Source organism: Thunnus maccoyii, chromosome 8 (genome assembly GCF_910596095.1).
Source record: "Thunnus maccoyii chromosome 8, fThuMac1.1, whole genome shotgun sequence".
Taxonomy (NCBI): Eukaryota; Metazoa; Chordata; class Actinopteri; order Scombriformes; family Scombridae; genus Thunnus; species Thunnus maccoyii.
Window position 1 is genome coordinate 30696437 of NC_056540.1, and position 51744 is coordinate 30748180.

The 51744-nt window shown below is 39.2% G+C and overlaps 1 protein-coding gene across 1 annotated transcript; it reads left to right on the forward strand.

Moving 5' to 3' along the window:
* Window positions 1–16453: 16453 nt before the first annotated feature.
* On the forward strand, window positions 16454–41360 carry mtnr1al (melatonin receptor type 1A like). Its single transcript, XM_042418953.1, has 2 exons — window positions 16454–17308; window positions 39779–41360. Exons 1-2 carry the CDS (start codon window positions 17014–17016, stop codon window positions 40546–40548), a joined length of 1065 nt encoding a protein of 354 aa, XP_042274887.1. The 5' UTR covers window positions 16454–17013; the 3' UTR covers window positions 40549–41360.
* The last annotated feature ends 10384 nt before the right edge of the window (window positions 41361–51744 follow it).

A 51744-nucleotide genomic window follows, 5' to 3' on the forward strand; every position in this document is an offset into this window, starting at 1 on the left:
TGGTAATTTCAAGTTAGTTTGGGAAGACTTCACCTCTAAAGCACCATATCAACTAAAAAAAAATAGTCACCATAAAGTGGAAATATTGTCGCCTTGTCTTGAAATGGGGGCCCTGGATCAACAGTTGAAAGACTTTTATTATTTCAGTATTTTGTGTGCTCATGGTGTGTACCGCTGAATATTTTTTTGTCAAATCAAATTACCACAAACTACTGACGAAGAGCAAAGCTGTGTACTGGTTGTTCCTGAGGCGCTGTGGAAAATATAATGAATCTGCCATGTGTAGTCTGCTGTGTACTCTGTATTTGATGGGTACTTGAAGCTAACAGGGTACACACACACGATGCGCAGAGAGTAGGAGGAACAGGGGTCACAGCTCATTTTTGCCCCAGGGCCTCCTAACAGATTAATCCAACCGTGGCGACAGCAGTGACGAACTGTGACGATACAAAGGAAATGACTCACATCAGTAATTATGTTAACGCTCAACATGTACAGATAAGCATGTGGACCAAATTATTTTTACACCCAGACATCCACATTCCACATTCAATTTATGTCCAGTAAACTTAGTGTCTATTTTATAGGGAGAAGCGAATGAGTGAATGAGTGTGATTTCATACACATCAATTGACCATCACTTATATTGTAGTGATAATTTAAGTCCTATACACATAGCCTATAGTGGATAATAATATAATATACTGTATAATTAATAAACTATTTAACTCACATCCATGAACATCAGATTGTGGCCTTGATCACAGGGGACCATTTTTAATACAGTAGCTTATAATAACATTATGAAACATTTTTAATCTTTATTCACTTTAAATGTACATGTTTTAAAATATATTTAACCCTCCCGGGTCAAAATTGACCCGAGGACAACAGGTGTCATTATGTGCTGTCATTAAAAAAAATTGAAATGGTTTCAAAACAGAATCCTGATTAAGAAAATATGAATTATTATTTAACTATAGTTGATATCAGAGGAATGTATGTTGATGGATTATGGCAGACTGATATATGTAAAAGTTTAGTCAGGATACTGTTTTAAAACCATTTTAATTCTTTTAATGACAGCACATAATGACACCTATTGTCCTTCTGGGTCAAAATTGACCCGAGGACAGCAGGAAGGTTAATTGATAATTAAAATAATCGTTAGTTGCAGCCCTAGTCGCCAGTTAGAAATGAGAAGTCTGCTTTTGTCATCCTCTGTGTGAAATCCCATAGTTTAAAAAATTGCAAAAAAAAAAAAAGAAAATCAGCTGCCATTAATTAGCATCGTCATCTATGCTGAATTTAACAGGCATAGCAACAGTAACTGAGGGGGGCGGGACTTAGACAACGGTCACTTGACCTGTTGGTAGTCTAATCATGGCTGCAGCTCATGTGTCATGCATCCTTCTCATTTTTTTTCCCCATATTCTCGCATGTCTTTGTTGCACCGCTGCTACTCGGTGCAAAGGTGTAAACTAGAACAGAAAACCAAAGTAATTACATGCTTGTCTTGTTTTATCCTCTAAAGGAGCCAAACCACCCCTACACAAACACACACACACACTATCTATCTACACACAGAAATACACACCTGTCAGGTCTGATTCGATGCCCGTCTGTTGAGTTTTCCTCAACAGCATCAAGGATCAGACATCTATCAAGTATAGTTAAGGTGTGTGTGAGTGTGAGTCTGCATTCGTGCTCCTGCTGGTATGTGTGTGTGTTTTTTAGTGTTTATGATACTTATGAGTAAAAGGTTATTATGTGTGTGTTAGAAACAGTGTGTGTCAAAGGTGCGCGCATGTGTGTGAATATTATCCGACGAGACATCAAACAGCTTCAATTATTTCAGCACCCCGGGTGTCGTCCTCATTATCCACTTAGAACGACCTGACAATGTGTCTCAGCGTGTGTGAGTGTGTGTGTGTGTGTGCGAGAGATGACTTAACAATCCCGCTGCTGTTACACAGGAAGGGGAGAGACAGTCAGCCCTGAGAGTTTATTTTTAAATTGATTTCAGTGATCAGATTTAAACAGAAGTAATGACTCAAGCAGGAACCTACAAGGAAGATTTACTGTATTCATAACTTTAGTTTGGAGGACACGAAGCCTGATTTTCAGACTGGATTTTTTATTTTGTTTCCGGTCTAATCTAATAATTGCGGGAGGATCATTTCAGCATTTCGCTCTAACTGAGTAAGATGAATGTCACCTGTTCTCAGGGGGAGGTGAACATTCGTTAGATTTGATCATTAGTATAATCATTTCCCCTAAAATATCAATATAAGGCTCCATTTTCTGTTCTGTTTGTTGGGGCAAGTTTCATTCACAAAAATGTTTCCAAAGAGAGTTGTTTCTTCTTAATAGTCTGTACTGTTGTAACTTATCCCCCTCTCTTTGTATAGGTACATATTCTGAAGTAATTATGGGTCGGACCTGAAGGGGCGGGCTGATATGACTTCTATATTATTATATTTTTGTGCATCGTTGCATTATTCAGCTCAAGGTTTATTAAGTACAAAAAACAATAAAAATAATTTTGAAAAAAACAAAAAAAAAAAACAACAGACAAAAATATATCAAATTAATGGAACGATTAGAAAATATGAATCCAGCTGCCAACGATGTGTAATCAGAAGACAGAAATAAAGAGGGAAAGCTTTGAGATTAAAGTTAGATGCTAAAAAACATCTTTCTAAAGCAAAGCGCCGCATGACTAATATGAGAGGCGGCGGTCAGGTGACGGACGCAGAGATGTAGGTGATGTTGATGATACTGGACAGAGAGCTGCAGAAACACCCTGAAGCTGCTGTTTACAACTACTACTGAATGTAAAAGTTGCTTTGCCAAAATATGACAATAAAAATAGTCAAATCTAAAATACCCTTCAGTAAATTGGCAGCCATGATGATGATAATATGGTGAACAGAATATTAATTTTGCATTAAGTTTGTTTTAGTTATATATTTTATTTTAGTTGATCTTCATATTTAAACTCAAAGTCAAACAAGTGTTTTTCCCCATTTGTAGAAAGACAGATGTTGTCTGTTCATGACTCAGCTGTATCAGTTACTGTATATGTAAATCTTTAAAACAGGTCATAAATAATTGAAGTTTATTCAGCGAAGTTTCAGGAGCAGGACCACACCTCAACCATGCCACTTCCAGCATTCCTACAAATACCATCTAAAGCTCTCTGTGCACTGTTCTCATGTAATTTCACTCCTCAGAGGACTTTTATGCCATGGGTGAGCTGCAAATCCTCACGGCCTCCTCTTACTGCCGTCAGTCAACATCCACACCATCTGGTCCAGATATAGCATTCTTCACTTTGCTCATAATTTAGAAGTCACGTTCTCACTCGCATTCTTCGGTTTGCTCATATGTTCTGACCCAAGCTGCCACGCCTGCTTTTCAGACTTATCTTATTTCTCAGTTGACACCGTCTCTCTCTCTAGAGCCCGGTTCTGTTCGAGGTTTCTTCCCATTAAAGGGGAGTTTTTCCTTGCCGCCGCTCCCAAGTGCTGCTCATGGGGGAATGTTGGGTCTCTGTAAATTAAAAGTGTTGTCTTGACCTGCTCTATAAGAAACGCGCCATGAGATAACTTAGCTGTGATTTGGCGCCATTTAATAAAATTGACTTCACTACTTATAACGAATTAAAATAGATCAATCCGGTCAACCATACCCAATTTTACTTCAAAGTTCAATCTCTGCTGAATCCTTCTGAGACAGAATCCCAGAGTTTATCATTAACAGATCCTCTCTTCATCTTTGAATCTCAGCTACTCGTTTCTGGCTCCACCAGCATTTTCGCCACATAATCTACTTATCTGGTATTTCTCCCGTTCATTTCGTCGGAAAACGGGCCATTGTTGCTCCCAAACATATTGATGCTACACCCATTCAGATCTCAAAGATCTCAGATCTGCTTAATCTTATCTTAAGTAACTGGAGGTTTTTGGGGGGTCTATTGTTGCCCGGGTGCTACGGCGGATTCCCCATAAGCTTCCCCACAACGCAGTCAGCAACCGGAAGAACTATACACATCAATTGTTTTCCTTGTTGATGGTCTGGTCCTTCTGTGAAAGAAAATTGAATAGTAGGTTATCATTTTATAAATCTTTTGTATACATGTTATAAATGTTTTTAAACTAAAGAGTCAATGTTTGTTATCAACTGAATGTGATGTAATGTCATTGTCATTTTGGGATACATGTTGGTGAAGAAATCCTTCTCCTAGGCTAGTTGAACTCTTGAACCTGTTTCTATCTGGGGATTGCTTGCTGACCTCTGGGGTTCGCTAGAGATATCTTTGTCTTAAGCCTACTGTTTTAGAGACTGTGTGGAGGCACCTAGACAAGCTAAAGTTGAAGGATTGCATTGTTTGAAGTTATTGATTGACCATGAGGTCTGTTAGATTGTGTGATCATACTTGTTTGTAAGAAGGTGTAACGGTTTGTGGAAGTGTCAGTTTAGCAACCAGACTGTTTTTAGCTTTGCTTCTGGAGAGGTATAAAGCTGTCTAGTTTGGGTTCACAATCTTTAGGGAAAGGGCCAGCTGAATAACATACTTTCTCTCCAAAAATACAAGATGATTGTATTTTTGTTTGTGTTTGGACATTTGTATAATCGTTACTGATGATGTGATGGATTGTACAGTGTCTACAACTGCTTCAACAAGTAACAATGTTTAATGCTTTCTTTATATCTCCATGTGCCTCTCTCTGAAGAAAATTCCCACAACACTTGCTAGTGAAATAGTTTTAATTTTAAAACAGTTTCAATAATCACTTTAACCATATGGATACAGTAGTTTTTATCATACATTACTCAAACAGGCAGAAATTGTGCATTTGTTGGGGACTATTTTCAGTGGCGGAAGAAATTCTGCTACAACTACAGTGAGTGTGTTCATGGTAATGAAACGACATGTCACCCAGTGAACAATGTGGCTCATTAATGTGTTTATGTGTTTAAAATAGTTTATGGACAACAGTGGAGCTCTATGGCACAGAGGAATAAGATATATCAGGCTTTGGGAACACAGTGTGTCCTGATACAGGAAATTAATTGACATGATAATTAAAGATTCCGACCAAATTGAAAAAAAGGTTCTCTCCACTGAGACCTCAGCTCAAGAGAGTTCATGTTCCCAAAACTAAGAGCCAGATCTGCTGAGCCATACATGATATGAGCCAGAGCCATCTCACAGTTGATCCTTGAGATGACGAATGATGGGTTTTTGCCTTAATTATAGAAAAAAAAAATTATATCATGAAGCCTGAATAATCCAGTCCAGAGATAGGACCAGTGCAGCAGCACATAAAAAATGCTGACTGAAATAATGACCATATCATATGATTCACATCATTTTAATACTCATCAAACCATTCAGTGAACCCAGAAGCATCTGCATTCGTTATGTTTCTACACTCATTTATTCAGGTTTTTCCTTCAATTTGTCACTAATAATTACATACATGTGCATGATGTGTAGATGTAAGATTAAAAAAAAAAAAAACCACATACCTTATTAGGTATATTCAAGTCATGTATTATGAATGGTTCATGGGTATGCTCATAAATATGCAGATTCGGACATGTGCATTCTTCTTACCTTTATCAAAAACCTTGCTCTCTCTTATACACACACAAACCCGCATTGCACTGATTCATGGAAATCAACTAAATCAGAAACCCTCAATGAGACCCAAGCATAGACCATAAAACCCAAGAGAGCACTAATGTAGTCCACATGACTCTGTAGTGGCATGTTATGTGTATCTGCACATGTATGTCTCTATGATTGCGCGTCTTTCCACGTGCCTGGTCGTCACATGAGGCCGAGCTCCGCTGCGGTACTTTAATAAATCTGTTTTGTGGAAACAGCGCAGCAATTCTCACACAATTCTGATGTGACTGTGGGCAGTAATGAGCCGAGAGGACAGAAGGAGGGGTCATAGGTCGGGAAAAACCTATTTCACAGCCCCACACCACTCATGCCGGGCTGCAGGGGTTTCTGGGAAATATGTCCTAAAAATGCACCTCATTGGTCTGCACCTATAGGACTGTATATTGAAACAGGTGATTTATGGCTGGAAAATGGTATATATATATATATGTTGTGATGAAACACCTTCTGTGTTTCAATCTTCACTAAAAGGCTTCTGAAGATCACTGTGATTTCCTTTTCTTGACAACTTGACACTCCATTTCTGGACAGACTGACACTTTTTAGGCATGATGGTCTTCACCCAAACTGGACTGGTTCTTGTCTGCTAGCTAACAACATGGCGCTGACGCTGAAAACACTATACTAATAACTGCTGTTAAGTATGATATTCCTGTTATTGTAAATGCCACATACTGTGTAAATCTTGCAGTTATACCGAACAAGAACGTGAAATGCTTGCTTACGGTTCCCAAGAAATGCATCTCTGCTCACACAACTACAGTCAATGGTAGAACTTGATCCATATTACCTACAATCATAAGCAGTCTGTCCAGTCCATCACTCCAGCTAAATTTGTTCTATTAAGAGCTAGGTCAAACAAAACCTTTATCCTGAATGATTTGATCACATCCCATAATTAGGATTTTCTGACTTTGACAGAGACCTGGCTAAAGATTGGGGACTGCTGCCGTTTAGTTGAACTCTGCCCTCCTGACAACAGTTACTTGAATTCCCCAAGGTGCACTAGCTGTGGTGGGGGGTTGCTGTCACCAACAGCATCCATTTTAACTGGAAACTAGGGATGTGCAGAGATCCCAGTATTTGTATTTGTATCTGTATTTGTTGAGGCAGCAAAATTATTTGTATCTGTATTTGTATTCAAATAAAAGTGGAAAGAGGCTTAAAAATCCTGTTTTTGTTTTTATATGACACTTTTAATTTTAGAAAATTTAAGTGTTAAAGCTAAAACTTTACTCATCACCTCATGCAGACAGACCTCTACCTACTTATAAACCTATAACACAGAGACAGCACACCGTGTAACATGTAGGGAGGAACTTCAAGGGCAATTATTGCTTTGCACTTTTCATTTATCGCCTATTTTTTAAAACCTAACTTTGTGGAAAGGAGAAGGGGAACAACAGGTTATGGAGAGTCTTTAAGAGCACTTTGCTTGTGTCAGTAGCTCAGCTTTATCTCTTTTGTAGGGGATTTTAATATCCACAACCATGTTGATGACCCATCTAACCATTTTGCCATGAATTCCTAAACATTGCTGATTCATTCAATGTGGTGCTGCAGCTCTCTGGTTCAACTCATAATCAAAGCCACATCATTGACCTTGTATTTACTATAGGCCTGACTATAAACTTCCTCTCATTGATAGAACTTGTCTCCGTTCATAAATCTATTCTATTTCACTCCTACATCCAGGCAACTTCTCCAACTCAGTAGCAAATAATATGTTCCCATATTTTAATAACCAGTCTGACTTTCATTTTTTTTTATTATTTTGTTTTCTATGTAAAGCATTTTGAGCTGCATACAACGCATGAATTGTTGTAATGATAATATTATCATTATTGCATAGATGTCATAATGTGTCTGTTGACAGCACTTTGTTTAATGGCTCCGGATTTTTTCAACTCTCCATACGGGATTAAATATATATGACTGAAGAGCTAATTGACATTATCCTGACAGGACTGTCAACAAACAGAACAAAACCAAAAAAACTCTCCTATTGTGAGTATGGATTTCTTCACCCATATGAACTTGGCATCGACCAGGATGCAACGGATCAACAGGACAGGTTACTCTTTGAGAACAATGCTGTTCGGCTGACAATGCCAAGTTAATCACTTATAATATTCACAAATAATATTCATGTACCATTACCTAGTTAATCAATGACATTTTTACTACAGACTGAAAAACGAGGTAAAATAATAATATATATAAATAAATTAATAAATGCAGCACTGGATGACTACATGGCTTGATGAGATTCAACTAGGAGAAACTGCGACATTCAGTCAGTAACTGTCCTCACACTTAAAATTACCTAAACTGGGGCATCCTGGTAGTGAAGGTTCACACCATTACAACCACAACATCACTGGTTTGATTCTGGGCAGGAACCTTTGTTGCATGTCACACTAGACAACCCTGCTGTCTCCTAGAAGTTATGTTTATATTTTTATGTTTATATAAAAACATTTTTTATGATCTGCAGTTCATTAGCTGGTTCAGTCACATAAATATTAATCTTGCATTTTATGTACATAGTTTTTATATATACTGGTAGTGCACGTAAAATAGTAATGCACCACCTGATAGAATGCTGTTAAGCAGAGGCATAAATAACCCATCACCCTAACCATCACCCTAACCTTAACCAAGTAGATTTAGTTGCCTAAACCTAACCAAACTTTAATAAGTCTTGGTCAAAACCAAGTATAGGACTGGACTATGTATGGTCAGTGTGTGAAATTGTGGCCAATTTGTTACAGGAATAGTCAGTGGTCATGTCTATAATGTGAACTCCTGGATATTAAATGATCATCTGCAATTTTCTGTATTGGTCCCAGTTATATTTGCTGGGAAAATGTACTGAAGGAGCATATCACATGACATAAGCTATGTTTTAGTAAAAAAAAAAAAAAAAAAAAGGATATAACACAGTTGCAAGAACTATAATTTCCACTTCCATCTTGGGATGTTTGATTTGAAGAACATATTTTAATTATAACTATTCTAATTATCTGCTCTTTCATCTGTTTCACTCTGCGAACGTCTATCGTTTTTCACTCTGCATTGAGTGTTTTGTCAGAGTGATGGTTATTTGGGGTGCTTTAACTACCTCATGCCTCTATTCACCTTTTTTTTTGCCTCTTTCCCAGTTGATGATGATTGAGTTTGGACAGCATTTTGCAAATTCAGGAGGCTTATCTCCGCCCAGTTTCCAGTGTTACAGTCAAATCAAGCGCACTTGCAGAGTAGCAGTCCCACACTAAACTTATATAACAGCTACGAGTCTCATTTTTTACCTGCAAGACTCGTGTTTTAATCATTGACTGTATAAAAATATGGACGTAGTTACCGTGATGTCACCCGTTGGTTTCTGAAGAGCGGTTTTGAAGCTCAAAGTGAGCCGCTCCGGCCGTCGCCATCTTGGCACTGCGTGACATTGCCTAACTTCCCACCAATCAAAAATGGGCAAAGAGGCGGGCCAAATGACTGAAACAAGCCACCTAGCGCCTGGCAGACCTGTCACTCAAAGCAGCCATGTCCTTCATTATGCATAAATTTACGGCTTAATAAAATTTAAACGGGTGAGTTATAAAAAAATTTACCCCCCGTACAGTTGTCATGAAAGGGGAAATTAGCTACAGAGACCAAAACCGTATTTTGTACCAGGCTGTAAATATGTTTATTTCTGCTGTAAAGTTGGGCATTTTAACATGGGGGTCTATGGAGAATGACTCGCTTTTGGAGCCTCAAGTGGCCATTCAAGGAACTACAGCCCCGGAGGTTGCTGCTTGGTTTTAATGCTGTTGTTCATTGTTTGTGATGTGAAGACGTCAAAGACATAAAACGCTTGCGTCCTGGTATTAGTTCACTTGTAAAATCCAAACACACCGCAAAGCGTCTCTCCTGCCGGCTGCTGACAGCGCTGTCAGCCAGAGAGTCAATCACACTGGACAGCAGAGGAGGAGATGCTGCTGTCCTCTGCTTCCATCATCTCATGCTGATTCATGTTGAGTAATGGCCAATAGGGAAACTCCAATATGGCAAACCGACCAATGGTCAAACTTCATCACTCAGTCAGTCACTCAGCCAAAAAGCAACTTAGTACCAGCTGAAAAAAATCTTCTTTACTTTCATGCAGTTGTTAATCTTCTTGCCTTGCTGCAGTAATGTAGAAGTGTACTTTAGGGTGGTTCAGTACACCGTAACATCACTGTTGAGTGTGGTTACACAACCAGAAAGGACAGTGAAACTCTGCTGTTCAGTCTGGTGTTGAGTTCCTCTTTAACCATCAGAAATTGCTTATATAAATCATTTTTACAACGGTCAGAAAAACACTCATATGGGTTCTTTTGGAAGAAATTTACAAATTTATTTTTTGTCATTTGGTTGTTAGGATTAGTTGTAAAATTAACACCTCTCAAGTAAGAGTATTAGCTGCTTAAAAATATTTTAAAAGTGAAACATAACGTTTAGAATGGCTGCATCTTTTGTGGCTCATTTTGTTATCCTACTCTTTCCAGGCCATTTCTCATTTTACGGTGTTTCTCTCTGCTGTTTTTTTGACTGAACTGAGGGAGTAAACGCCTCAGGATCTAAACAAACCTCTCAGAACATGCTGAGAGTGAACGTGCCCTGAAAGTTATTCATGCATGATGCCTGCATAGAGGGAATATGTTAATAAAAACAACAAGAGTGCAAGAGGCATTTTTTGCCTTTAATGGATAGCTGATAGCAGACAAGCAGACAGGGAAGAAAAGGGGGGCATGACATGCAACAAGGGTCCCTAGCCGTAGTTGAACCAGGGACGTTGTGGTTATGTGGCATGCACAGTAAATACTCGGCTGCGAGGGAGCTGTTATTTATAGGTTCTGCCATATTTGTGTGTTATTTGTGGTTCAGTTAAGGTAAAAAGTAGGAGATGTCATTCATTTGGGTTTTTTTTTTCAGGGGTAAAGTATTGCACTCATAGTTTATTTAAAGCTGCACTAGGAAAGAGGTTCAAGTAAGCCAAGGTTGTCAGTTAGTGACAAGAAGCAGCATCCAAGTTTTCCACCATGAAAAGTGAGGTGGCATTATAGGCTTTTTAATTTGAAAAAAAAAACAAAAAAAAACATTCGACCAATCAGTGCAACTTTTTAAAATAATCATAGAAAGTTGTCTGAATGTGTCATCAGAATTGGACATGTGGTATCTGAATCAGCTTCATTCACAATATTTCAAGTCTATCTTAAAACAACAGTCAGCATGAATATTAAAGCAGTGATGGGATGTGATGGGAGCCAAAGTCCACAGTTTATCTTAAGATAATATGAAGCTTCAGCTGTCCGAGTTAGTCAAATAAAGTACATATCTTCCACAGTAACAGTCTTTTTAGTAAAAATTCCCCTCTTTATGTCTTGATGGATGGTGCTTTCCTGTTCAGCTGCAATGGAAGGATGATAACATGAAAGAGGGAGTTTGGCACTAAAAAGACAATAACTTTGAGAGATATCTACTTGATTTAACTCATTTGGACAGATTCAAATAAACTTTTCAATACATTTTTGCACAGAAACAGGACTGTGGATTTTGTCCACCATCACGTACATTATAAGTGCATTATGAAGGGATCTTCTAATGGTCAGTATGAACAGGAGGAATGATTACAGCAAGAAAAAGACGTTTCAGTCTTCATTTGTGCACCTGACTGACTGTCTGTTTTAGGACAGACTTGAGAAATTAAGATGAATGCAACATACTGTAACTGCAACATCTGTGGTTTGATGACAGTAGCTGTCAAGCGTCTTTCTCCGTCTCTCTCTCCCTCTGCCCCAATTTTTTTTTAAAAAACAAAAACAAAAACTTAACACCAGCTGAAAAATCTTATTACCTTACCTCTAGTGGCTGAATCTCACCACAGTGATGTGTGCAAAAAGTGTGTTCAGTTCACCTCGACATCAATGTTTTGTGTGGTTAAGGGTGCACACTTGGCAGTGAGAAACTTTCAACCACAAGAAGTCAGAATTATAACCTTAAGTTACAGCATCCTTGGTAAGCCAATCAATACAGTTTGTAAGGACAGTTGTATATGTGCAGAAATCTCAGGCTCACTCAGGATTAAGGTGCAGATTTATGTTTCTGAGCCTGAGCTCAAAGTTCTCATCATCAATATCAGACTAGTTTGGACTGAAGCATTATGTTTCAATCACAAGCCATCAAAATCTAAAATTGTAACACTCAAATTAAAGGTGCCCTTTTGGAGTTTTCTTGTAAACAAACAAAGGTTTGTGTGTATCTTTGAGGTCCAACAAACAATAAACATTTGCAAAGCCAATTTAAAAACAAATATATTTATATATTTAAATCCTGCATTGTTTACCTTCATAAATTTCTCTTCATTGCCTTTGTTGACACATTTCAACATTTTTTGGTGCATTACTACCACCAACTGTTAATCAGTGGAATAGCATGAAACCAATGGCAGGATGTGAATCTGAATGGTCAGGTGTGTGCATCTCTTTCTTTGTGCATTTGAATGATACTGTATAAACAAACAAAACAAGGACCCCTTTGTGAAAACAGTGCTCCACAGTGCTACTAGTGGTCAAAAACTCCACAGGATACCTTTAAATTTTTATGTAACTTTGTACACTGGTGGGAAATATGTCTCCTGCTAGAGGAAGTGTTGAATGTCCAAACCAAGTTCAGAATAAACAGCAGAAAGTGAGAGCTGGACTCACCTCCACCTCAACACGTACACAGAAGAAGCCAAAATATTTTACTGTCACCACTACAGAGGATTTCTGGCTGATGAAAAATTCAGAGTTAGCATTTGCTATTGAACGGGCTCAACAGTGCATGGCACAGTGATGCTTTTGATGGCTGCAGATGATGGGAAATGCTCATTAATGGTGTAACTTGACCTCAGCTCGGCTTTTGATACTGTCGATCATGGTATTCTATTAAATAGGCTAAACCAGTTAGTGGGTATTTCCGGGTCTGCCTCGGATTTGTTCTCATCCTGTCTTACTGATAGGAGTTTTCCGGTCTCTGTGGGTCAGTTCATGTCAGACACAGTACCTCTGTCATGCGGCGTCCCACAGGGCTCCGTCCTGGGTCCTATGTTGTTTTCTTTATGTATGCTACCTCTTGGACAGATTATTAGCTGTTATATCACATCTCTTAGCATTTTTATAGCAATGATATTCAGTTGCATTGCTCTTTTAAACCTTATGAGAGTAACCAGTTATTCTTTTTAAATGAATCTTTGGATGCCATCAAGATTTGGATGGCTGACAACTGCCTTCAGTTAAATGCAAATAAGATAGAAACTCTTATAATCGCTCCTGAAAATTTTATTCCAAACATCAAGCAGTATATGGGGTCATTAAGTGTTTATTCATGCTTTCATTTCTTCTCCTTTAGATTATTGTAATGCTCTCTTTTTTTACCCGTTTAAATAAAACTTCCCTGAACCGTCTCCAAACTGTCCAAAATGCAGCTGCTCAGCTTTTAACTAGAAATAACAATATCACACCAATTTTATACTCTCTGCACTGGCTCCCAATTAAATTCTGCATCCATTTTTAAAATACTGGTGCTAACATTTAGTGCCTTGCACGGTCAAACACCCCATCATATTGTTGACCTCTTCCTCCCTTATACGCCCAATTGGGCTCTCGGGTCTGCTGAACAAAAATTACTGGCTGTCCCTCAAACCCGCTATAAAACTTGAGGTGGAGGTTATGGAATGTTCTCCCATTATCGCTGTGATCCCTAGACTCCTGTGACATCTTCATGAAGCAGCTGAAAACGTTTTTATTCAGACAGGCTTTTGGTTAGCCTGCCTCCACTTTATTTATTGCTTTATTTTTTTGCTTATCTCCTTGTCTGTGTTTTGGAACTTTAACTTTTATACTTTTTTATGTGTCTCTGTTTTGTTGTCAATGTTACTTTTTAATATTGCCTTTAATAGTGTATTTTTCATTCATCATACATCTAAAGCACTTTGTGATTTTGTATCTGTGAAAGGTGCCATACAAACAACCTTTACTTACATCCCTACTTACTTTATTTTTTCTGACCCCAAAATTCTGGTGACCACAGTATTTTAAGTGTTTTCATGTTGTCATGTCAATGTGAGTGTGATACTTCTTTTTCTCAAGGAGCAAATCAATTCAAATGTATTTAGTGTTTTTTTCCAAATCTCCAAATGCATGAAGTGATCCTACTTTTTTGCCTCAATAAAAAAAACTATCTGCCAGATATTAAATGTCATCCAAGAAATGATGCTGCAAGTGTTATGTTTTGGTTTTGTTTAGAATAAAAATAAAAATAAGGAGATACATAAAGTACAAGTTTTGATGCCACTTGGCTGAACAGTGCCATCTTCAGAAAGTCAAACTGAGTGAAAATCCAAGAAATATGTCACACAGGGGACAAAATACTGTTTCATCAGCAAATGTGAGTCTGACCTCAGATATTTCTGGAAAAAACTGGGCTTTAGTCAGATCATAAAGTGAAGTGTTTCAATAATAGCCTTCATATTTTTTTATCTGCTATTAGCTGACTGGCTGACATCCAACAACCTATCCCTTCCAATATCGTTACCCTATCAGCTGCACAATTTTGGTGATTTTATGAAGCCTTTTTGAAATTTATGATATTTTAAATCCGATATGACATCACAGACCCATGGCAATCCTACAGTAAACTAGAAATGCGTTTTCTGCAGAAAATGTGTGTGAGCATTGCTGCAAACACAACACACTTGTTCAACATCTCCATCTGTACAACTTTGCATAATTTGGTTACTATGGTATATTACATTTAAGAGATATGGCAGTTAATAAGTAGTATGGTGGTGTTTTACTCATGACCACAGGGTGGGGCTATTGGTGCCATGATTCAGTATGTCGTACAGATTCTTGTGCAGAACTTGTGTACCAAGTTTCATTTTATTAAAGACAACAGAATTGCATATATATCATGTTATAATGTTACTTTATTGAGGGTAGAATTATATCAAATGTTACAAACTTATGCAGTGTTGGTTTATGTACAATATTCCCAAATTTGGTTGCAATCCAATTTAGCAATGAAGAGTTCTGGCCCGTTAAGGGCATCATCCACACCTTCAAAAATTTGGTAACCATTTACAGACAAACGGTAAGTGATACACAGAAATTAACTTATAAGTTTTGTCTGGCGTCATCTAAATATGGTATTCACCAAATTTGGGGAAGATTAGATGAAATAATTTTGTTTTATTGTAAATATACATTACAGTGAAGCACTCGGTATTAAGAAAGCTGTTTCTAAGCTTAAATCAGGCACGAACAACTTCTTGAACTCAAAAACCAAAAGTCACATTGAAAAAACTTCTTCAGGATATGTGTCTGTATGATTAAAGATAAAGGAGCTGTGATAATTTATATATGACCATCATCTCTGTTTTTGACAGAGAGTTTCACACCTCAGATAACACTGGACTCTATGAGACTGTTAGACAGCACTCTCTGTGCTTTTGGGCAATTCATTCAAAAACCATGAGTCCTATTTTAACGGAAGTAGCATTGAATGAGAGAGGACAAGAACAATATTTGTATAAAATGTGCTTGTAGAGTGTAAGATGTGGTAGTAAGATCATAATATGTTAAGATTTTTGATAAAAATTTTCAAGCCTGAACCTTCAGTCTGGGTCTGAACATTCTGTACAATACACGCTAATGTAAAAATCTGAGAAAAAAGTTGAACTGTGATTGTGTAAAAACCACAAAAGATATCCAAAAGCTGAATACAAATTTAATAAATAAAAGTCTTGTGACCCGTTCAAAGCTGAAATGAAGTCTCTAGCTGAAAGTATGTGGAAGTTGTTGAATTACAAAGTGCTGTGGGTTGAAGAGGGTTTGAACACGCCGTCCATTCATTTCAAAGGCAGGAATTTTTTGAAAAAATGCAATAAATTTAAAAGTATAAAAGGTCGAAAAAGGCTGAATACATAAGTGTCCTTAAGGAACATTTTGATAGTTGAATGGTTTATGTAGCTGAAAGTATGGAGAAGTAGAGAGCTTGCAAAAAACGGAAGAATAATGATAAAGATTAGGATAACAATAATTAAATTCAGGCTAATAAAGATCTGAATATGCTGATATATGACAGTTCCTCTAATCTTTTAGGATATAACAAAAAGTTCAAGCTGAGTTCAGTACTGAGAACCAGCGATAGACTATCAGCTCCTCCACACATGTTGGAGGAATGTGAAGGACCGTCCGATGATGCGTTCAGGATGCACCGTGAGGCGCGCATCCGAGGCAGCGAGGGCGCGCGCGGCAACATCATCTGGAAGAGACGATAAGAGGCGCGCGCGCGAGAGAGAGAGAGAGAGAGAGAGAGAGATAGAGAGATATAGTGATATAGATAGAGAGATCATCACTGAAACCGCACAGGTGGAAGCACGACGAGATAAACAGATGTGGAGTCACAATAGAGACATAAAGGATAATAAATGTTAAGACAGAGAGAGAAAGTGAGACTAAAGAGCAAAATAAGCAAATGACATAAAAGAAAGAAAAGAGGAAAGTGACAGAGATACACGCACACACACAACACCACAGCAGTAAAGGCGGAAGAGTAAAGGAGAGAGACGGAGAGAGAGAAAGGGAGAGAGAGAAAGGGAGAGAGAGAGAGAGAGAGAGAGAGAGAGATTGAGAGAGCGCACACGCATCATCGCCGGATGCTATAAGGCGCGCAAACCTCCTCGATGAGCTTTCAGAAGCTCAGAGTTGAAGTTGCTTTCGTCACATGAGAAACTCAGAGCGACAGACCGGCGGCTGAAGCTCAATGAAGCTGGAATCATGAATAACGGAGCGGATTTGTGAATGAACCCTCAGAGTGGAAACATCTCTCCAGCTGCTGCGCGAACGGACGCAGCTCGAACAAATGAACCTGGTGACTTGAGAAGCTTCCGATTCGTAGTTTTGTTTTATTTTCTCCAGTTCAATGGGAAGTAAATGAGATAGATGCCTACTGGAAACCTTTTTTTCTGTGCGTTTCTTGTTCTTAAATGAAGATAGGCTACATTGAGCGTCAATGCGCAGATTTGTAAATATAGTCTATTTTATGTATTCTCTTATACGGGTCAACCTACACGGGTAGACAACAGGACTAATCAAAGTTAAGACTCTACTACTCTCGCAGAAATGTCCTACTATGCCCTGTGTGGAGACTTGGGCTCGTAAGGGACACGTCGCTCCGGTGCCATTGCGCTCAGAGATGCGCACAGCTCCCCGGTGCGCCTAGTCTGACAGCCGTGCGTTATGCTGAATGAACCGACCTTCCGCGACCACCACCCGATGCGACTCGTCGACCCGAGGCACCTTCCGCAACTGATGTCCCTGGAGGACCATGAACCCACCATGGTGGAGGGAACCTTGGTGCCCCGCAACTCCACGCCGGCAGGGGAGGAAGGGGCCCCGGGTCAGCACCACCAGTCCTTCCCCTGGGCGGTGACCCTGCTGGCCGGCGTCCTGATCACGACCATCGTGGTGGATGTTATCGGGAACATGCTGGTCATCGTGTCCGTGTTCAGGAACAGGAAACTCAGGAAAGCAGGTAGAGGTGTTGTACTCGTTACATACTCAACATTATGCGATAAAAAGGAGTTGAAATGAGCTTCCTGTGCTTGATGGAATCATTTTAATCGTTTCCATGATGTTTCTTTAGTAACTGAATGTTTGTGATCATCAATAGTGAGTTTATTGCCACATTTTGGTACTTAACTGTTTTTTCTTGTACTCTAATAGTATCACTATGATGTCTGAATGATATGCTGTAGCTCTTTAAAGTCTCTTGAGATTTTCCTGTAATATTCCAGGTTTAACCTTAAAGAAATTGTTGTAATCATATGATATATTTATGATTATTTTTGATTCCTTTGAAGAATATCACGTTAATATTAGGATATTGTCATTTTGAACTCACAAAACAGATATAGTAGTAGTAGAAGTAATAGTATTACTAGTGGACTAGTGCTCCAAATGCACCAATCCGATCATATTATAGGAGGCAAATACAATATCCTGTTAGTGTCCATTGATAGCGGTGAGTTCTAGGGATGTGAGTGCTTGCTTCTGGGTTATAAATCTTTCTGTTGGTGTAAACTGCAGCTTTTTGCACTTCCCGCTCAATAACTTAACGAGAGCATTAACAGACAACCCTGAGAAGTTATTTTCAATGTTTAGGACTCAAGTTTTTCCATCTTTTCATTTTTCTGTCGCTGCTATGCTGAGCGATTCAAGGAGTTTTTTCTCATGTGTTCCTCAAGGACGCTTTGACAGAACATTTGGCTGCTGCAGACAATCAGACACACAGCGTTTTCTTATGGTTTTATAAAAACACAGCGCTGACAGAAAAACAGGGATAATCCAGACTTGTGGAGGAGTTCTGCAGTGGCAGGCTGGGAACTTTGCCATTTTGGCTTTCGGTCAAGGACTTTTAGAAACTAAAAGTAGTGATGCCACAGTCGGTGACTCACTGTAACTGATGTGCAAATCTGATATTAGCCCCAGACTGATGGACTACGAGCCTTCAAGAGCACCGCTGTGCATAAATAACCTGAGCACTTAAGACTCCTCAAACATACAGAAGGAGGGAAAAATCAATCCACGCTCCTAATTGTTATCTCTCACTCAGCAGCATGCTCCCGTGGAGCCATCTGAAGTAGTAAATATCACATTGAAAACACTTAGTGAAGACACGTGCCTTACTTTGCGCTCATACGACAATATATGAATATTGATGAGTTGGTTTACCGTTTATGATCCTCGCATCCTGCGGCGATGAAGCCTAACTTCCTGTGACGCTCTAGTATTAATATTCCTGGCAAGAGAGTCAGTTCACCGCATCCTCTGTTCCAGTCAGAAGATGTTAGAGCAGCTTGTTTGTGAAAGTTCAAAAGGTTGCCGGGTCAAATCCCAGCTCAGCTGGGAGACTGTGGGTGAGTGGAGGAGGAAGGTTTAAAATCTCCCCTCTGAGCTGCCGTTCACTGAAGCACTTAAGCAAGTGTCTTTATTTATGTAGTCAGAGATCGGCCGGAGGTTTTGTTGGGAAGATCCACTGCAGGGAAATTAACGCCGGTCATCAAATGCTGGTAAATTTTGTGCAAAGCAGGTGAATCTGTCAGCTTGTACATTTACATCAGCACGGTAAAAAATGCTGTACTTAAACATTTCAGTTTTTTTATTTACAGCTTTAGTTAGAATATGTTTCACAATTCAACAACTTGTGGGTGTATGCTTTTTAGCATGTTGTCATTGTTAAATGGTTGTACAGCTGTACATATGAACTGGCCACGGTGCGTTCACATGCTGATGAGAAGTTGTGACATCTGAGAGCTGAGTGTCAGCTGCTGCTGAGCAGAACAGCGCTCCAGTATGATGTTGGCGGGAGATTAAATGTGACAGACGATAGACAAACATGGATGTTGTAAAAGGAATAAAGTCTCACAGTTTTGTCACATTTCTGACAAATGATTTGCATTGAAAATGACTGAGATGCTGCTGAAACACTGGTTATACTGTATGTAACCTAGACATCTATAAAAAAAACTTTTCTTCTAGCCCAGTTTTAACCATGCTGGTTAGACTTTCTGATAACTTTACCTTGTTCAGACGACTATAACTGCTGCGACAGCATGTGGACTTCTTGTCTGCAGAGCGACACGATTACAAAGTGCCCAAAGGTAAAGAACGTACAGAGTTCGTAAGTTAATTATTTTTCTCTCTATCCAAGATAATTTTCCATCACCTGAGTGTCTAAACCTGCAGCCGCCATACTCCTGAGCTCCTGAGACTTGTCATGGTGACAAATCAGCATCGCCAGAAGAGTCGATACGTAAACATCCATATAGTGTCATTCCCTGTAGCTCAACAAGGCTTCAGTCAAAGACGAGTCATTTTTTTCCCCGCTTTTCCAATGAGTGAAAATGTAACAACTGGAAGTGGAAAACGGGATGAGTTGCTCACCTTCTCATTCATCTGAGCTCCCCAACCCGCTCATCCCCCCGTCCTCTCTTAGCTCCCTTTTTTCCCTCCCTCCCTCTTCTTCACTTATCCCATCTTCTCAACTCAATTGATCTCTTCTCTCTCCTATCCTGCCTTTCTCGTCCTTTCCATTTGATTCATTCCTTTACAGTCTTCTCCTCACCTTCCCGCTATCGAGTGTCCTCTCTCTTCTCCCCCTTTAATCACAGTACTCTTGTCTCTCCTCTTCTCCTACCCTGTCAGGTCTCTTGTTTCTTTAATTTTTCCAATTCCACATCCTCTTCGCCTTCTCCTCTCTTTTCCCGCTGGTGAATTATTCTCCTCTTTCCCCCGTTTCACTGTCATCTCTTCCATCCATCTCCTCTCTCTCCATCTGCCCTGTCAGAGACACATTACCTGCTTATTAGTGAAATCCCGTCACAGTCCATCACGTCAGTGTCATCAAAACCGACAGATCACTTTCAATCATAACCTGGACAGATTCAATACATCTACCTGCCCTGCTTGATCTGCGAAAAACACCTGTAAATACAACTCTGTTCATATATTCTGGTGGAATAACAGTATGGAAATATCTGTAACTGTTTACATCTGAAAACAAATGTGTCGCCGTTTCCTGTCTGATTGCTCAAACTCACCGAATTCAACTCATTTACTCCTTGAAACTGAAAACTGTGTCCAGCTGGAAATTCAATTTAATGAAGTATGAATGAATGTGAATGTTTTCATTGATCTCAAGACTGATAGATAAGCGGTTCTTAACCTTTTCAGAGCCAGTCCCGTCTGGATGGTGGAATCCAAAGCAGACAGGAAGTGGGGATTAACTATGGAGTAGAGGTGTCCAGTCTCTTGTTGTACAAGGCACCAGAAGGAAGCTTTCCACCCAGCTGCTACACTAGGGGGAGAGTTAGAAGGTCTATCTGCCAAAATTTCAAGAATGCAGCAGACGTCATTACACAATCCAAGACAGATTTCAGTTGACTCTCCGGCTAGCTGCTAGCGACTGATGATTTTGCTTGGATCGAGGTCGGATCACATTCCCAGCCACAAACGAACGGCTACAGAATTCATTTGGGACCGTATGGAGACCAATTCCTCAAAGGGTCTTAGTGCAGTTCACACCAAGAGGGAAAACAAACTAGAGTCTGATTTAACCGGATTAAATAAAGCAGCCCTCGGTGCTTAGACTGTAGAAAAACATGGGAGAGGCATCCTGTAACATGACTTGTGACTAACATGACATGACTTTTAGCTATTCTGTGAGTATTTAGAGTGAGAAACTCAAAGTCGGGCACTGAGGTGGAGCTGAGTTAGATCAGTGATTGTGGCTGTTGAGTCTTGAAACCTGAGAGCCAACTATTGAAACAATCATGTTTAATTAAAATGGGCAACAAGACACATACACAGAAGTAAAATTAACTGTTAGAACAGTGTCTTCATGTTGAAGAAACCCAACGAATTTGTATTTTAGAGAGACATTTGAGGGGTTTGTGCTCTTTTTGGCTTCTGATCACTGAAACCAAAACAATAATTTTTACAAAAGTGTTAAGCGTAGGACAAAACGTATTTTTGTGTTACAGATATTTTCTACCTTCCTTGTTATTGTCTGCTTATCTGCTGATCCCTTTAGTGTGTCCCCCAGGTTTACAACTTCTGCTTTAGAAAAGTCTTCAAACCTGCATTAAGTGATGTTTTGGCCACTTTGGGGCAGCAAAAACTTGTTAGCAAACGGTTAAGGAGCAACATTATCATTCATTAGGAGTCGAGTTTCTGTCCACCTGGCTAATGTAAGTTCAATATTCACTCTCTTTTAGCTCTTGTTTTTGCTCTCTACCAACTCCTGAGGGAAATATCTGGCTCTTTAGCTGCTAAATGCTCCACTATGTTCACCAGCTAGTCTACAGCTAACTGTGTCTGTTTGCTGTTTGGTGCTGAGCATTCAATGAAACTAATACTTATGAGATAGTGATGTAACCGACCTGCACACTGGTATTTAACATGTTTTTTTTTCTCTTCCCGAAAACAAATAATTTTTAAAATATTTGTATGAAACTAATATTCGTAAAAAAAAAAAAAAAAAAAAAAAAAAAAACACTATTTGTGCTTTGCCGGATAACGTATTTGTATTCGGGCACACCCCTACTTCCTATAACTGGAAATCCACCTTTTTTATCATCTCAAAAGGATAAAGCATTTTGTCAGTGGGAAAATGCAGGAATATAAACAATTGGAGATTTATATTCAGGCGGAACGTTTGTCTCATTTGATCAGCTACAACAAAATGTTTGGCTTCCATACAGTCACTTTTTTAGATTTTTACAACTAAGGAATTATATACACTCTAATCATTATAATTATGAGAAAGCCTCAGCTACTATTTTAGAAAGATTTCTGAATCCGTATGCAAATTCCAGCAAGACACTGACATAATTCAATACACATGTTTACAATATTTTGTGTCCCCTTCTATGTCTGCATTAAAAAAGGAATGGAAAAAAAGGGTTAGGAGTCGAAATATCAGAAGAAATTTGGCAATCAAGCATAAAAAAGATCAACTTAGATTTAAATAACTCTACACATTGCCTGATTCACTGATTGTATTATTCCAAAACAAAACTACATAAAATGTGTCTTGAGTATAAAATAGAACAGGCAGATCTCGTGCATAGTTTGGCAGCTGCTCGAAATTACTTAATTATTAGACTAATATGTTCAATATCTTTATCTAGATTTGTTTAAAAGAGATATTGACGTAGACTTTCTCCTAATAATTCTGTGGACATCGGAATCAATATCAGCATTGATTAAATCACAACAACTTCTTTTGAACTGGAATAAAGAAGTTGTTCCCACAGCTGATTAATTGGATGAATGGACTTACTGACATACTACACATTGAAAGAATAAAGTATGTTGTAAAAGATAAACTTGCTATATGTTATCAAATTTGGGAGCCTTTCCTTGGTTTTTTGGGGAGGTAGTTAATTTTCTTAATGTATTTGTTTAATCTTACATGTATTTATGGATTTTATTTATCACATGCGTGTATATATACAAAACTTGGGTGTGTATTTGTATATCCGCACTAGTTTTACCCTTCAATGGTAAAAATAAACAGCATTCTGATGTACGAGTGACTGTCCAGGTGGGTCAGGGTTGAGTGGAGTGCCGTGGAGATGGTGTCTCCTGTTGACCTGTTGCAGCAGTAGGCAAACTGGTGTGAGTCCAGTGTAGCAGGCAGACAAGATTTCAAGTGTGAACAAACCAGTCTCTCGAACCACTTGGCAATGATGGGGGTGAGTGCGACGGGACGGAAGTCATTCAGGGTCAGTAGCAGTGGGGTGCTTTGGCATTGGTTCGATGGCGGTGGTCTTGAAATTTGTGGGGACAACTGCCTGGTGTACTTGTGGGAGCAGAATCAATGTGAGATGGTCAGACTGTCCCAGATGGTGGGGGTGGAGGGGTGTGAGTTTGTAGGCATCAGCCACACTGGTGTAAACATGGTCCAAAGTTTTATGTTCGCTTGTGGTGCAGGAGACATTCTGATGAAACTTTGGAGGAACAGATCTCAAAGTGCAGTCCATCTGGGTGCATGATCTGCAAGCTTGCAAATAGCAGCACAAAGTTCTTCCGTGGTCACTTTTGAATTAGCTTCAGAGGGACATAAACACATAAAAGCAGCAACAGTGCAATGAAAATGCACGTCGAGGGGTCTGCACTTAATAATCAGGTAATCCAGATCAGCAGAGCAGGGGTTATCAGCAATGACAGAGTCTGAGCACCATGTTTTGTTTACATAAATGCATACGCCACCACCGTTGCTTCTACTTGAGGCTGCTGCTGCTCTGTCAGCCCTGAAGACAGGGCGCCCCTCCATGTCCACCACGCTGTTTGGAACATTGTTGCTGATCCATGTTTCTGTGAAGAAACATGTGAGCGTCCAGATCTTTAGCTCCTCCAGCTTGTTCACCAGAGACCGCACATTGATGCTAGGTAGCACTGGCTGGTGTGGCTTAGCCCACAGGCCTCTGTGCTAACTTTGTTTATGGTCTCGTCACCGACACCGGCTGTTGGGATGAATGGATCGTTTGGTTTCGGTGTCCTTCCCAGCTCTGGAGGTAACTGGTTGAAGACGAAAGGATAATCCAGAATGAAGTTTGTGCAGCGATGATTAATATCCAGTAGTGTCTGTCTGTTGTATCTGAGATTTGCACAAGTGAACTGAGTGAAAACACAGGAGACAGTTAGGTGAATAAACACCATATCGCAAAAACCGGTGAGACACTGAGCCTCGTGATGTGTGTGCGCTGCCATCTTGTCCATCTTAGCAACAAAGACTACAGAACGGACGGACGTTTGTGGGCATGTGTGAACAATCTGACGTCATCATGAGGAGGAAGTAGAGGCAACATTGCAAACGAAGCGTTCAGAGCAGGCTGAAGCCCTGACCTTTGACTTTCATTTCGCATTTTTACATACATCACATCGAGTTTTGGACTATGTTTAACACCTGGCATCATAACAGTATAAAAATACATTAAAAAAAACATCATGCTACAAAAAGCATGATATGTCCCCTTTAAAAGGATTTCCTTTACATTCATGTGAAATGTCAGCAGCTCCACACAGATGGAATATGGTCTGTTTTAAGCTTTGGGATGATGGATGATGCCACTCTGCATCATGCGACGTAAAGCTGAGCAGATGGCTGTTCTCTGGGTGCTGCACTGAATCCTGAAACAACCGGTCTGACAGCTGGAAACCAGCAGGAAGGGGAGGGGGGAGGAGGTGGGGGGGGGTCTGCTCTGAAATACCACCCACAGAAGGGATTTGCTGGTAAAATAAGCTCACACTTCTTCTTTGACCTTCATTATCATCTCAACATCTCAAGACACACCAGAGTTTATTCTGAGGAACGCTGATGGCTCTCAATGAGCCCCAAAGCTCTCAACTAATCAAACTTGTTATGTAAATCTGTGAACTCTCTGCAGAAGGTGGCAACGACTTTCACACAGTTCATAACTATTAGTGATGACTAGATAAGGAACATACATGGGCAAACATTCATACAAAAGCTTTAATTAGAGTTGAGGTTTAGTAGAAGTTTCCCAAATCTGACATTCATCATGCTACTTAGCTTTCAGCATTTTTAAGTATCTAAAGTTATACACAACATAACTTGATATTTAAAACAAATCACAGACTTATTTTAGGTCTGTAATCAGTTTTTTTTTTGTTTTCTGAAAGGCAGAAACACTACAAATTTGAGTAGTAACCTAAATAATGTTCATAACAGCAGCATACTGTCAGTTATTCACAGCTGTTATGCTGATAAGATCAAAATAGTGAAATCCTTAAACCTGATTTTTCACCCACTTGGTGGAAACAGTCCAACATTTAGTCTCTTTGCTCTATTTATGCTCTCTGTCAACTCCTGAGGGAGATATCTGGGTCTTTAGCTGCTTAATGCTCCACTGTGCTCTCCAGTGAGTCGCTAACTATGTGTCTGTTTGCTGTTTGGTGCTGAGCAGGTAGTGTGTACAGTGGGTTTTTAGGAAAAAAAAAACAGGAAAAACAGCTGCCTGCTGTGGCTGAAAATGACACTATGACAACGCCAAAACAGTAACGTTACAGCCTGAACAGGTAAACAACGAGCTGATACCTTCCACTCACAACTTCTTAGGGTCTTGAAGAATAAGACGGGTAACAGGAGCAGTTCAAAAATCTCAAAAATTGTTTCCAGTACAGTTCTTAGTTGCTTTATGGTAGAAACAGGCGCCTCATTCCTGTGTCCAAAAGGTTTTCTCGTCAGCTACTAAACTCAATCTGCGTGCAGCTCCGGGATGAAAATTCTTCTTGTGTCTGATTCATCGAAGGGATGCAGAGTCCTAAAGCAACTGAGATTAACTGCCTCTGCTTCTCTAAGGTTTTTCTAATCTTTCGCTGTCCCTATAAGGACATCCTTCATCGGATAACTTGCAAACATGAAGTAAGTCGGGTGAACCTTTAGCATGATGAGGAGACCAAGGTAGTGACATAGAAGCAGCAGCTTTTTAGAAATTGATGTCACACATAATAGGTCTTCAGGGGAAGATGACAGATTTAACTTCCATTTTTCATCTCACTGAATGGATCCTGCTTGTTAACTTTGGATTTTGTTGCTCCAGTTGCTAGACTATGAGGAGAGAAATTCATTGCCTACACACCATAAAACCTTTACAGCTCCAGTTTTGGGTGACTGCACTGCTTGAGCAAGGTCACAGCCGGCAGGAGGAAGAAATAATTATGTACCTCCTTCCTGGGTTTTCAGATAATACACCTGTTAAAAATGATGTGTGGCTCTGGAAAATGATTTTCAACAGCTTTTAAAGCAGGGATGGACAGTCAACAACAACAACAACATGATTTCTTTGATTAGCTTTTGTTCAGTTTACAATCTGTTTGGCCTCATTCATGATTACTGTGCATGAAGCCATGATGCAGTTAAAAGGGGAAATTTTGTGTCTCTATAGAAACAGGATTAGCCCATAAATAATAATACGAGGTTCTTATTAAAACAAGATGGGATTTAAAGAGACTCATTCAGAGGCGCACTGGTCACTTCCTAGAGCCTCCCCTGCCTGTCTGATACTCAACACATGCATTATTTTCACAGTACAGTATATAATAGGACCTGTTACCTTCCACATCTGATGATTTAGTCAGTAAATTAAGATTTATAAACTTTCATTTAGCAATCTGAGAGAAAACAGTGGAAAAAGGCTTCCTCAAAAGGAGTCCCTAAATGCAAATAATAATTTAATATGCTCAATGTCTGCACGAATAGAGGCACTAAATGGCATGAAGAGCACAGAAAAGGTTTGGATCAGCAGCTTCTCTGATTGTAACGTGCTGCTCTTCCAGTAGCATCAAGAGGTTTATGCAAATGTATTTGTAGATGTAGAGAAAAGGCAGGAAATGAGGTGGTAAATACATCATATTCGGAGACAATGAATACAAAATAATGGGATGCTTGAATTGTTGATAAAGAGTATTCAGCATGTTGCATTCAAGCTTAGTGACATTATTAAACACAAGGACAATATGTTGCATAATATATGTAAACACCATTCACACAGAACCTTTCATACAGGATAGTGCTTCACAAATAACTGACAAGCCCATAATAAGACAGAACAAAGGTAGACAGTAAAACAATACAAATGACATAAAATTATGAAAACAGATTTAATAATAATAATAAAATAGAGTGAAATAAAAACTAGATAAAATAGATCACAAAAGAAGGTAAATAAACTTGATAAGACAGGAAAAAAATGCAAATAAATACAATTTTTTTACAACATGAATACTATAAAATAAGCGGATAAAATAAAGTAAATAATGTCTATAAATCATTGTTAATCCAGACTAAATAGGCAGATTTTAAGTTTACATTTAAAGATATCAACATGTCCAGCTGCTCTCAGATCTTCAGACTGTTCCAGCAGCATAAAAGCTAAAAAGTTGCTTCACCAAAAGATTTTTTCTCCCGCACTGTGGAACAACTAAACGACCTGAGGGGCCGTACTGAGACATGCAGGCTGGTGCAAGACCATGAAGAGCTTTAAAAACAAGTAAAAATCATTTTAAAAAACAATACGGAGACTGATGGGCAACCGATATAAAGACTTTAAAAGAGGTTTGGTCTCATCTCTCCATCTGAATAACAACAATCATAACAATAACAATAGCAGTAGCAATAGCCAGGGAAGGATGCCAACAGGACTGCGAAGGACCGCAAAGGCTCGGCCTGCAACCCAGGGTTTCCTGCGAGATGAGAAAGCACAAAAAACTCTGGGGAAAAAGCAAAGTTAGTGACATGCATTGATGTTACAGGAGGAGAAAGGAGCTCGGTGCATCATGGGAAGTCCCCAAGCAGTCTAGGCCTATAGCAGCATCACTAAGGGCTGATCCAAAGCGAGCCTGGCCAGCCCTAACTATAAGAGAGGGTGTCTGCACCCCGGACTGAATCTGGAAGATGGTTCCACAAGAGAGCAGCCTGATAGCTGAAGACTCTGCCTCCCATTCTACTTTTAAAGACTGTAGGAACCACCAGTAAGCTGCATACTGGGAGCGCAGTGTTCTGGTGGGATAATACGGTACTATGAGCTCTTCAAGATATGATGGTGCCTGACCATTAAGGGCTTTGTAAGTTAGGAGAAGGATTTTAAATTCTATTCTAGATAAGATAAGATAAGTAGATGAATCAAATGAATAAAAACAATATGCACAGTATAACTATATACACATATATTACAAGACGGGTTTAGACTAAACAAAATTCCTCAGTGAGCTCATGGGGAGACTCTGTTCCAGGCTGAATATCCATCTTACCTCCGTTTGTAAGAGCTGGCGACTCTTGCTTTTTAGTTCCTGTATTCGTGCACATATTGAACATATTAAATTCTCTTACTTTCTTTTTGATGACCCCCTTCCTTCTTTCTGAGTAAACTTTCTTTGAGTCATCATGTTCTTTTCACATAAAGGAAAAGAGAGTTTTAATGATTCTGTTGTGTTTATGATAGTTGGCTGACTGGTAAGAACTATAACATAAATGAATAATGGCCATGTTGATGTAAATGCATGTTTAAAGGGTTAAAACAGGACAGGTTCAGGCCTAAATGAATCAGATGAGGCTGATCTGCTGTTTCTCTCATGTGCAGAAAACTTTCTGTAAAAAAAAGCTTAATTCAACTTTAGTTTAATGTCCATTTGCAGCCTATAAAAATGCATTTGGAGTGAAATACCTTCATATTTTTTTCTCAAAAATGTATTAAACACACAAATCAGGTGAGGCCAGGCAGCTGCAGCTTCCAACCGGTGAATTTTTCCTCTTTTGCATTAACGCTTTGCTGGATTGATTTACCTGTTTGGTAAATATTGTGACCTGTTAGTGGTGTTTTGCATCATTTTGGATTAAGAATTATAAGTCTGCTGGTTATGATGGTATGTAATGATGAATAATGGTTGATTTGGTACTGTTGTTATGCCATGGGATGAATAAAGAGAGATGAAGTGATCCATCAAAATGAAAGGCTAAAGGCTAAATGGCTAATTTTCCAACAGTCTTTCTCTTTGAAATTTGTGCCCAGTCCACCAACAAGTAGAAATCAACTGGGCTATATGACTATAGACTGACCGCTCAAGAAAAATGACAAAATCAGTCATTTCATGTTCATGGTCGAGTGACAGCGCCCTCTAGCGGGCGTAGTAATGATGATGAGAGCAAAGCATGAACTCAAGCGATGTTATTATATAGCAACAAAGGAAGTTAATACAGGAAATTGTATAACAAAGTGATCATTTTAACCTAAACCACAATGATTCCCTAAATCTAACCCAATGGTTTTTGTGCCTAAACCTAACAAGACCTTAACCACATTGTTGTCGCATCATAAAACATTTATTATTGTATTTTCCAAGGTTTTGGAAGACAAATAATGTTGTTTGGTCGTTTAATATGGAGGACTTGATGATGAATACTGCATTCAGACTGACTATAGGAATGACACCTTGACTTTGTAGCATGAACAGCACTGCTGAGTGATAATTCTACCATTTTCCTTGCAATGATCAAGTTCGATGATAAAACAATTGTTGCCATAACTTTCCAGAGCTGTAAAATCATCTCTAATAGTGTTATAAACAGCTGTGCAGTGTTTTAGCGTCTGATAAACCTTCAGACGTATTGATCCGTAACTCAAACTGGACTTCCTGGATCGTATTCCATCTTCTTGCAGATACCTGTAGCAACACTCAAACTAATGCAGCCTCTAACAGTCTATTACTGTATCTGAACGGTTCAGGTGTCACAAATGTAACTGACTGATAATAGAAGCAACATCAGGCAACTAATTTGTCTTCTTTAATCATATTAAATATTTTTATGTGGTGCTAATATCTGACAAATGTAATCATCGCTGACCTGGACCAACCCGTTCTGTTGTTCCCTTTGAGACACACCAACACAGATGACAAATTTGACACTGAAGCTGTGCACAGTGGACAGATTCTTGGTAAGTTATTAGAAAAACAATCCTTAAAGGTTCAGTTCACCCAAATCATACAAAACAATAACATATTTTTCCACTTATGTCTAGTGGTATCTAGCCATGCAGATCAATTTGAGCTGTTCATCTCTGAGATTTCTGCCTCATACAAATACAATAGAGATAGATGTAATTTCATGAGCATCAGAATCTGTCTGTCTATTACTCTGGATAATTCAAAGACCACAATGTGTACAGTTTTCATTGGAACTACGGTACTCTCTACTGAATGAACACCCTTCTTTTTAAAGCTGTGAGCACCACAAAGTAAATTCACTTCCACTGTATTTGGGTGGAGGCACAACTTTCAGTGGTGGATATCTCTACATCGTGTCACATAAAACCAAATCTGCATGGAAAGATACCAGTAGCAGTTGAAAAATAACAGTATTTTTGTGAGTTTGGGGGACTAACCCTTTCAACCCTTTCACCAAATTTAAGCATTTATATTCATGCTTTGTCATTGCCATAAGTATCACATCTCGCCTCCCTCGCTCCAGCAGAGGAGAGTGGTTACAACAACAGCAACAGGTGGCAGGAAGCTTTACAACCCAGCAAACAACTGCTGTACTGTGAGGCATGCGCTCTGCTGCAGCGTATGACATGAAGTCACATCTTCCCTTTTCCCCTCCCGACATCATGTCTGATGAGCCTGACCTGATCCCAACAACCTGCCCGACCCCATCCTGCTGCAGCGCACCTGCCCGAGAAATCAAACGCTCCGGCGAGCTGCCACAGCGCCATGATTTATTTTGTCTAATTTCCTTTAACTGCTCGGCTAGTTTATCACTCTCTGTAATTCAGACTGTTTTTTTAGAGTCGGAGAGGACACGGCGGCTGCTGCTGGAGGCGCAGACGCATTTCAGACACGACAACCCGCCTCAACTTTAACCTCACAACCCGAAGATCCTGACTCTGAAAAATACATTTTCTTTACAAATGTATTTGCTGCTCTTGGTTCAGTTGTGGGAGTGAAATGTAGAATGTGCGGTTCAATGCACTGCAACCTCATACCCATTAAAATCTTACACCACCTCACATACATCTATATCCTCCTGTACGGTTGAAAGGTGGCTGATGATTCACAGCAGGTACAATAGATTCCATTAGAGACATGTTTTAATCGTGAAAAAAATAATACGCTCCAAAGACTCATATTCTCACCAAAATCTGGATAAATGCATAACTTGGTGTATTAAACTTGAATCCGGTGTTTTGCTTACACAGAACGTAATTGTTTGACTACAGGAGCCAATTGTTAGACTACATTAAGAAAGTAATGGTCCTCAGGGTTGTGAATTGACCTACCTGTGTGGCTTCACGAGGAGTTCCATCTGATTGAACTTTGACCCATGAAATTGCAAGGCTCCTCAGCGTCCAGACAGTTTGAGAGAGAGACTGACCCCTCATATAGGATATATTGTTTCTTTATGTTCTTGTCTTATAACTGCATTGCAAAGTAATAGACAGCAGAGAAGAAGAGATGCTGCCTGGCTGTTAGTGTAAGAACTAGGGATGTGCAGAGGGTCCAGTATTTGTATTTGTATCTGTACTTGTTGAGGCAGCAAAATAATTTGTATTTGTATTCGAATAAAAGTGGAAAGAGGCTTAAAAATCCTGTTTTTGTTTTTGTTTTTATTACGCTTATAATTTTAGAAAATTAAAGATGAAAATTAAAGTGATGTCCAAATTAAGAAACATGCGTCATGTAGCAGGTGGATGTGACTCCCCTCGTTGAGACCTGCTGATAGACGTAACAGCGGAGCAGAGGAGAGACACTGAGATAGCGACTATAACTGACCTGCTGGCTGGTATTTGACTGATTGTTTTTTTCTTCCCAAAAACAAATCATTTTAAAAATATTTGTATGAAACAAATATTCGTAAAAACCCCCACTATTTGTGCTTTGCCGAATAACGTACTTGTATTTGGTTAGTAAGAACAGTCACAGAAGCTAATGACTGTAAGTCAGTTTTCTCGTCATTGGACAGTCGAAGGGTTGCAGAACTGATCTTGTGAGGTTTAATATATATATATAGTTTGTATTGACAGCATTGCATTTATTAAATCTGTGTTTTAATATTTTGAATGAAGAGCTTAAGTTGATTTGAAGCATCAATTTTTGTTTTGTATTATGAAGTCGGACATATTGGAGCTTTCACAAAAATACGTGTTTCCCAGTTGCAATTACAACTTGAAATTCCAACTATAAGCTGGAAACTGGTCATTACAGTAACTTTGATATGACAGATCAGAAAGCCAATCTGACTGTACCTTTAAGTAGGGAAAAAAGATGTGATGTCTCAGGTGCAATGTAGGGAGTAAATGAATACTGAGCAGAGCGCTCACAGGCTGTAAACATGGTATGTAACACTACAGTTTGTTGTCTTGTTCTGTCATTTTGTGCAAAACAGGATAAAGACACATATCTAGAATAATATCTCCTCCATTTTATAACACAAGCTGCAACTTTTACTATTTGGCAACTGCCCAAATCTGTAGGTAAAGGTTGAACAAAGGGGAACTTTGTTCAACCAAGGAAATGCTCTCCTGATTCGTTCATTGAAGTGAATGAAAGATAGAGTGAATATTTGTAGGGACTGGTGCAAATGTGACTAAGCTTTTGCATAAACAAGCTTGGTAGTCTGACAGTAGTTGTGTATTTTTGCCATATTTTGAAATGGACCATGCTGCAGGAGAGGTTGTTGGATGTTATATGCCTTTTTCTGCCATGAAATCTGTCCATAAACAATAATTTATTGCAACTGACTCAAGCCCAAGCTGAGCGGAGAGAGTTAGATAATCAAAATATAGATTTCAGGTTGAATATCTCTTTAAACATGACTTAAAAACAAGAACTCATTAGCCTTCCTAGTTTACTCTCAGCTTTCTCATCAGTTCTGTCAATGCCTGTTAACAATCACTTCACCAATTACTGAAGCCAGCCATTGATCAAAGGCTGAGAAGCTTCACTTGCCTCTTGCTCGCAGCAGCAGCAGCAGTAGCAGCAGCACAGATGTTCTGCTGATGCAAAGAAACATGCTGGTTGTCATCAGCTCTGATGTTTCAACAACTGTTTTTCTGAGATTTAAAGTGGAAATAGACAACTTTTTTTTTGCTTTAACTTATCATTATGAAGTATATGTTGATTGCACGGGTAATGGCTGTAGAATAATGACACCATCAGCATTTAGATTGATTCCCTATAAGCTCCACTTTCACTATGCAATTCTGCCTGCCACTCTGTATGATCTCCCGGGAAAATGAAGGCTTGATTCACAACCGCTGCACAACCAAAAGAGGAAACAGATAGAGCTGTATGGGAGCTTTAGAGCTTTACAGATAGAGTTACGTTTTTTTTTCTTTGATTTTAAAAATTGTCCATTGTTATTTTCTTTTCATTTTATCTGGATTTTATATTGTATGTATTTTGTGTTAATGTGGATCCCAGGAAGAGTAGCTGTTGCCCAGTGTAATGGCCAAACTATGCTATATGATAAAGGTGGAATATTGCACAGGCAAATCCGATGACACACTACTTATGTCTGTGTACACTACGTATACTACCTGAATAAACTTGTCTTTTGATTCCTAGAGGGCTTTTTTCCCGTTAGCTAAACTACCAGTCAATGGACAGAAACTATGTTAGAACATCTCCATTGTGCAGTTTCTTTCATTTTGTAAAAACATAAACATGCTACCAACTAGGGGTGTGCTGGAATATAAATACATTATTCAGCAAAGCACAAATAGTGGGTTTTATACAAATATTTGTTTCATACAAATATTTTAAAAATTATTTGTTGGGGGTGTTCCCCAGAGATAAAGTTGTGCTACTGACACAAGCAAAGTGCTCCCATAACCTGTTGTTCCCCTTCTCCTTTCCACAAAGTTAGGTTGTAAAAAATAGGCAATAAATAAAAAGTGCAAACCAATAATTGCCTTTGAAGTTCCTCCCTACATGTTACATGCTGTGCTGTCTCTGTGTTGTGGGTGTATAAATAGGTAGAGGTCTGTCTGCAATGAGGCGATGAGTAAAGTTTTAGCTCAGCAATCAGCGCAGTCGTCTGATCTGGGAGACTCCAGTTCAAGGCCCAATGTGGGGACCTCCTTCATAAGGTAGTTTATTCATGAACACTTATTGTAACACTTTAATTTTCTAAAATTAAAAGTGTCTTTAATTTAATTTAATTTAATTTTCTAAAATTAAAAGTGTCATAAAAACAAAAACAGGACTATTTCCACTTTTATTCGAATACAAATACAGATACAAATAATTTTGCTGCCTCAACAAATACAGATACAAATACAAATACTGGGATCTCTGCACATCCCTATGACCAACCCAGTTCGCTTTTCTCAACACATACTAAAGAATTTCTATCTGTTTTCATGTCTCCATTATAGACTAAACTAAACTCATGTTTTTTTTCCTAATATTTTCTTCAAATGTTACTCCTCCCCGACACCAACCCCTGCTGTAGTTACTTGTTTGTGCAAAGCAATAATGTTATTCAAACTATGTTATTACTATGCAACACAATATAAAATAGTGAAAATTTAAATTTACCTTTTCAGTAAACATGCCTCTTTCTTCTTGCTTATTTCCAAAGTAGTGTTGATGATTTCTTCACTGAGTGACACTGAGTAAAAAAACAGAAAGCGATCTGGTTGTCTTTGTGAAAGCGGCACAAACAATAATATCACTTGGAAACGCTTAGGGGCGGGAAGTTGAAAAGTTGTCTGTTTCCACTTTAAGTACGACTGTGCTTCTTGGATTGAATAGTGTTAGTGTTATATAGTGTTATCAAAAGTTGGTCAGATTCTTAGACTTGTTTACTGATTCTTCAAATGGGTATTTTCTGATTTAAATCAGGAAACTTCCCCAAAGTCAGGTTTTGTATGGGCACTGATATTTATACTCAGCCCTAGAGTTTTTAATAAAGTAATTTTGTTGGCCTAAAATGAAGTACACTGGGTCTGAACATACTAGAAACAGCCTGTAAAATAACATAATGCATATGTTTTTAATTACAGAATGTAAACTTGCCCAAAGTTGGTAAAAAAAAAATCACATAAAAAAGGAATAAGGACATGATCTTACTGTCCCCAGTGGTAGCTACTAGGAACTGTGCAGAGAGCCCAGTATTTGTATTTGTATCTGTATTTGTTGAGGCAGCAAAATTATTTGTATTTGTATTTGTATTCAAATAAAAGTGGAAAGAGACTTAAAAATTATCTTTTTGTTTTTATTACGCTTATAATTTTAGAAAATTAAAGTGATGTCCAAATTAAGAAATATGCGTCATGTAGCAGGTGGATGTGACTCCCCTCGTTGAGACCTGCAGAGGAGAGACACTGAGATAGCGAGTATAACTGACCTGCTCACTGGTATTTGACATGTTTTGTTTTTTTCTCTTCAAAAACAAATAATTTTAAAAATATTTGTATGAAACAAATATTTGTATAAAATCCACTATTTGTGCTTTGCCGAATAACGTATTTGTATTCAGACACACCCCTAGTAGCTACAGCCCTGTGCTGAGGAAATATAAACTAATGGCTTCAGTATTGGCTAATATAACCTTATTAAAACTCCCGACTCCAGTTTTATAACCACCAACTCCTATGTCTTTAAATTATTCCGGTATGATCCAGAAATGTCAGTTGACAGTTGTGTATGTATAAAAAAGTGTCTGTTTCTATTTAGCTGTTAGCTGCAACTCGATATCTACCTGTCTGTGTGTGACAGCAGTGTTTGCTGTTGTACTTGAATAAGGTACAAACAGCAGCAGCAGCAGCAGCAGCAGTCAGAGGTGCCTCCAGGATCAGAAACACTGGCGTTGAACACTCTCACACTGCAGAGGGAAACAAACAAAACACACCAGCAGAGAGAAGGAACGAAGCCAAGACTCTCACTTCAAAACAGACTCTCTGCGGTTACACGATGCTCGATCACGCTGGAATCTGTCCGTCTGTGTGGGACACGCTGTTACAAACACAGTAAGCTCCTTCTACTGAACAGATGATCTGATTAGATTTTGGAGTGACTCACTGCATAAATTTGCATCTCAATGTGGAAAAACCGATGTCTTTGAAACTACCGTAACTTCTCAGTGCGTTCAAGAGGCAAAGATCACATCGTGTCGACATGAATGTTCCCTAATTAATTGATCATTTGTCTTAATGAAGAGCTAATTAGCATAACCGGTTGTATTTAATTTATCATGAGGGAGCTTATGTGGCTCTTGTTCACTTACTGTGTTAGTGAGAACTGTTAAAGGACTGGTTCACTATTTTTCAAGTGTGTCTTAAACCAGCAGTCAGGTGTCCATATTAACAGTGAAAGAGGTTTCCCTCGCTGTAATCATTCCTCCTGTTCATACTGGATGTTAAAAATCCCCTTCAAAGAGCTTTCAATGTAAGTGATGGGGGCCAAAATCCACAGTGTGTCCACACTGTCATTTAAAATTGATGTGAAGCTTATATGAGGCTTCAGCAGTCTGAGTTAGTCATATCAAGTGGATATCTGACACATTTACAGTCTTTTTAGCATCAAATTCCATCTTTGTGTTTCCTTTTTTAGCTGCGGTGGAAGTATAGTAACAGAAAGAGGGACCTTGGCACTAAAAATACTGTAACGTTGAAAGATATCTACTTGATTTGACTCATTCAGACTCTGAAGCTTCATATTAGCTTCAATAAACTTTTAAATACACTTTTACACAGGAGGACTGTGGATTTTGTCCTCCATCACTTCCATTGTAAGTGCATTATGAAGGGATCTTCTAATGGTCAGTATGAACAGGAGGAATGATTACAGCAAGAAAAACATGTTTGAAGACAGACTTGAACCCGTCCTTTGATGCTAAATTAATATTCTGTTCACCTTATTATCATCAACTTTATTATGGGAGCAGCATATTAATAAATGATATTCAATAATAAATTTATTTTGAATATGTGGGCATTGAACCATCTTAAATATGTCATCCTGCTATCTATCTATATATGTTACTGCTGTGCTTTTACTTAAATTGTATGCTTTTAATTAGATTTTCCATGCTGTTGTGTATATTTACATTGTGGTATAGTTACTTTAGCATCAGGTGAGACTTTTCCCACTCATGCTAACAGACAGAATACATACTGGCATATGAAGATACATCTGCACATTACAGATGCAAACTGAGGCCATGAGCACAGCTGACACTTCTATCAGGAGCACCTTCATGTACCATGAATCTCTACGTTCACAGCATAAACGTCTCTAATGAGACCAACTCTGACACTTCTTAATGTCTTCCTCAATCACTGAACTAAACAGGGAATAGAACCTCTAACCTCAGCAGCATTTCTCTTCCTCGCCTATTAACATGCTTGCATGAGAGGGAGAGGGGAGGGGGAGGATATTGTTGGGAATTGTTGTAAAGGGCAAATGCAGTAATAAAGACAGAACCACAGACTAACACATATTGACTGGTGGTTAACAAGTCCCCTGTCTCTCTGCTCCGAGCCACAGCTCTTCCCTAACTAGCCTTCTGCGGCATGCAGGAGACAAAGAGTTGTTGTGCAGAATATTAATGATGAGGCTCTTTCATAATGAAGATGGAATCGAGGGGTGATAAATACTGAATGGTGCAGGTACAGCAAATTGTCATTAACAATGCCGGAGTTTACAACCACATTCCTCCCAGGGGTGAAAATGGAGGCGCACTGATAAAACCGTCCTCCCAAACGTATCCCGTACAGCAGAAACTGTGGGTTTTTACCACGCAAAAGCTTTCACACACGCTCAGTTATAGTCAGCTGAGCATCTGCAGAACCCAGAGTGTGAGATTTTGATCTAGATGTATTAAAGTTAAAGGATGGGTTTACAAATTTTACCTTAAAACCTTTGTCAGGAGTCCAAATGAACATTGAAACATGTTTTTCTTGCTGTAATCATTCCTCCTGTTCATACTGAGCATTAGAAGATCCCTTCATAATGCACTTACAATGGAAGTGATGAGGGACAAAATCCACAGTCCTCCTTCTGTGCAAAAATGTATTTAAAAGTTTATCTGAAGCTAATATGAAGCTTCAGCGTCCAAATGACTCAAATCAAGTAGATACCTTTCAACATTACAGTCTTTTTAGTGCCAAAGTCCCTCTTTTTGTTGCTATACTTCCACCAACTCAACTGGGAAACACAGTCAAATGATCCAATACTTCACCTAAAATCAAAGATTAGAGAAAAAGTCCAAAAACTGAGAACCCCCATTAATCAGCTCACGACCCCTCAGATTCATCTGGTGACCCTTTGGAGGGGCCCGACCCCTAGGTTGGGAACCACTGGACTAAACTAGCTAACTGTATATATAAAGTAGTTGAAACTAGCTCCACCTCCAGCAGCTACAACAGTAACATGCTGCTCTAACACTGATGCTTCACTATTAATAATCTAATGATGTCATATATAATAATATATCCGTCAGAGGGACCAAACCACTACTTTTACCACTTTAATAACATTTTGCTGCCAGTATTAGTACTAAATACTGCATATTTGAGATAGAGAACCGCCTGCCATACTAATGCAGGAGAGACACACAACAGTTTCATAAAGGGAGTTTGGTATAATGGCTAAAATGGTGAGAAAATATAATTGAAATGCAGCTGGGTTTGCTCAGGGCGACAGGTAAATGTTAAACTCTTAAATATGGCCTTTAAACTTAATTTTCCCATATGGGAGACCTTTACAGCACATCAGCAGAGTGAGAACTTCTTTTATTGTCAAAGCCTCCAGTGTATGACTGAGCAAAGAGCTTAAAAACTTGGAATAAACTAAAATCTAACGTGGCTGGCATACAAACGAGTGTTGACTCCTTTCCCAGGGAACAATAATACTCCATCATTTGGACGAAGTGTGTGTTTGTGAGAGATCCGAAGCGGCTGTAGTCGATACTGATGATGGTGCGTTCCTCTGAATGTGTGCATGAATAGCTTTGGATAGTTGTATTCATTATCTTGTGATGATGGTGGACGCGTTAAAGTGGAAGAAATGAGGTTTGGAGAGTTTAATGATCCAGATGTTATTACAGTGAAGTTTGCTGGTTTCCTTCAGTCTAACGTCTTGTCCCTGATCAGAGTTGTTCCGAGCTCCCGGTGTGTTTATGTTCTCCTTTGTTCTGCTGTTTTTATTTGGTGTTGTTTTTACGTTCGCTTACTACAAATGATGCGAGCCGCCATATGCCACACGAATACCTCACTGTGTTTTGTCTCCTTTGCTATTAACAATATAATCTGATACGTAAGAGGTTTTGTATGTTTGAATCAGAAGCTATAAGAAAAAAAGTGTGTAAACTTCACACAACTACAGCTATTATACTGTATTTGCCTTACTGATTAATCTATTGATTGTTTTTAGGCTACTATGAATAAATGAGTGGTTTAGTCTTTGTCCATCAGAGATTCGCAGAGCCCGAAGTGACGTCTTCAAACGTTAACAACACCCAAAGATATTCAGTTTACAATGACAAGAGAAAAGCAGCAAATTGTTTCATTTGAGAAGCTGAAACCAGAGAGTGTTTTGTGTGTTTTTTGCTTGATAAATGACAAGCGAATTCATTAATTATTATCACAATTGTTTGATGAAAAATTCTCTGATATCAGAGCTTGCACCAACATCAAGACAATGAAGCACTTAATTTGATGGATTACCTAATTTACACAAGAAAGGATGGAAGAAAATCATATTTACAGCTTATGCTCCTCACTAATGTAGATGCAGTTTGTACTTTAACACCGAAAGTTCTCTACATTCTCCTGCGTGTACACATGGAAAGTTTTATTGCTCCGTTGTCGAGCTTAAAGAGCCCCTTCATGTTCCACTTGGAATAGTAATGAGTCTGAAATGCTTGCACATATTCTATCTTTCTTATAACTTTATGCCTCCTCTCGCTCTGCAGGAAACGCCTTTGTGGTGAGCCTGGCCCTCGCTGACCTGGTGGTGGCCATCTATCCCTACCCGCTAGTCCTGACCGCCATCTTCCACGACGGCTGGATCGCCGGCTACATCCACTGTCAGATCAGCGGCTTCCTCATGGGCCTCAGCGTCATCGGCTCCATCTTCAACATCACGGGCATCGCCATCAACCGCTACTGCTACATCTGCCACAGCCTCAAGTACGACAAACTCTTCTCCAACAGCAACACCATGTGCTACGTCGTGCTCGTCTGGGCGCTCACCATCCTCGCCATCGTGCCCAACTGGTTTGTGGAGTCGCTGCAGTACGACCCGAGGGTTTACTCCTGCACCTTCGCCCAGTCGGTCAGCTCGCTGTACACCATCACGGTGGTCGTGGTGCACTTTATCCTGCCGATCGGCATCGTCACCTACTGCTACCTGCGCATCTGGATCCTCGTCATCCAGGTGAGGCGGAGGGTCAAGCCGGACTCGCGGCCGAAGATCAAACCGCACGACCTCCGCAACTTCCTCACCATGTTTGTGGTGTTTGTGCTCTTCGCCGTCTGCTGGGCGCCGCTCAACCTGATCGGCCTGGCGGTGGCGCTGGACTCCAGGCTGAGCCGGGCCATACCGGAGTGGCTTTTCACGGCCAGTTATTTCATGGCGTACTTCAACAGCTGCCTCAACGCCGTTGTCTACGGCGTCCTGAACCACAACTTCAGGAAGGAATACAAGAGGATCGTCCTGATCATCTTCAAGTTCCACTGCTGAGAAAAGACGCTGAGGGAAGGGTGGAGGTCGGGGGTTATTTTTACTTTTATGTGACAAGAGAAGTCAATTGAAAAAGTGATGAAAGGAAGAATTTGACCTTGACAAAGACTTTGACAAACTTAGTAATGAAAGGAAAAAAAACTAATAAAGGTAGAAAGAAGAAAGAAAAACACTGTGTATGGAGGAGGAAAAAAAGAAGAACTTTAATAGCTCAAAGTGTGAAGGGCAGAGACAAAATGAAATAAATGATGCCACACTGAGAGTTATCAGTGATGCCTTCAGGGAAACTGAGATAAAGAGAGACTGGGAAAATGCACAGAGAGAGAGAGAGAGAGAGAGGCAGAGAGTTTAGGATTAACTCTTTACTTGGTGACGTGTTTCATTGTGACTTTCTCTTTAAAGAAGTCATGAATAAATTACTTATCTTTAAAGCAACTTCATACATATATTTGATGTTGGATTCTCCAAACATTGTGACCATCTCCCTCATCTTGATGCATAAAATCCTTCATGAAAGACACAAAAAATCTCAGCTACTCTGATTTTTTTATTTTATTATAAAGGACCGTTAACGTCAACGCTGATTTCTGATTGTTCACAGAGGAGAAAACTGACTGATGGTGGTTTCAGAACGGAGACAAAGATGTTTACAAAAAGAAATTTATTTATATAGATAGAATAACAAATTTGTGCTCTTTAGGAATGTTAAGTAGTGTGATGTACTTTTGAATAAAAGTGGTTTTAAAAAAGGTGCAACATGCACGTTTCCAAGCATCAAGACGAACCTTCAGACATCAAATGTTAAGATTCATTTTGACAACAAAGAAACAGCCGTGGTGGAGATGACTGGCAGCTTCTAATTCACACAAGTGGTACAGTTTCTCTCCTCATTATGACTACATTTCCCATAAGCCCCGATGCTTTCAGGTCCACCTTTGTCCTTGAGGAGGACAAACATGTGTTCCCTCAGTGTTTGCTCTTTGACGGACAGCGCTCGCTTTCTTTTCTGACCTGTGCCCGCATATCGAAGGGCTTTAACTTCAAAACGGAGTAGTTTTAATGGTTACCTCATGCTGCACAGGTGTAACAAAAAAAAAAACAACAAAAAAAAAACTCATCATGTATTTTTGAACAAATCAAAATCAATCAAATCCGACTGTCTTCCTCTACTTAACTGGTATCCGATAGGTTTACACTATCCATTGATCCCCACAGGTTACAACTCAACATCCTGTTTGAGCAGAAAATACATCACATTCAGGAAATGAACACGATTCCACTTCATAAATACTTTCACTGGAGTCTCAAAATCTTTTGTGACAGCAGCAGTAAGTTGTTAAAGTCTCAGTGAAATGGAAGTTAGAGCGTCTTTAACTTCTGTGCTGTGACGTGTTTCCCAGTGAAATGGAATATTTGAGCGGTGTAAAGTTACAAGAGGGATTTAAATCAAATCCTTTGCATTTGATTGACAGTGGGCGGGACTTAGAATTTAGCACGATATGGAGCTGGAGGGAGAAACGAAGGACGAGGGGGAGATGAATGAATCAGCTCAGCAGCCACACCGTTTTGGAAATTAAAACAGTAAGTTTTTGCCCACTGATCCAATCACACATCTCTTCCTATCTGCCTCCATATTGCTCTGTTAGCTACTATGACCCACAAACGATGAACTTTTGTAAACACCCCCTGAGTGCAGGATGAGTCATCACACATTTGAAACTGTTTACAGGAAGAGAACAGACAGGGATTTTGATGTACAAAAACAGATTTTTTGACATATATTTGGCATATAACAAGAGATAAATGAACACAGGGACACAGACTAAAACTGGGAAAATATATTTATCATTTCTTTCTTTAAAGGTAGACTGTGGAGTTTTTGACCACTAGTAGTGCTGTGGAGCAATGATCTAACCGTCGGGTTTTGGCTGATAGAGACTGACAGTCTTCTTGGCTGTAGTCCTGTTTGTTTACAGTGATTATTTTGATATTTCAATGATTACTAATTATTTTTGGAGCAACAAGCCAAACTCTCACAGGGACAAAGAAAGACAGGGAGGGATGGACGGATGTTGACAGAGCTGTGAGCTCAGAGTCACAAATCTGATGACTTAAAATATTGTCAAAATCAAAAAAACACTTTCAACTTGACTTTGACCAATGACCTGTGACTAAGCCTTTACTGTTCCTGAACCCAAAGACGTACAAAAACGATGATTGATGGAGAAGTTTCTTTATTTTTATTTCAGAGCAAATTGTAACTAGCAGTGAAACTTTGACAGCTTCCTTTCAAAACATGTGACTTTTATTTTCCTTGACTAACTGACTAATTGCATGGTTTGGGCTTTGAAATGTCACTAAAAGGTGAAAAATATTACGGAAAGCCCAAAGTTGACATCCTCAAATGTTGGTTTATTCTGACCAACAGTCCAAAAACCCGACAATATTCAGTTTACTGTCACAGAAGACTAAAAAACCAGAAAATATTCATATTTAAGAATCTGGAACCAGATCATTTTGGCTTTTTTTTCTTTAAAGAATGGCTCAAAATAATTATTTTAATTACCAAAATAGTTATATGATTCATTTTCTGATGGTCGACTAATTAATTGACTAAACTTTGCAGCTCTATTTTATTGTTTTTTATAAATATCAGGACTAAAGAGAAAAAAACCAACAAGGATTAAACTTTTAAAGTTTGGACTTGACTTGTGACTTGTTGAACAAACGCCACTATTGGAGAGTCTCCATCTCTGGTGAAAGCTGTCGGCGTGTGTTACTTTGTGCTGCAGAGAGAGGCATTGTGTCTTTTATCCTCCGGCACTGTCTCACCTCTTCGCATCATCGCCGGGACAGGAAGAGCACAGGCAAGGAGAGTTTCTCCACCTCTGCCACATCCTGCGTTAATCCACTCAGACGAGGATGTTTCCCCACAATCGTGTGGACCCAAACGTGTCTGTGTGGAAAACACTTAAATGAACAAAGAAGACAACAAGTCTCTGCCGTTCAGAAGCAATACTGTGTGCACTTTTATTTCAAACTAGTCTTCACACATCATAAACTGTTGATTTTAGCTGCCCAAAACACACAGTATTCTCATCAGACCCTCTCAGCAGTGAGAGAATTCACTTTATGCTTCACATTTGAATATTAAACATGAAAAAAAAAAACTAGAAAAAGCCTTGCCGTTCTATCCCTCCACCAACCAGTCAAGTTGCAGTTTACATCCATGTCTGTCCAGACTCATATAATATTTGTAGTAAATACTTTGAAGGAATTTAATAAAAGGTATTAAGTGTATTTTCTGAAGAAATGGAAGTTATATTGACATGTATGATTCCAGTGAATAATTTCCAGTCAGAAACATGCTGACTTCACTTAGAGACTATTTGGATATGAAATGTCATCACTTCATCATTTTATCCTACTAGACGTAATTTGTGTGGATTTTTGTCATAATTATGAATTCTTGAGTTATGACCTTTGACCTTTGACCACCAAATTCTAATCAGTTCATCCGTGAATCCAATTGGACGTTTGTGCCAGATGTAATGAAATTCCCTCCAGGTGTTCCTGAGATATCGCGTTCACGAGAGAACAGGACAGACGTGAGGTCACAGTGACCTTTGACCTTTATCCATCAAATTCTAATCAGTTCATCTTTGAATTCAAGTGGACATTTGTGCCAAATTTGAAGAAATTCCCTCAAGGCGTTCCTGAGATATGATGTTCACGAGAGAACGGGACGGCTGGACGGACGGACGGACGACCTGAAAACAAAATGCCACCAGCTGTTGCTGCTGCGGAGGCATAAAAAAGAGACGTGAAGATGAGTAATTAAGTTCTGGTTGTTCTGAGCAGTATTCTGACCACATCACTGTGTTTCACACTCCTGGAAAAATGGAAGATGAATGTTGCATATGTATGAATAAGTGGGGTGTTACTGCTGTGATAATCTGCCTGTGCTTCAGTCCTATTTTAATGAGCTCGCTATGTATGTGTGTGTATGTGTGGACCAGGCTGTTCTGGGACCAGTGCTTCCCCAATTTAAAGGTCCACTAAAGACCCCGGGGGGTGCTGTAACAGAGCCAGCTGTGTGTATGTGTGTCTTTGTTAAATTTGTGTGTTAAAATGTTGCCGGTTCCAAACATAAGAGAAGGGGGAAATTAAAGTTAAACGCTCTTTTATTCCTCAGTACCCTGTAAGCATGCATTTGATCTAGACTGGACGTGGAGTTGTTGGAACTACAGAAACACTCATTCCTTTTGTGGTTGTACAATGATGTTACAGAGTGATGCTTCTTTTACCTCATAAACAAACTTGGGCTGAGCACAGACAACAGCTTGCAGAGAGCACAAAAACCTGACAACAGCAGTGAGTCATCAGGTTACTTATGGATTTTCCATAAAAGGACCTTTTACAGCAGACATTTTGACTTGTCAAAGTAGGAAAAGTGCTGGTGTACATAAAGGACGCCAAGTTCGGGCTTGTGTAGCCTACTTGGAAGTTCAAACTCGGCAAGTTTCAATATAGAAGTCCAAACTCTCGAGGACGGGGGGACGCAGTACGATCATTGGCAGCAGCAGCAGCTCAGCTCAACTTTAGTGATTACACTTAAACACATCTGTACCTGACTTTACTGTGACTAAATAATCTCAACTCAAAGCTCCATTATGAATAATCTAATTGACAGTCAGATGCAGTCAGTTGTTACTCAGTCTGTAATGTTACTATGATAAAAATCCAATCTCTTATATTATTTTACATTTATGTTCCTGAACATGAAGCCTCACTTGAGACCAAAATTTATCTTCCATAAGGAATTATATCGTTTCACGGAAACATCAGAGCCAGTCGTACATTACCAAAAGGCTCCAAAGATCTTTGACGACAGACGTTGACCAGCCGAGTTTCACATCTCTGAAAACGTCTAAGTAAATGTCCAAATTATTCTGATAAATTGACTGTTATTGGAAATCTAAACGGTTATTTTTTTTTACCTGAAAGAATATTAAAACTTAATAAAGTGACAGGAAGAAGTGTCCGCTGTTCAAAATTTCCGCCACTGCCAAATGCATTCTTGATACTTCGCTGTCCACATAAGTCAGCTGCTAAAGTATCCTCGATAAAACAGGCAGAGCGAGAACACTTCCGGTTATCTGGACTGAACTTGACTAGATGCAGACTTGGAACAGTACAAGAACAAGAACACAAGTACAGATAAAAACACATATTAAGAAAAGCCTAGTGAGTGAGCATGTACAATACCAGAGCCCTGAAACTGGCTCACCTAAATGGAACGCAGCCATCATTAATATGATTATTATTGATGCCACATTGACACCTCAAAACGTCTGCTAAGAAAAGGTCAGCCTCATTGTTTTGTATGTTAAGCTAGCAGGCTAGTCACTAGCACCGGTGCGCCAGACTTTTATTTGTATGTTTTAGTTCAGCTTTTAATTGTATGCAGAAATATACTCTGGTTAAAAGGCTCTATGACATTAACACCAACAGCCACGTTATACAGTGGACTAAAGAGTTCTTCACAGATGGACCACAGAGAGTGAGGTGCAGTGAAATTACCTCTGATACAGTTAATCTGAATACAGGAGCACCTCGAAGCTGTGTGCTCTCACCTGTTCTGTTTTCCCTAAACACTAATGAAATGCAAATTATGAATTCAACCCGCCAGATATATCTATACGCTGATGACAGCGTCCTTTTTATTAACGAAAGTAAGACTAAGGAGCTGGTTATTGTGAGCCACCACAATTCCTTTCATTATTGTTTTGATTAATGATCAGCCTGTTGAAGCAGTAGAGGAGTTTAAATATTTAGGAACCTTTTTTTTAATTAAGTTTTACAACCAACACAGAATATATTAAAAAAAAAAAAGCAATGTAGCGATTAATTGGATTCATACGATATAAGTAAGAACATTTTAGAGACTGTTTACAGAAGTCGTGTTGAAAGTGTTTTAACTTATATTATGTATGCACGGTGTGGGCACCTGGAGGCTAACAACAAAAACATACTGTCCAGAATTACAAACATGGCCAGTAAAATTACTGGGAAAAAAGCATAAATAACTGGGATATAAATATAAAACGCAGGTGAAACAAAAAGCCTGACAAATCATGTCTGATCCTGTTCATCCCCCTTTTTAAAGACGTCATAAAACTGCCCCAGTACATTTACAAAAAGTCTTTCATGCCAAATGCAATAACTTTGCTAAATTCGTAAACACCATTCACACTGGAACCATGTCCGTTACTGTAGTCTGTGCTGTGCATGTTGTGTTACTTATTATTGTACGTATTGTGATTTACTGTGATGTGTTTTAACCAACCTGTGAAGCCGAAGGCAAATTTCCACATTTGTGGACAATAAAGATTATTATTATTGTTTGCCAAAAAATTTTATTTACCAAAATGCTATTTTTGAGGTGAATTATTAACCTTCACCATTAAACCGGGTTAAATTTGGTTCTAGGTTACATGCAACTTTTGTTTAAACTGCACAAATGACTATATTTCAGTGTGTAGCAGATTCTAACTACATATTGTAACATAATCACTGACATTCTGTTAAAACAAGGGTTATATGTAACCTAGATGTCTAAAAAAAACTGTCACTTTTTAACGACATTTAGCCCTGTTTTATCTAGAAGCACACATCTTTTCACCTGCAAAACCATGCTCTCTGGGTAACGACAGTGTGAGTCCTCAGTTCACAGAATAAAATGGTCATATGGATGGAAAATATGTGGTGATGAAAGCTGAGTTTCTATTAAAAATGGCAATTTAATAGCTCAGTTTGCTTTCTTTTGCAAGTTAAAAAGGTAGATGTGAAATAACAGAATGAGCTGAGAGTGCAGATGGATGTTAATTTACATCCACAGGAGCTGGAGTTTGTAAATCAACCTCAGGTGTGTGCTCGTTCGACCGGCTCGGTGAGGACAGTAGTAAATATAATTGGCCCACCGAGGGACTAAAAATACAGTACCGGCCTTTTACCTTTAGTGGTGTAAATGGGAAGTTCTTTTTCCTCCTTTTTAATGCTAAAAATCAATGCAATGAACTGAGCTTGTTGTTTGTGAGTTTGGAACAGTTAAAAAAAAAAAAACAATGGAAAAACAAAGTGTTTGTGTGTCTGGCTGAGGGCCGGTCGCACCGGAAGCCAACAGAATATGAGAATGTACCTGTTTTCCTTTCACACGCTGTTTTGCACATGGCCGTGGAGAATGTTTCCTCTGAATGTCTGTAATGTTGATGAGACAAAAGAAACCAACCGATAACCTGGAAAACATGTCTTAATAAAAGAACGTTCACTGTGAGCTGCCGTCTGTCGCTTTATTTGACGTACACGAGTGTCCACATCTGGATCCCCGACTAGTTTAAAGGATAGCTTCGCAACTTTTCAAGTGTGTCTTAAAACAACAGTCAGGTGTCCATATGAAAAGTGAAAGAGGTTTTCCTTGCTGTAATCATTCCTCCTGTTCGTACTGGGTATTAAAAGATCCCTCAAATGTGCTTTCAATGTAAGTGATGGAGGCCAAAATCCACAGTGTGTCCACACAGTCATTTAAAAGTTGATGTGAAGCTTATATGAGGCTTCAGCAGTCTGAGTTAGTCATATCAAGTGGATATCTGACACATTTACAGTCTTTTTAGCATCAAATTCCCTCTTTGTGTTTCCTTTTTGAGCTGCGGTGGAAGTATAGTAACAAAAAGAGGGACTTTGGCACTAAAAAGACTGTAACGTTGAAAGAAATCTACTTGATTTGACTCATTTGGACGCTGAAGCTTCATATCAGCTTCAGATTAACTTTTAAATACATTTTTGTACAGAAGAAGGACTGTGGATTTTGTCCCCCATCACTTCCATTGTAAGTGCATCATGAAGGGATCTTCTAATGGTCAGTATGAACAGGAGGAATGATTACAGCAAGAAAAATATGTTTCAATGTTCATTTGGGCTCCTGATTGTTGTTTTACAACAGACTTGAAAAATTATGAAGCAGTCCTTTAAAGGCAAGAAAGTGAAAAACATACTTTTGCCACAACAATATTTAATGTGATGTTGAAAATGGACAGAAATGCACATTTTCATTGACTTATTGTCAACATATCGACCTTTTCTCTCATTTGTCAAAGATACACCCCCCTGACTGTCCTTATGAAAGAAAGAGATTCTTTATTGTCACATTTCATTAAACAAGTATAAGAGTAAAAATCTTTAAAATAGCAATAAGCAATTAAATAAGTAATCAAAACAAAAAAGCACATGTAAAATGTAACGTAATCCACTAATTATGAACTAATTCAAATGCAACCTTTTCCCATGTTTTCATTAACCGGTGCTCTATATTCTGTATAACTCATCTCCCTGCTCTGTCTCGCTCCATTTCAAACATATAAATCACTTCTCTCCACCTCTCTCCCATCTTAGTCTCTAGAAACCTCTCACCACACTGACAGCTGTCAGGTTTCTCTCAGTTAAACGCACACAGCATCCGTCCCCACACCCTCTCCTGGAGTCTGAGTCTGTTGTTGCACTAACCGGGAGATCTGATGAGCATCCTGTCAGTCTAGAGGAGTTGTCGCCGGGAGCAACGCCGCCGGTCAACACCGTCTCTCCAAACTGTTTACACCAGGAGAGGAAGAGATGAGAGGAAGAGAGGGGAATGGGAACTGGAAGAACAGACAAGAGGTCATTAGAAGTGAAAAGATGATATAAAGGAGGAGGATATCAAGAAAGAAAATTGGGGGAACAGAAGAGAGGATAAGAAGCGAGTGGTAAAAGGAGGGAAAGTGACAAAAGTAAATGACAGGAGTGAAGGGATGAGGGGCAATGAGATAAGAAAGCAGAGGAGGTGACAGGAGATTGGAGCTGAGGAGATAACGTCAGTTTCCTTCTTCCATTCCTCTCCAAGTAGTTACAGAACAATTACACCTCCAAAGAAAAGGAGGCGGTTGGCAAAGTCACACCAGAATTTAAAACAGTGGAAATTTAACATGTTTTTCCATGTTTTTCATTTTATTATGACACAGAAAATGCACACACAAAAAGGAGATACAAACAACAATGTGTATTGTATTTCATTTTTCAGGCTCATAAAATCTTTCATCAGCTTCTATCTCAAACTTAAACACATTTAAATGTATTGTTAGTAGTTTTGTTATTATTAGAAAGAAGAAAAAAGATCTTTGGAAAAATAGAAGAAGTGCTCTTTTCTGTCTCAGCCAGCTGGGGGGGAGGCGTGTCGGTGTCTGTGTTTGATTGACATTAGCTGGCAGACTACTGGTGTTACACCGATGTAAAGGAGACAAACTGCTGTAGCTACAAGTCATGGACAGACAGTGTGTTATTAGCATTGACACCAACTAATTATGAACAGTTTAGTTTAGAGTGATATTACAATATGTACCATGAGACGTTTGTCTGCATTCTACAGTGGCCCTGAAACCCCAAAAGGGGATATTTGCACATTTCCAGGTCAGTATTTACCACATATCCACATATCTACTGGAATAAATTTGCATGATTTACAGTTTAGAAAAATCCCTCCTGATGCCCCTCAGCAGACCTCTGCCGGCGCTGCTGTCTAAGTAAACAAACAATAGTAGTAGTATTTCCCTTCTTTGTCTGTGTTTGATTGACATTAGCTGGCAGGCTACTGGTGTTACACCTATGTAAAGGAGACAAACTGCTGTAGTTACAAGTCATGGACAGACAGTGTGTTGTTAGCATAGTTATTGAAAAGTAAGAACCAAACCAGCATCTAACAGGTCTGAAGTGACATTTTCAGGTATGTTTGCATGCTGCTTAATATGCTGCAGCTGAGCAGCTAATAAGCTATCCAGCCGCTAACTGACAGAAGCGGTGCACTTTTCCCCGGTGAATGTTTGTTTGGTGGCTCGTTAAACAAACGAAACTGCAGGACAAGATGTGTGTTCATGTTTGTAAGTTAGATAAGACGGAGACTTTAGCAGGAAAGAGTCTGTGGCTCTTGTGTTGTGTAGCTTTATGAAAGATTTGATTTGCTGTATCAAAAGACTCCAGTTATGTAAGCGGATGAGGGGACGGTATTCAATCGAAATAATGTAAAACTCGGGCATGAAATCAAAGAATTTACGGTATAAATTAGCCAAGTAGAGTATAACGGTGAGCACATGCAGTTACGGTAAGCATCGAGGGCCAAACATGTGCCAGTCTGTCACTACCTGCACTGCTTAAATTTAAACTTCATCACACATTAATCAAGTGAGTTTTTAACACTATTTAAGGTAGTAATGCTTCCATTTCATCATCGGTCGTTAGTTTGGTGATGTGTAAAAGCCGAGTAGATAGGAGAAGAATGTTTTTATGCAGACAGAGAAGCAAAAGCAGAGTGGAAGTGTTTATACACTCAAGAGGGGAGGAGGGAAGAAGATGGGGGAAAAGAGTTGAGACTGAAGAAAAGCAGAGATTATAATGAAAAAAAGGGGATGAGACAAGTGGAGGAGGTGGAGAAAATAAATGAAAAGTAAGGGATGACAAGGAGAGCCGAGGAGGTGAACTGAGATTAGAGGAGATAAGATAAGAGGAGGGGAGGTATCATGGAATCTCAGGACGGATGGACAAAGTCTCTGGCATGAATAAAAGTAGAAATTCATTCATTTATTCATACGTCCTGAGGGGAAAATTGAAAATAGAGGGAAGAGGTGACTGAAGACGATCACATCTTCTCCTCTTTCCTTCTTTCTCTATGAATTCATCTCCTTGGTTTACCTCCCTCTTTCATCTTTTTTTTCCTCTCTCTATAAACAAGTATTAATCACCCAAGCTGCTTTTTTATGTGCCTTAACAAGTTAAAAAAAAATGCATGAAAAGTTGATTTCACAGCCATAAAATGAAAACAAGCTCTGTGCATATATAGTTCAGGTAAAACTCTGCATATCATAGTATGATTAAGTTGTTGGCTGTGAGCTCGAATTTCATTGTGGTCAAAGCCAATTAAGTAGAGAGAGGCAAAGAGGTGACCCCTTGGTCCAGAAGCACCATTCAGGTCCGTGAGGTCACATCATTAACGGACTCATTGGAGACGCCGATTGATTATCCCCCCCCCACACACACACACACATACTTGGTGCTGGAAATGAAATAGCCCTTACATGTCAGCACAGATCTTGACCTAGTTGCGGGTGAAGTGGA

Bases quoted from the DNA above. Each gene is read 5' to 3' on its own strand.
- mtnr1al (XM_042418953.1), top strand. From the start codon at position 17,014: ATGCTGAATGAACCGACCTTCCGCGACCACCACCCGATGCGACTCGTC. The intron at 17,309-39,778 runs GTAGAGGTGTTG...CTCGCTCTGCAG, and splicing joins CAGGAAACTCAGGAAAGCAG to GAAACGCCTTTGTGGTGAGC.